A 72,089-nucleotide genomic window follows, 5' to 3' on the forward strand; every position below is an offset into this window, starting at 1 on the left:
GGTTTCCTGGAACCCTGCAATGAATTGCGGACATGATTAATGGCATCTGTATCTACACTCCAGGTTCTGGTAGATAACACCACTAAACATGTTTCAACTAATAAATTAAATACACCTATATTGTTCTTAGTTCTAAGAAGACAGTCTACCTTAATGTCCAAGTCCTATTTCCAATCATTACAATTGGGATTACTAAGTCTTTTCTATAGTATGACTACTAGGGAATTGACAAACATTTTAAATCCTAAGAATCACAAAAATATTTGGTCAAGATCAACTCCTTAAAAATCCCCATGAATTTTGTATGCCACGATAGTGTGAACGTATACAAAATCGAAGAGGAGATTTTATTCATTAATTTTATTATCTCGTCAACTTTACTTTATGATGAATAAAATTAATAGTTGATCTGTCTTTGATCAAATATTTGGTCAAAACTTTTTGAATTTAAAATAACATTGATTCCTAAAACAATATTATTTAAATTCACCAACACCTCAAACACCGTGAATTTTGCATGCCACGTTAGTGTGGACGTATACAAATTCAACCTTTGTAAAAGGAGGGTTTTAACCCATTAATTTTATTATCTTGTCAACCTAACTTTTTGACAAATAAAATTAATAGTTGGTGTCTTTTGGTCACATAAATAATAGCAGTGACTCCGATGGGGAGGATACTATTATCTGTGTCTAAGTGTATACCATTACTTGACACTAAGTCCATTAATAAGATTATGCCCCTTCCGTTGGGGAAGACAACACGCTCTTAATTAACTTCCTATAGTCATCCAAAAATGGAAGTCTATTCTAGTGATCCACAAACAAGCTCATCTGTTATGGAGGAAGGCACTCAGAGCCAACGCGCAAGCTTGTTTGCATCACTTACAAACCAGTAATGGAGGCCATGGGATTTATTTAAAAATCCCTCTCCCACTTAGTTATTTATAAACGAGGAATTTTAACTATGCTAGCCTACTAGTCATATATATTAACATGCACACACAGCACAATATAAAAGTAATAAATAGAAAATCTAATTTTCAACTATTATGGCTTTTATCTATGGTTGTCCTCCGTGTGTTGTCATCCCAAGCTGCTGCCATATTTGGCCACCGCCGCCGGGTCTAGCTGTCGCATCCATCTTGCTCCTTGTTCCGCTGCGCCTCTAGTCCTCAAAAGGTTCTACTCTTTGCAAGATTCGATCCGCGACATAAATAGAATTTTACAATTTTGATCCTATATTCCATAAAAGGAATGTACATGTATCTAGATCAAAAATAAAATCCTAATAAAACTAAATACAACTCCTGCTGTATTTTATAATACAATCATGCACACACATATAAATGCCCTTGACATGTCCAAGGGTCCAATCACACACATAAAACTATAAGCCATAATAGTTGGATCCTGCATCCACAAAGTTAGCACATCCTACTATTATCCTGCCTAAATTATGTATGACATGTGCATAATTAAACTAATACCAAATACACAGAGGCAAAACCCTAGCTCTGATACCAATTGTTGGTTGCTACTCGGAAAACCTAGAGGTTCCACTGTACAAAAATTTTGTACAAAGGTCTGAACCTTTTCCTAGCTACCATGTGTTCTTTTAAATTAAATTTTGGATCGCCTGCGGAACTTAACACGTTTGATCCAAAACTTAATCTATTTGTTCTTTTAGGTTTTGACTTGTATCTCCTGCGGAACTTAACACGTTTGATCCAAATCACCTAAGTTATTAATTCCATTAAATATTAATTTCCAAAATTGGTTCCCAGTACTGACGTGGCGAGGCACATGGCCTTCTTGGATATGGGAGCAACCACCACCGACTAGACAAAACCTTTTAAGGAAAGTTAATATTTAATTTCCTAAAATAACTTTAGGTCAACCAAAAACAACAATCAAATCACAAGGAAAAGAAAAACAAAAGAACACTATATCGAAAACAAATTCGAAACACTAGAATCGTATGCCTCTTGTATTTAGTATTATTTCCAAAAATAACTAGTATGATGCGGAAAGAAAAATTACTAGTTATACCTTTTAGAAAGACCTCTTGATCTTCTACCGTATTCCTCTTCTAACCTCAGACGTTGTGTGGGCAACGATCTTCCGAGATGAGAACCACCTAGCACCTTCTTCTTCCTTACAAGTTTCGGTCATCAAAACTTCTCCTAGGATGAAGAGGTTCGGCCACCACCACCATGCTCCAAGGGATGCTAGAAAAGAGGCTTCTTTTCTCTCCTTCTTCTCCTTCGTAGTTCCGGCCACCAAAGCTATCTCCACCATGAGAAGGTTTCGGCCACACAAAGGAGAGGAGAGGAAAGAAAAGGGCCGGCCACACCCAAGGAAGAAAAGAGGGAGAAAAATAATAGAGTTGTTCCCCTTGAAGCCTCCTCTACCCCCTCTTTTATAATCCTTGGTCTTGGCAAATAAGGAAAATTTAATAAAAACTTCCTTAATTCTTTTGCCATTGAAAAGGAAAATTTATTTAATTAAAAAACAATTTTTCTTTTCAATTTTGCAATGGCCGGCCACACCAAGAAAACTCCAAGCAAATAAAATTTTAAACAACAATTAAAACTTCCTTATTTGCTTCCGGAAATTTATAAAAATTTCTCAATAATTTTTATCCCTTCATGATTGGTTTATAAAAAGGAAATTTAATAAATTAAAATCTTTCTTTTAAACATGTGGATAAAAAGAAAGTTATCTCTAAAAATTAAAATCTCTTTTAATCTACAAATAAGGAAAGATATCAAATCTTTTCTCAATCTTTTGTAACTAATAATAGAGAATTATTAATTTTTAAACTTTCTTTTAAATCATGAACATGGTTAAAAAGGAAAGTTTTCTTAAAATTTAAAATCCTCCTTTAATCAACAAATAAGGAAAGATTTCAAATTTTAAACTCTCTTTTAAACATGTAGATGATTTACAAATAAGGAAAGTTTTAACCAAAAATTAAAACCATCCTTTTAAACTACAAATAAGGAACGAGATTAATCTCTTCTCTTAATCTTTTGTAGAAAACTATAAAAGGAAATTTTTAATTTTTAAACTATCTTTTAAAATCATGATATTCACATAAGAAATAATTTTAATAAAAATCCTTTTTAATATTCTAGTGGCCGGCCACCTAAGCTTGGGACCCAAGCTTTGGCCGGCCACCTACTTACTTGGTCTTGGCCGGCCCTAGCTTGGGTTCCAAGCTAGCTTGGCCGGCCCCATTGGATGGGTAAGAAGGTGGGTATGCGGTGGGTATAAATCTCTATATACTAGAGGCTACGATAGGGACCGAGAGGAGGAATTGGTTTTGGTCTCCCGATGAAATTAAGCATCCCGTGTTCGCCCCGAACACACAACTTAATTTCATCAATAATAATTCATTCCACTAAAGAACTATTATTGAACTACCGCACCAATCCCAAATTACATTTTGGGCTCCTTCTTATTATGAGTGTGTTAGTCTCCCTGTGTTTAAGATAACAAATGTCCACTAATTAAGTAAGTTACTGACAACTCGCTTAATTAATATCTAGCTCCAAGAGTAGTACCACTCAACTTTATCGTCATGTCGGACTAAGTCCACCTGCAGAGTTTAACATGACAATCCTTATGAGCTCCTCTTGGGGACATTCTCAACCTAGATCACTAGGACACAGTTTCCTTCTATAATCAACAACACACACTATAAGTGATATCATTTCCCAACTTATCGGGCTTATTGATTTATCGAACTAAATCTCACCCATTGATAAATTAAAGAAATAAATATCAAATATATGTACTTGTTATTATATTAGGATTAAGAGCACACACTTCCATAATAACTGAGGTCTTTGTTCCTTTATAAAGTCAGTATAAAAGGAACGACCTCAAATTGTCCTACTCAATACACTTTAAGTGTACTAGTGTAATTATATAGTTAAGATAAACTAATACCTAATTACACTACGACCTTCCAATGGTTTGTTCCTTTCCATCTTGGTCGTGAGCTACTGTTTATAATTTATAAGGAATCGATAACATGATCTTTTGTATGTGACACCACACACCATGTTATCTACAATATAAATTAATTGAGCAACTACATTTATCATAAATGTAGACATTTGACCAATGTGATTCTTATTTCTAGATAAATGTTTATACCAAAAGCTAGGCTTTTAGTATACACTCTAACATCTCTGTCCGAAGAAATTTCGGCAGCACCTCCCCTGTACGGGTGACAATCTGAAGCACTTCTACAGGCATAATATACCTCAACCACATGCGGCTGGAATCATAACAATAAAAGAAAACAACCACCACGCAGTTAATATCAAATTCAGCCTCTGGCTGACACAACCACGCAGTTAAAAGTAAAGCAGCCCACTCGGCTGTTCCAAAACCAAAACACAACAAAAACTGACAGAAACCAAATACAACCAAACACAAAATTGCTAGCCGGCTAGGCTTACACAACCAACAACATAACACCTGGAAACAAAATCAGAACACAAATCGAAATACAGAAATTTCATATACCAAGATAAAACAACAGAAAGGCAGCGATATGTCTTCTGATGTGACGCGGGGACCAGCAGACAGGATGCTCCAAGCGACACCATAAATAACCTGGTACCTGAAAAGATAGTGTCCACGGGGGTGAGTTCAACAACTCAATAATACCGATATGCCTAGTAAGATATATCTAACAAAACAAACAGCTTCCGAATAATATATAGGAAATATACAAAACTGATAAGTAACCAAGGAAGCTGTACTCACCAGGAACTCCTATCCTGATCTAAAGGGTCATCAAACCGATACGCAGTATGTCTCCTGTATGCATGTCAAACAAATGCATCCACCAAAATGCAGCATATAAGTGCAGCAAACACAAACAAATAAAGGCAATCAATGCATGTGATGACCGTGCACTCTAACATCACTGCTCCTGAACAGTGACCGAGTGGACGGAATGCTGTCGGAGTACTCCTGTCCTGTGACCCCAAATCATAAATGGGGGAGCTCAATGCTGACGGGGAGGAAATCTCTGCCGGCTACCACGCTGAGTCACCTGACCAACGGAGCCAAACAGAGTCCACCATCTGCCGGCTACCACGCTGCTACACTAAATGCCAGCGGAGCCAAACAGAGCGGAACTGACTGCCGGCTACCACGCTGAGTCATATGACCAACGGAGCCAAACAGCAGAACCGCCACACACCTGCCTGATATACCACTAAACCATGAGTGGGGGTGTGTGTAGAACATGTAACTGGCGATGGGCTCAACCATAGTGGAGCCGACAATCGCACAGCATGCAATCATGATGCATGTCACTATACATAGCAAAAACTGATCCACATAACCATATCCATATATACAAAATGGGTACTGTAAAAGCGATGGTCACATACCAAAAATCTAGAGTACACAGGTCAGATAGGATATCAAAACATATGTTCCGAACATAACAAGTATGGTATATCCTGATCAGCATAGAAAAATCCATATATATATAATATGGGTACCACAGTATCAGTAGGTCAAATCCACTGATCTAGGGTATACAGGTCATCTCTGGTATAACAACCTAGATCTTAAACATATCCCCCTTCCATAACCTATGTACCAACAATATGCACAGATCAAAGAACAAGGTCTAGGCACACGAACCATATATGACAAACAAATAGAGGTACACAAGCCAGTCATGGCATAAAAACCTAAGTATCAGATAATCTAGATACGCATGACTAAAACCAAAAATCCAAAACCTAGTCCTAACCTCAGTAAAACATGGTATGTCACTTACTCTAGAAACTAAGATACATAAGGTAATAAAGTACTCATGGCAATAAGATACTCATGACAACAAATCATGTGATATAAGCACGAATACATCACAGGCGACAAACCTAACATGCTATGGATATCAAACAGTGACATACCAAAGACAAACATGTTCATTGCTTGTAGTTATAAAGTACTATGCATATCCAAAAACAATATCATAAATGATAAGTCAAGAGGTACCCGCCTCCAATCGCAGGTTCAATCCAGTCCAATCCAACGCTGAGATGCTAGTCTCGCATTAGAGTCCTCAAACTCACAGCAATAAACAAGGTGGGCCGCTGGAAATCCACCTCACTGCCCTAAAGCTTCTGTAGACAACCACCTCAATATACAACCGTGCTTTTGCCGCTGGAACAATAGGATGCTAGATGGGCTGCTACCGAAACCATGAACTCCCCGACAGTATACCATTCCTGTTGGAATCTTCCCCTACGACTCAATTAAATCAAAATGGAGGTCACAAATGCAACAACAATAACCTAAACTTACCTCAACAGGGACCTTGGTCAGCAGCAAGGAAGAAGAGCAAGAACTGATCAGGAAATACAACAAAAGATTTATCAAACACTTCCCCTCCTAGTCCATCACCGGAAGAAGATTACAACAAGTAAAACCAATGTATCACCTGAATCACAAGGCAGCGCACCTACCTCAAAGACCACTGCTAGGTCACAGAGAAAAGAGGCTCGGCAGAACCTGATGGCCGGCGACAGTGAGTTGCAGAGGAGCGGCTCGGCCGGCGGTGGCTCGTGGCGAGAAGACTAGGGCACCGGCTTTTGGGGTGGCGCTCGGGTGGTGTGTCGACGCGATCAGGATGCTAGCGACGGTGGCATCAGGCAGTAGGACAACCTCGACGGTGATCGCAGGCAGGCGGCTGGTGACAAACATTTAGGGCATGATTCCGGATTGGAAGAGGAGCAGTGGATCCACGCTAGGGCACCGGCAGGGGAAGAGAAGAAAGGGAATAGGAGAAAGCTGTTAGAGTGTATACTAAAAGCCTAGCTTTTTGTATAAACATTTACCTAGAAATAAGAATCACATTGGTCAAATGTCTACATTTGTGATAAATGTAGTTGTTCAATTAATTTATATTGTAGATAACATGGTGTGTGGTGTCACACACAGAGGATCATGTTATCAGTACCTTATAAATTATAAACAGTAGCTCACGACCAAAATGGAAAGGAACAAACCATTAGAAGATCGTAGTGTAATTAGGTATCAGTTTATCTTGACTGTATAATTACACTAGTACACTTAGAGTGTATTGAGTAGGACCATTTGAGGTCGTTTCTTTTATACTGATTTTATAAAGAAACAAAGACCTCGGTTATTATGGAAGTGTGTGCTCTTAATCCTGATATAATAACAAGCACATATATTTGATATTTATTTCTTTAATTTATCAATGGGTGAGATTTAGTTCGATGAATCAATAAGCCCGATAAGTTGGGAAATGGTATCACTTATAGTGTGTGTTGTTGATTATAGAAGGAAACTGTGTCCTAGAGATACTAGGTTGAGAATGTCCCCAAGAGGAGCTCATAAGGATTGTCATGTTAAACCCTGCAGGTGGACTTAGTCCGACATGACGATGAAGTTGAGTGGTACTACTCTTGGAGCTAGATATTAATTAAGTGAGTTGTCAGTAACTTACTTAATTAGTGGACATTTGTTATCTTAAACACAGGGAGACTAACACACTCATAATAAGAAGGAGCCCAAAAATGTAATTTGGGATTGGTGCGGTAGTTCAATAATAATTCTCTAGTGGAATGAATTATTATTGATAAAATTAAGTTGTGTGTTCGGGGCGAACACGGGATGCTTAATTTTATCGGGAGACCAAAACCAATTTCTCCTCTCGGTCCCTATCGTAGCCTCTTATTTATAGAGTTCTATACCCACCTATACCCACCTTCTATACCCACCAATAAGGGGCCGGCCAAGCTAGCTTGGGAACCAAGCTAGCTTGGGAATTGGTGGCCGGCCCTAGCTTGAACCCAAGCTAGTGGGGGCCGGCCAAATTAAATTAAAAAGTTTTCATTTTAATTTTTATTATGTGGAAGAAATAATTTATTAAAGAGAATTAAAATTAAAATATCTCTCTTGTAAAAGATCTACAAAAGATTAAAGAAAGAGATTAAATCTCTTTCCTTATTTGTAGATTGGTGAGATATTTTATTTTCTCTTTAAAATTATCCACATGTTGATAAAATTAAAATTATAGAAATTTCCTTTTATCAACCATGAAGAGATTTTTAAAGAGAAATTTTATTTTAAAAATTTCCGGAAACAAATTAGGAAGTTTTAATTTGTTGATTAAAACTTGTCTAATTTATTTCCTCTTGATGTGGCCGGCCATTAGAGATTAATTGGGGAAATATTATTTTATTTTTCTCAATTAAATCATGTCATGGGAATTAAGAAAATTTTATTGTAATTAAATTTCCTAATTTACCTAGGCCAAGGAATATAAAAGAAGGGGTGAGGGTGTCTTCACAAGACACAACCTCTATTATTTTCTCTCCCTCTTTTGGTTCCTTGGTGTGGCCGGCCATCCTTTCCCTCTCTTCTTCTTGTGGTGGCCGAACCCTTCTCTTTCCTTGGAGCTCTTGTGGTGGCCGGATACTATTTGGAGAAGAAGAAGAAGAAGGAGAGGGAGCGAGCATCTCTTGGAGCTTGGTTAGTGTTTTGATTTTCTTCCTTGGTGAAGCCTTTTATTTTGTGGCCGAACCTAGCTAGGAGGAGAAGAAGGTGGTTGGTGGTTTCTCATCTCGGAAGATCGTTGCCCACACAACGTCCGAGGTTAGAAGAGGAATACGGTAGAAGATCAAGAGGTTTTTCTTAAAGGTATAACTAGTAATTTTTCTTTCCGCATCATACTAGTTATTTTTGGAAATAATACTAAATACAAGAGGCATATGATTCTAGAGTTTCGAATTTGTTTTCGATATAGTGTTCTTTTGTTTTTCTTTTCCTTGTGATTTGATTGTTCTTTTCGGTTAACCTAAAGTTATTTTAGGAAATTAAATATTAGCTTTCTATAAAAGGTTTTGTCTAGTCGGTGGTGGTTGCTCCCATATCCAAGAAGGTCATGTGCCTCGCCACGTCAGTACTGGGAACCGATTATGGAAATTAATATTTAATGGAATTAATAACTTAAGGTGACTTGGGTCGAACGTGTTAAGTTCCGCAGGAGATCCAAGTCAAAACCTAAAAGAACAAATAGATTAAGTTTTGGATCAAACGTGTTAAGTTCCGCAGGCGATCCAAAATTTAATTTAAAAGAACACATGGTAGCTAGGAAAAGGTTCAAACCTTTGTACAAAATTTTTGTACAGTGGAACCTCTAGGCTTTCCGAGTAGCAACCAACAATTGGTATCAGAGCTAGGGTTTTGCCTCTGTGTATTTGGTATTAGTTTAATTATGCACATGTCATACATAATTTAGGCAGGATAATAGTAGGATGTGCTAACTTTGTGGATGCAGGATCCAACTATTATGGCTTTTAGTTATTATGTGTGTGATTGGACCCTTGGACATGTCAAGGGCATTTATATGTGTGTGCATGATTGTATTATAAAATACAGCAGGAGCTGTATTTAGTTTTATTATTATTTTATTTTTGATCTAGATACATGTACATTCCTTTTATGGAATATAGGATCAAAATGTAAAATTCTATTTATGTCGCGGATCGAATCTTGCAAGCGTGGAACCTTCTAAGGACCAGAGGCGCAGCGGAACTAGGAGCAAGATGGATGCGACAGCTAGACCCGGTGGCGGTGGCCAAATATGGCAGCAGCTTGGGATGACAACACACGGAGGACAACTAGAGATAAAAGCCATAATAGTTGAAAATTAGATTTTCTATTTATTGCTTTTATATTATGCTGTGTGTGCATGTTGGTTTACATATTTAGTAGGCTAGCATAGTTAAAATTTCTCATTTATAAATAACTAAGTGGGAGAGGGATTTTTAAGTAAATCCCATGGTCTCCATTACTGGTTTGTAAGTGATGCAAACAAGCTTGCGCGTTGGCTCTGAGTGCCTTCCTCCATAACGGATGAGCTTGTTTGTGGATCACTAGAACAGACTTCCAATTTTGGATGACTATAGGAAGTTAATTAAGAGCGTGTGATCTTCCCCAACGGAAGGGGCATAATCTTATTAATGGACTTAGTGTCAAGTAATGGTATACACTTAGACACATCTAATAGTATCCTCCCCATCGGAGTCACTGTTATTATTTGTGTGACCAAATGAAACCAACTATTAATTTGTCATAAAACTAGGTTGACAAGATAATAAAATTAAAGGGTTAAAACCCCTCTTACAAATGATTGATTTTGTATACGTCCACACTATAAAATCAGGTGATCGATTGAGAAGGCATTTCTCGCGAGCAGAAGCTCGTTGGATTGATCCACGCGGTCTGAATCGATTAGTGGATCGATTCAGCAGGGTTAAATCGATTGGGACCCAACTCCAATCGATTGGGGATGCTGATTTTGGCTGGGAAAGCCTGATTTCAACATTTTGAACCCCCTTTAGTCTAGGTAACCACTCTTAACCCCTTAAAACACATTTGTATACATTTAGGGGGGGGGGGGTTTCATGATAAAAACAAGGATGGATTGGTTAAGGAACACTAAGCAGAAGTTTATGTTGTGGTTTGGTTTCAATATTGAATTTTTGAATCTCAAAACTTATAAATTTGGATTTCCTAAAGGTTTAGGGATTCCAAGTCATTGTTGGTGCAATGATAGAAGTTACGTGCATGTCTTTAAGGGGAGTTACTCTATTAAGGACATGAAAATTTATTTTTCATACACCTTGGAAGGTGGTTAACCTTCTTTAGCGAAAATGCTCAAGGTTGGGCATTTTAATGTAATGGAGAGTGGATATCTTCATTATTCAAGTGGTGTAAGCTCACGGATGAGCATTTGATGACAATGAAGGGTATGAGACCTTCATTTGAATCGTGTGTAAATATACCAAGTGATATATGCTCAAGGATGAGCGTTTAGAATAATGAAGGGTATGAGACCTTCGTTATTGTGTTGTGAACAACGAGTAAAGTTGTCAACAACGTTGGGTAACTCTTCAGGGGGAGAGTTTTTGATGTGTGCCAATAGGGGGAGAATGTGTGGTTAAGTTAGGCCTTCATTACCTAAGAGGAAGTTTGCCCTCTAGAAAAGGAGGAGAATGAAGGAAACCATCATTCTTACATTGGCATGAAAGGAGTTGAGGCTATGGGATTAGCCTAACTTATAAGTGGTATTGTCAAACATCAAAAAGTGGGAGATTGTTGGTGCAATTTTCCCTAGGTCAAGGTTGATCTGGTTGACTGAGCTTGAATTGGCTCAAGCTCGAGTCTTGATGTTTGGGTTTCGATGTTTGACAATACATGGAGACAAGACATGGAGATTGCAGGTGCAATTGTTCATGTGGTGAGATTGTGAAGGAGAGTCAAGTAGGTCAAGGTTGACTGGATACTTGACTGGAAAATCCTGGTGAGTGAAGCCAGGTGAAAGTCCTAACTGGGAGGTTAGGCAGACTGGAAAATCCTAGTGAGTGAAGCTAGATGAAAGACCTAGTGAGTGAAGTTAGGCAGCTGGGAAGTCCTGGTGAGTGAAGCTAGGCAAAAGGAAAATCCTAGTGAGTGAAGCTAGGTGAAAGTCCCGGTGAGTGAAGCCGGGTAGCTGGAAAATCCTGGTGAGTGAAGAAAGGTGAAAGACCTAGTGTGTGAAGGTAGGCAGTATGGAAAGTCCTGGTGAGTGAAGCCAGGCAAATAAGAAGTCCTAGTGAGTGAAGCTAGGAAGAAGGAAAGTCCTGGTGAGTGAAACCAGGCACAAGAAATCCAGATGGATCAAGTTTGATCAGACATCTGGTGTTGGGAAGCCCAAGTAGGTCAAAGGGATTGACCAGATACTGGGCATGGGAAATCCAGGTGGATCAAGGTTGATCAGACACCTGGTGGAGATAAGTCCAAGTGGGTCAAGGATGATCAGACACTTGACACGAGGAGAAAAGTCCAAGTGGGTCAAAGGGATTGACCGAACACTTGGTGAGGGAGTTCTAACAGGTCCAGGATGACCAGATGCTAGGCATGATGTATCAACAGGTCATGGTTGACCGGATGTTGGTTTAGGGGACTTTGGACTTGTTTTTGGGAAAAAACAAGAGCTGGATCGATCAGCCGATCGATTGGCTCATGCCCAGGCCGATCGATTGGGAGAGTCCCCGCGACAAGCCTTCTCCCAATCGATCGGTGGATCGATTGGGGAGAAGTGTCACGCGAACAGAAAGCCTCCCAATCGATCAGTCGATCGATTGGGATCCTCCGATCGATCGGGCGATAGATTAGGAGGTGTGATTTCGCATGATAAGCCCTGGATCAATCAGTCGATCGATCCAGGCGATTCCCAAGAGTACAGAGGTGCTCTGGATCGATCGGTCGATCGATCCAAAGCCTCCCCGATCGATTGGGAGCAATCCGATCGATTGGGATTTGACCGTTGGCACAGGATATAGCTGTTGGCGTGCGTTCGTCTTCGGCAGAACTTCCAGAGCTCACGATTTTCATCCCAGATCTTCACAGCGACTCTACAAAGCTCTTACGCCAGATCTTGAAGGTTCTTAGAGGCTTGTGTTGGTGCACGTCCAAGTCAAGAGGCGAGGAAGAAGCTAGGGTTAGGGTTTTTGTGCTTCTCTTGTAAGCTTTTGCTTGTATTGTATTTCCCTTCCCTTTCTTCTTGTAGTGTGAGCTTGTAGGGTTTCTCCGCCTTCGGTAGTTACCGTAAAGGAGTGTTTTATTAGTGGAGGGTGCGTGAGTGTGTGGATCCTTGGATTAATCACTTCTTTTTAAGGTGGATACCAAGTAAATCCATTGTGTTAGCGTTGTGTGGTTGTTTCTTTATATTTTCCGCTGCATTTTATCACAAGAAGCAAGCAACGACGAGCACGAGATCGCGCCGAGCTATTCACCCCCCTCTAGCTACATATTTGGTCCCAACAGTTATCAGAATGATTAAGGAGGCATGCTCAGCATTAACGCCTCAGATTAGTGCGGGTTCCGAGAGATTTTGCTGATAGGAAAGGGGAAGTGCCAAGACAACGGTTCTACGGGCCGAGCGGACAAGAATAGCAGACTCCTGGTCAGATGCCCCTCATATTGACCGATCAACCCGCTGAAGGCATCGCCTCGAGAACAAAGAAGCATAGCCGACCGAAACACCGATCAGAGAGTAATATTTTCGCTAGGGATGTGAATGAACCAAACCGCTCGCGAGCTATTCGAAGCTTGATTTGATAAAAGCTCGTTTGAGCTCGTTTAATGAGGCTCGTTAAGATAAACAAACCAAGCTTAAGCTTCGCAATATTCGGCTGATTAGCTCGTGAACACGTTCGTTAAGCTCATTAAGCAACTTTTAAATAAAAAAATAATAGTTTTGATATTGAATTTATAGATTTTACACTCTACTTATGAAAAATATAGACAAATATATTAAATTTATTTATTAGAATAAAATTATAAATTTTAATAATAATATTATAATTTTATCTAAATATATAATTTAGTTTTTAATGAATATTTAAATTTATGATTTATATTTATTAAGCTCGTTTAGGCTCGATAAAAGCTGAATAAGCTCGTGAGTCATGAATATATTTGTTAAATAAAGCTCGAGCTCGGCTCGATTATAAATGAGCCAGGCTCAAACATTCAAGAGTTCGGCTCGGTTCGATTACACCCCTAATTTTCACACCATTTCGTCCAGTCAGTCGGATTTGCAGCCTCCTTCGACTAGACTTAAAGGGGAGGCATGTGATCCGGGGATGACCCAGGGAGTACGCAGGAGGACCCACCTCCGAGGAAGTTCGGGTTTCGGTAGGCGTCAAGGTCAGGGGGGTCAATTGTAATAACTGTAATAGAACTAACTATGCTAATACAGTAATCTATAATTGCACCAATAAATGACGAGCATGCAATAAACGTTAATAACAGTGAGGGTTAAGAAATTGTGTATCTCCGGTCGAAGCGTCGAACGTGCCAACTGTCTTTAGAGAATTGATTGCCGCCCACGGTGCAGAGGCTCTCCGGCAAAATCCTCCCAAGATCCGACAACCGCTCACGTCGCTCGTAGGTGCACTCCAAAACGAGCGCCGCACTCGGACTCAACCTCAGATCGTGAACCAAGCCTCAGAACTCAGAAAGAAAGAAGAAGAAGAAGTAGAAAGCAAGGGAGAAGGAATGCTATGCTTTTTGGAGTGAATTGAGAAGGAAGTGAGGAAGTGTATTTATACACTTGAAGCAGTGCAGAGGAGGGGCGCACACTTTGCTTCTGCTAACTCTTCTCCCGCGCGGATGCGTTGTTTCGCATCCTCACGCGACGCGGACAGAACCGAAGCGCTGCTTCGCTTCCTTACGCGAACCAAAACCGAAGTCCGAATCAGAACCGGAAACCAAACTGGTTTGGTTTAGACTGAACCAAACCAGCAAAAACATACCAGGCCGCCCGTGAGCGCAAGGCCCACGGGCTGGGGATTTGTACCCCCCCTGCGCGCGTTAATCGCGCACGTGACGCCCGATTTATGGATTTCCGGCTCGGACCCCCCAAATCCACTCGATTTGGGCTTGGCCCGCGCATGCGTGTAGGTCCTCTTATCATTGCTAAGCAAGGATGGAAGGGCTTCCTATATAAGCCCTTCCAAGCTTCTCCACTTAGCAATGTGGGACTAAAAATACTCCAAAAAATGCTTTGAATTTTAAAACAAAATTCAACAATCCCCCACAAATTCAAATCATTTTAGTCAAAAACAAAGATATGTTCTGAGGCTTGGTTGCAATGAGCTTTCAGTGAAAATACCTTCCGGTTTGAATTTTCACCTAAGTACACCAATCTTATTCACATAGGTTTAAAGAGAACAGAGTCTTGATCTTAAACCTTTTATATGTGAAGATCAATTGGTAACAACTCATCACTGGCGACGGTTGAATCCTTCTGTATTGGTGCATTACGGCCATGCCACCGAATCTTGTTTCATAAGTACTAAGGAGAGTTGCCTAGATCCCCCACACTGCGGCCTCACAGTTACACTTACATAGGTGAGTTCTCCAAGGATGTACTGCAAGCATCCTGTCATTAAGACCTTGAACTCATTAAGAGCTCCTAAGCTCATCCTTACTAGCAGTCAAGCATCTATCCAGGGAAGAGACTATGAGATTACATCTCAATCAATTTGATGCTTACGTTTCACCCTTATAGCTTGTTTGTACCACATTGAACCTACTTTTTGGGATCTCCAATCAGATAGGTTGGGTTGCCGCTATAGATGAAACCAGGACAGGCCTCAGTCTTATTCCCTTACTGGATCTCTTGATTTTCTCAGAATCAAGTCCTTTAGTGAGTGGGTCGGCAATATTGTCTTTGAACTTACAAAGTCCAATGCCACCACTCCAAGAGACACTAGCTCACGAATAGACTTTAATCTTATTCGTACATGTCTCTTCTGTTTCTGGTTATACTTGGAGCTTCTAATCTGAGCTATTGTTGTTTGATTATCACAGTGTACTGAAATAGAAGGTATTGGCTTCATCATCAAGGGAATTTCAGAAAGAAGACCCTTAAGTCAATCAGCTTCAGTTACTGTGGTATCCAAAGCACACAATTCTGCCTCAGATGTAGACCGGGTTATAATCGTCTGTTTAACAGACCTCCAAGCAACTACACCGCCTCCAAGTGTAAAGACATAACCAGTAACGCCTTTACACTCAGCAGTGTCAGCTATCCAACTAGCATCACTATATCCCTCCAGGACTGCAGGGAATCTCCCGTACCACAAGCCCAAGGATATAGTGCCTTTCAGATATCTGAGTACTCTGCCTAATGCATCCCAATGAGTTCTATCCGGACAGCTGGTAAACCTGCTCAATTTCGATATAGCAAAAGAAATATCAGGTCTAGAACAATTAGCTAAATACATTAGACTACCTATTATTTGTGAGTATCTTAATTGAGACACTGCCACACCACTATTATTCTTGTGGAGAGTTTTTGAAGGGTCATATGGTGTGACAACAGATTTAACTTGACTATAACCATATTTCTCTAATACTCTCTCAACATAGAGTGACTGAGAAATTGTTATTCCATCAGTTGAACGAGTCAACTTCAGCCCTAAAATCATATCAGCACAACCCATATCCTTTATATCAAACTTACCACTTAAGAGGGCCTTAGTCTCATTAATAATTGAAAGATTGTTCCAAATTGTAGAATATCATCTACATATAAACATAGGATAATATAATTATCACCTTTCATTTTAGCATACACACATTTATCAAAGTCATTTACTTCAAAGCCAAACGATAGCATAGCTCTATCAAATTTTTCGTACCACTACTTTGGGGCTTGCTTCAAATCATAAAGAGATTTGACTAACCTACATACTTTATTCTCATTTCCAGAGACTACATATCCCTCAGGCTGATCCATATATATCTCTTCTTCTAGATCTCCATTTAGGAATGCCGTTTTGACATCCATTTGATGGACCTCAAGATGATATATGGATGCTAATGCGATTAACACTCGGATTGTAGTAATTCTAGTAACAGGAGAATAAGTATCAAAATAGTCAATCCCTTCTTTTTGTTTGAATCCCTTAGCAACTAGACGGGCTTTGAATTTATCTACTGACCCATCAGGCTTTAGTTTTCTCTTAAACACCCATTTACATCTTATAGTGGTACACCCATGAGGTAAATCTACCAACTCCCAAGTGGCATTAGAGATAATAGAGTCCATTTCACTTTTAATGGCCTCTTTCCAGTGCTTAGCTTCAGGAGAAGCCATAGCATCTCTATATGTCACAGGGTCACCTTCTATATTATAGGTGATAAAGTCCTGGCCTAAATCCGTAGACACACGTTGCCTCTTGCTCCTTCTCGGTTCTGTATACTCACTAGATTCATCTAGTCTAGAGTGACTTGAGGAAGGTGTACCCACTACGGATAATGGGACCTCTACGGAAAAAGGCTCATTTCTAGTAGAAATACTAGATTGAGGTGTTCTCGTCTTCATAGGAAATATATCCTCAAAAAATGTAGCATCGCGAAGTTCTACAATAGTATTTGCATCTATTCCAGGAATTTCTGATTTAATAATCAGGAACCTATATGCAATACTATTTTGAGCATAACCCAAGAAAATACCATCTACGGTCTTTGGACCAAGTTTTTTTCTTCTGTGTTCAGGTACTAGTACCTTTGCCAGGCACCCCCACACTTTAAGGTATTTCAAACTTGTCCTTCGACCTTTCCAAATCTCATATGGGGTTTTATCCCTTGACTTCATTGGGACTCTATTTAGCACATGGCATGCAGTGTATAGAGCCTCCCCCCACATAAAGTTGGGTAACCCAGAACTGCCTAACATGGAATTAATCATATCTTCAAGGGTTCGATTTTTTCGTTCTGCTATACCGTTGGATTGAGGACTATATGGAGCAGTTACCTCGTGGATTATACCTGTATCTTGACAAAATTTTTGAAACAGGTTCGAGGTAAATTCTCCACCCCTATCAGACCTTAACCTCTTAATAGTTTTATCGGTTTGATTCTCAGCTTCAGATTTAAAAATCATAAATTTATCTAAAGCTTCATCCTTGGTTTTTAGCAAATAAACATAACAATAACGAGAGTGGTCATCAATGAAGGTAATGAAATACCTTTTATGGTCTCTCGTTATTACACCGTTAAACTCACAACAGTCAGTATGAATCAATTCTAAAATATCAGAATTTCTATCAACTGATTTGAAGGGTTTACGGGGTTGTTTATATTGCACACAAATTTCACATTTTTTCTTATCATTTATAGCATGCTTAGGGATCATGTCAAGATTCATCATCCTTTTTACGGTATTAAAATTGACATGTCCTAATCTGTCATGCCACATATCATAAGACTCAATGTTATATGAACAACCAATATTAGAAGTTTTATTTAAAGTAGCATTTTCTACATTGAGTTTAAATAAACCTTCATTAAGGTAACATTTTCCAATAAATGTTCCTAAATGTAATATTACAACTTTATTACATTTGAAGTTCAACTCATAACCAGCATGAACTAACTTTGATCTGCTAATCAAATTCCGACGGACCGTTGGAACATGATGCACCTCATGCAGTGACAGGACTTTTCCAGAGGTGAACCTCAGGTCAACTTGTCCTATCCCAAACACCCTGGTTGCAGAATGATTCCTCATGGTCACGGAAGTGCCTTCAATTACCTGATAAGTAAGGAAGGCAGAGCGATCAGCACAACAGTGTACATTAGCACCTGTATCAACTAACCATTCATTGGGTTGATAGATCAAGTTTAGTTCAGGTTTGAAGGTAACAAACCTATCGCTGGTGTCGTCACTAGCAGTCACGACATTTACTTGTGCCTTGGTGTTGGACGTATTGCTTTGGTTCTTGTCCTTTCGCTTAGGGCAGAATTTGGCATAATGTCCAACCTGTCCACATGCCCAACAAGGCTTAGGTTTAGTTCCAGTTTTCTTTTGAACCTTTGGGTTGGGTTTCATCTTATTCTTCATTTTCTGATTTTTGAATTTCTTTTTGTCAGATGAGACTACTACATTCGCCTTTGGAATAAAATCCATAGGCATTCTTGTATCATCATTTTTATGTTGCTTCCGATGTTCTTCTTCGATATTTAAGGCAATCATCAAATCTTCGAGAGAGATTTTACCTCTCCGATGTTTAAGAGTCATGCCAAAATTTTCCCAACTCGGAGGCAATTTTTCGATGATTGACAAGACCTGAAATTTTTTCAGGTAATGGCATATCTCCTTCAGCAAGACCATGAATTTGGACTTGGAATTCATGTATCTGCTCTATCACATATTTGCCTTCAACCATTTTGAAGTTTAGGAATTTTGCCACAGTGTACTTTTCTAAACCAGAATCTTCAGAGTTGTATTTTTTATCCAAAGATTTCCACAGCTCTTCAGCTGAAGCGGTTGAACAGTACACATCAAATAGTGCGTCTGAGAGGGCAGATAGGATTCTCCCATGACAGAGATAATCCCTTTGCTTAAACCTCTCTAAGGTAGCACTACGGGCAGGTTCCTCTTCATTGGGTGAAGGGGGGGTCTGTTTCTATAACGGAGAATAGCCCTAGCGTAGTAAGCCAAAATTTCATTCGTTGTTGCCAACGTCTGAAGTTTTGCCTGAAAAATCTTTCGGGTCGGGCGCTAGCCTCATCGGACCCCGTTACCCTATCATTCATCATGTTTATTTTCTCTAAAATTGTAATAACTGTAATAGAACTAATTATGCTAATACAGTAATCTATAATTGCACCAATAAATGACGAGCATGCAATAAACGTTAATAACAGTAAGGGTTAAGAAATTGTGTATCTCCGGTCGAAGCGTCGGACGTGCCAACTGTCTTTAGAGAATTGATTGCCGCCCACGGTGCAGAGGCTCTCCGGCAAAATCCTCCCAAGATCCGACAACCGCTCGCGTCGCTCGTAGGTGCACTCCAAAACGAGCGCCGCACTCGAACTCAACCTCAGATCGCGAACCAAGCCTCAGAACTCAGAAAGAAAGAAGAAGAAGAAGTAGAAAGCAAGGGAGAAGGAATGCTATGCTTTCTGGAGTGAATTGAGAAGGAAGTGAGGAAGTGTATTTATACACTTGAAGCAGTGCAGAGGAGGGACGCACACTTTGCTTCTGCTACCTCTTCTCCCGCGCGGATGCGTTGTTTCGCATCCTCACGCGACGCGGACAGAACCGAAGCGCTGCTTCGCTTCCTTAACCGAAGTCCGAATCAGAACCGGAAACCAAACTGGTTTGGTTCAGACTGAACCAAACCAACAAAAACAGACCGGGCCGCCCGTGAGCGCAAGGCCCACGGGCTGGGGATTTGCACCCCCCCCCCCCTGCGCGCGTTAATCGCGCACGTGACGCCCGATTTATGGATTTCCGGCTCGAACCCCCCAAATCCACTCGATTTGGGCTTGGCCCGCGCATGCGTGTAGGTCCTCTTATCATTGCTAAGCAAGGATGGAAGGACTTCCTATATAAGCCCTTCCAACCTTCTCCACTTAGCAATGTGGGACTAAAAATACTCCAAAAAATGCTTTGAATTTTAAAACAAAATTCAACATCAACTAATTGACCAGCCGACCAGAAAGCTCTCTGATCCGCGGATGGCCCAGGGAGTACGTAGGAGGGCCCACTTCCGAGGAAGTTCGGGGCTTCGGTAGACATCAAGGTCAGGGGGGTCAACTAATTGTCTAGCCGACCGGAAAGCTCTCCATCGCCGATCGGCCGATAGAGTTCGGTGAGAGACGACCGAGCTTGCAGCGCACAAAGGCAAATGATACTCTAGCCGATCAGCCATGACACACTGACCGAACCAGTCGAGGAGAGTCAGGTTAGACTAGTGGCCAACAAACAAGAACAGTAGGGCATATGCCTATATCCTTTTGGGAGTTAGTGCCACTGACGATCAGCGTAGATGGACAGAAAATTGAACGGTAAGACAGAGAATCGTACGGGGGAAGCTTCCGCCGCCGCTGCAGAGATATGTCTGCCCCATTATGGTAAGGTGTTATGGGCACCTTCTCGATAATAGCTTGTAAGGAAAGCTTGGGGAAACATGTCCACTCGGGAAGTGCACAATCTACTCATCGAGGCTCTATATAAGAAGGGAGATCGCCCTTCGCGGAGGTACGCAGAATACATCTCTGGAAGTTACTATTCATCACTTTCTTTTTGCTCCTATCTTCACTTGCCAGTGCATGACTTGGACGTCGGAGGGCCGTCGCCGGGAACCCCCTATCGACTTGTGGTTGCAGGAGCATAGGATCATCAGCGAAGACGAAGAGTCACCTCAGCGTTACTTTCCGATAGCTATCTCCTCAACTTCGGGGCAGGATCAATTATTATTATTATTATTATTATTATTATTATTATTATTATTATTATTTACTTCTATTCATTTTAATTTATTTCATACTAGTAAACCTGACCCACCTCTCAGGGCTTACTACATTCAATGGACCTCCCTTTCCATCCAGGATGGTCCAATTAGTTTTGGGCTCGGCAGCCACATTGGGGGTCAGGCTGAGCTGATTCTTTTAAAATGTTCATTTCTAATCTTATCGGGTTAATATTCACTAGTGATCCTCTTGAGAAAGAGACATCGACAACTAGATAAAGTCAACGGTACAAAATAATAGTTATCTTTGTAGATGTTCATACGTGTGGTCAGTCATGCAACAGCATATTACTAGTGTCACAGGGGCGTATTTTAAGTAGGGGCTTGGCTGGGCTCAAGCCCAGCCAAGATCCATAGGTTGCTTTATATTATTATATATAATATAGGTATATATATTAGTATATTACAATTCCCTTCTCTGAAAATAAATCGGTACTACTAAAACTTTATTGTCATTCTTTTCTCCCAAAGCAAATCAAGAGAACGAAAAAAGAAAGGACGACAAAAAGTGAGAAGCTGAGAAGAGAAGAAAGAGCCAAAGAGGTAAAAAAAATTCAATCGTTCACTAATTTTCTTCTTATTTTCCTCCTCCCTCCCTCCCTCCTCCTCCTCCTTCTCCTCCTCCTCCTCCTCCTTCATCATTGAGCTTTGCCTCTGCAACAGCGTTTGCTCCTGCCGAACAGCAAGAGGATCTGCAAAGCAGCAAAGGCGATACGCCGACACACCTCCTCTTTTGAAACTCCACCGTGCGGCTGTTGCACTGTTATTTGTTGGTGCTCTCTGCCCTGACCGTGAGTTGATTCATTTTATCGTCTCACTCATCTTTGCAGCCTACAACCCTACACTAATTTACTGGAGTATTCGGTGAGTTAATTCTTTGAATACACTCATTTATTGATTTTTATTATTAACTATGGTATTTGATAATTAATATTCCATATTTTGGTTGTGAATTTGTGATTAAAATTTATATTACTTTTTTACAATTTGTGTTTGTAAGATTTGAAACTTTAATTTGTTCTAGTAGTAAATATTGCTTCATAAATCAAAATCATAATTTAGAATTTATAAATACATCTTTTATTAAATCCTTTTGATTTTTTTATCATTAATATTATGTTTATATGTAAAATAAATGATGAGTTAGGAATTGTCTATTATAGGTGAATCAAAATGTCAAAAAGAAGTATCACGGATTATTTCATTCAAAAAAACAATGAGCAATTATCAAAAAAATTCAAATACTACAGATAAAAATACAAGCTCGATGTATTTGAGGACCCGAGGTTTAAAGATGTCGATTCTCTTCCTAAATTATGTCGACTGCTGGTTGAAACAAAGAAGTCAAGGATTTATTTCGTTATTGATAAGTTGATTCGTCTGGTCTTAACTCTTCCGGTTTCAACGGCTACAACAGAACGAGTATTTTCAAGGATGAAACTTCTCAAAACACTACTTCGCAACAAAATGGAGCAAGAATATTTGAACAATGCAATGATCTTGTATATTGAGAAAGAGATAGCTCGTGAAATTGATATAGAGTATATAATTGATAGGTTTGATCTCTTGAAAAATAGAAGGTTGCAACTAAAATAGTATTTTATTGAAGTTACATCTTTTTTGGTAAAAATTGTACTTTTTTGTTTATGCATTTTATATTATTATTAACGCTTGAACTTTCGGCAAACATTTATCTAGATTTGATAATTTTATGGATAAATGGATGTTTTGCACTTAAATTTTTATATTATGTTGAAAATGATATAATGACTTCTAGTTTAAGATTTAATTTTCCAACCTCCTATTTTAAAATCCTAGCTACGTGGTCGTCAACATCACTTGCCCTGAGCTATCATGGTCATCGATATGGATTTCTTTGGATAAGACTTTATAAGTCTTCATACTGATAGGTAAAGGTAGAGCTTGCCAAGGTTTCTTGTTTTTTAAGTTTTTCCTTTTCTAACTCTTTATGTTTCTTGGTGTCCCTTCTTTGTCTTCTTTGTCTTGAGTATCGGAGGGTAAAATTGTCAAGGTTGACCACTAACATTCATTGATCTTCAGGTCTTGTTCCTTGAAGGATCTTTCGTCGCCATTTGTAAAAATTATGTATTTTAAGCGTGAAATGATTTTTTTTTCTCATAAGAATATTCAGTTGATTAGAGAATGAGAACTTTAATAATGGGACAGGGTGAATTCTATGCGGCCACCTTTTGCTCCAGTTTATCTTATGATAGAGATATTTAAAAAAAGATGACTAATTTTAAGGGTCGATATGAAATTTGGTGAGTTGGACACGACATAGGAAACGGCCTAAGTCACGAGCTTTGAAGAAGTGAGGTAGGAGTGGTGGGGAGTTGGTAAGACCATATATAACTAATCAATTAATACGAAAATGACTTTAAAAATCATTTTATTAATTATTTATTTTTCATAAGTTGATAATTTTTAACTCATCATAATCATGATCTCGAACTCCTCTCCCAGTAGGAGCCCTAGCCCCTTCATCTCCACCACCCCGAACCTTCCTTCCTCTCCCTCTTCCACGCTCACCTCCACCTTCCTCGTGTTACCCTGCGCCGCCACCGAAACAGAGCTAATCTTCCTCGCCTTCTCCATCTCCATCCCCAGCACCACCACCTTCTCCACCACCATCCGCTGCTTCGCCGCCCAGTCTCCGTTCACCACCTCTGACTTGATCCTCACGTCCCCTCCGCCGCCGCCCGTCACTTCACACCCGAACTTCACAAGACTCCACTCTCCCCCAGCCGCCTCCGCCATCTCCACCGACTCGCCGTCGTCCACAAACACCTCCCCGCTCGCCGCCCCTCCCTCGTCCTGCACCACCAACACCTCGAACGGCGTCTTCCTCGCCAGCCCCGTCGTCGGCGCCTCCCCCTGCATGGCCACCACGCTTCCACCGCGAACGTGCACGTTGATGCTGTCTTCCGGCGCGTCCAGCGTCAAGTGCCTGCCGGCGGGCGCCTGCACCGCCGGCCGCGAGTAGTTGAACAGGTCGAACCAGTTGCCTCTCGGGAAGTAAGCGTCGACTTGGGTCGTGTAGTCCTTCAGCACCGGCGAGACGAGGATTCCGGAGCCGATCATGAACTGCGAGCTGATGCCGTAGGTGGAGGTGTCTTCCGGGAAGGCGAAGAAGAGCGGGCGGGCGATGGGGGCGCCGGCGACGTGGGCCTCGTACATGAGCGTGTAGAAGTGGGGGAGGAGGCGGTACCGGAGTCCGAGGGCCTTCTTCGCCGCCGCGGCGACGGAGTCCCACAAGTAGAGCTCTTGCGGGATGGAATGGATGTCGGAGTGATCCCTCGAGAAGGGATAGAATGCGCCTACCTACACAGAACGAAGATCATTTTGCACCCTAATAATTCTGAATTTTCAATTTAATGCTTTTTAAAAAAAAACTCCGATTTTAAAAAATATTGCATTTTGCCTTAGTGATTTATAAAATAAAAGTAAAATAATCTCCATGTATTTAACCTTGTGTTTTGTAAATTATATGGATAAAATAGAATAATTGAAAAAATGAGGGTTAAAAAGATAAATAAAATATTGGATTTGGATATAAATTTCTCACCTGAATCCACCGCCGGCATAGCTCTTCGTTGGTGTCGCCGACGAACCCACAAATGTCAGCTCCGACCATGGGAATCCCAAAGAGCCCCGAATTCAATATCGCCGGAATCGAGCGCTGGAGGTCATCCCAATTCGCGGAGTTGTCGCCGCTCCAGTGCGCGGCGTACTTACCCGACCCAACGAACGTCGACCTACTCAACACGAACGGTCTCTTCCCGGTCGACTGGACCAGCCCGTCGACGGTCGCCATCGCCTCCAGAAGCCCGTGGAGATTGTGCGCGTCGTACTCCGACACGTTCCCGAAGTGGACGGCAGATGCCGGCACCGTCCTGACGTAGATGGGCCGGCGGCCGCCGGCGTTGTTGATGGCGTAAGGTGGGTTGTCCAGAGAGTTCAGCGGCGGCGAGGTGATGAAGTTGGATATCTCGTTCATGTCGATCCACAATCCGTCCACCGGAAGCACCGTCTTGAGGAACTTATCGATCTCTCCGGCCCAGAATTCAACGGCGTTGGGGTTCATGAAGTCGGGGAAGTAGACCGGCCCCGGCCACACACTGCCGAGGTAGTTGCTTCCTCCTCTCTTCAAGAACACGTCCTGTTTCATCCCTCTCAGGAATGTGCCATACGAGTAATTGACATTGATGCCTAAAATTTTCAATCCATTGTTCTAAAAATCAGATTTTGTTTCGTACGATCGCAAAAAAATGAGATTTTTGTTGATTAATTTATTACCTGGATCGATTATGACAACGTACTTCTGGCCGTTCTTGTGGAGGTTGTCGACGAACCGGTTCATTCTATCCGCCGGAAAGTTGACCGGATCCAGAGTAAAATCTTTGTATTTATCCATGTAATCGATGTCGGTCCACATCACTTCGAGCGGTAAGCCGGCGTTGGCGTACCCTGCGACGACGCGCTCTAGCTGCGAAACGTCGCGATACCCATACCTGCACTGGTGGAACCCGAAGGACCAGTAAGGCATCGCCGCCGGCCTGCCGACGAGCTCTGTGTACTGATCCATGACTGCCAATGGCGACGGCCCGGAGAAAAAGTAGAAATCTAGGACTCCTCCGATCACCTTGTAAGTGATGTGCGATCCGCCGTAGATGACGTCCATGCCGTTGCTGTTTAGCAGCAGGACTCCGTGGGAGATCCCCGGCGAAGAGGTGGCGTTGGAGGAGGACCGGACGTCCATGTAGAAAGGGTGGGAGCCGTAGAGATTCTGGTCGAGGGCGGACGACGGGATGTCGGAGTTCCAGAGCGTTAAGGTGTCGCCGGCGACAAGCTTGAAGGTGCGCTTGGTGTGCTCGCCGAGGCCGAAGAGGGAGGCTCGGTCGGCAGGCAGTGAGGAGGTGAGCTCCAGGTACTGGTCCTTGAAGACGAGGGCAGGGAGGGTGTCAAAGAGGACGTCGCCGGTGGAGCGCCGGGAGACGGTGAAGGTGAAGGGGGAGGTGGAGTGGAGGGTGAGGAGAAGGTCGGAGTCAGGGGTGGAGAAGACTCTGCTTCGCGGCGATGCCGGAGATGAGTTCGCGTCAAGGAGCGTTAACAGTCGAGGGGGAGACGGCGGAGCTTGTGGGCGGGGGAGGACGGTCGGAGGGATCTCCCAGCGCCGGTTATCGGCGTCGGTGATTCGGACACGAAGGCGATCCTCTGTCTCGTAGCTGCGCACGAGAAGACAAAGAATGGTCAAGAAGTCAACTCAAGACATTAGAATGCGTTGACTTTGTTTATAATGGTAATAAGTTGACCTAGCAAAAAGATACAGATTCGGTAAATCTACTCCATAGGCCGGCGTTCCCTGGATCAACTTGAGCTTCGCAGCCATGGTCTTCCCTGAAGGATCAACGTTGACCGGCCCGAGGTTGTATCCCTGTCCATTTGCTGCGGGGGCTTGTGAAGCAATGCACGAAATGAAGGCAAAAGACAGATAGAAATGCAACGATAACGATGAAAGAAGGGAAAAGCGACTAGATTTAGTAGTAGAATCTAGCACGACTTTCCTCCTCATCGTGAGTTTTTTAATGTATTCGATGGAAATGTATTTGTGACTGTTGTCGAGGCTTTATAGGATCTCGTGTGTGGGACCCCAAGAAGAGATATGGGCGGCCCCTGGATTGGGTTGTTGCAATTTGGAATGAGCAAGCCTCATTCTTTGATGTCATTGTCGATAACTCAAACTTTAATGGCAACAAATTCCAGTTACACCGTGAAATTAAATTTACTTGGTTATTTATTTTTCCTTAGCATACAGATATAATGGTGTGGATGGTATATATTATTTCTGATTAAAATTATTTTGATTAAATTGAATCAATTTTTATTAATATTTAAATAATTTTAATTAATATTAGAATAATTTTTATCTCAAAAGGATAGAGATTACGTGATGGATATGGTGGATTGGTGGTTGACTAGTAGACGATCTTTTTTTTTCTAAGAAATTTTCCTTTGATCCTGCGCACAAGGAGACAAGCCAATAAAACGTTAGTGCCGAGAACAACGGGAGAGTCCCTCTGATACTCAAGTCAGGACGAATCCGGACGAGTGGAAGAAGAACAGTAAAAACATGTGCGCGAGAATAAAGTTGCAAATGCTCAGAGAATGTACCTTTGCCACGGAGAGGACTCCCTGTTTATATACCACCTCTCAGAACCTCCACAATCGTGAGGTGGCAATGTGTCTCAGAGTTTGTTAGGCAATGCGTCATAATTATTCGAGGAATATTTCTTTTACCCACATGTATATACCTCTTTTATCATTTATAACTTCTATTACTGCTAAGATTGATAAAAAAAAAAATATGTTGTCATGAATGATTTGTTGATGGGAGACCTTTTTTTCAAAGAAGAAACTTTCCTTCGATCATGCGCACAAGGAGACAAGCCAATAAAACGTTAGCGCCCAGAAACAATGTGGGAGTCCCTCTGACGCTCAAGTCAAGATGAATTCGGATGGGTGGAAGAAGAACAGTAAGAACATGTGCATGAGAATAAAGTTACAGATGTTCAGAAAACATACCTTTGCCACGGAAAGGACTTCCTGTTTATATACCACCTCTCAGAACTTCCACAATCATGAGGTGGCAATGTGTGTGAGAATTTGTTAGACAATGCGTTATAATTATTCGAGAAATATTTTTTTACCCATATGTATACCTCTTTTATCATTTATAGCTTATATTACTGCTGAGATTGATAAGAAAATATGTTGTCAAGAATGGTCTGTTGATGGGAGACATGATGGTCCTCAAAGAAATTTCCAGAATAATATTCTCTAACACATAGTTGTTATCCTGACAAGTTGTTAGAATGTTATCTACTAGGTATATCTCGGTCGGTCCTTAAGGCTGGTCATCTGTACTGAGCTGCACGATTACATTTTGTATATTATGCTATGTTATGTATTGTATTGCATGTGTCTTGGTCGGCTCGTAAGGCCAACTGCCTTTATACCTATCTCAGCATTAAGCTGTCCAGTTATAATTCTGTACAACATTGAGACATTTGTTCGGAGAATAATATAATATCTTATTTATGTTAGAAATCCATTTGAGAAATAATATAATGCTCTGTGTTTCCTGAAAGTTCATCTGGCCACTTATGCTTTGCTAGAATTTGTCCCAGTAGTTATATGAGGATAAATACTTCAAAACTGGCTAGCCTTTTATCTGACCGGGCATACATAGAGTAATTGACAATTCTCAAGGAGGTCAACCCATACTCTAACCAACTGTTAGGACCCTTGGCGGCTTGTTAGAGGGACGCGTGGGGAGTGAATAATCCCTGCACAAATTAAACAAAACAAATACCTTTCTCGGACTTATAACTTAGAATAACACACTTGTATAGATAAAATAAGAAATAAACTGAAAAAGACAAAGACACAAAGAATTTTACTTGGTTACAATCCGAGAGATTGTTAATCCAAGAAATAAAGTCATACTAATTTCTCTTTCATGCGGAGAAACCTCTTTACAACAATGAAGCATAGAAAGACGAAGCTAAAACAGAAAAAGAAGCGTGTACAAGTGTTGTTTTACAATTTTTTGTTATTATTAGCTTCTAGGAGCAGGATTACTTATATAGGCCTGCTTGAGGGGCTTGGAAGGGTTCCAGGCATCTGGAGGGGGATAAAATTTTATCCCCTTCGTAACAGATCGCAGTTAAACGTGATCCGGATAAAATCTGATTCCGGGCGCCCGGACCAAGAAAGTCTCTAGGGCCTTTCGCTCCAATTTCACTCGCCTTGGTCCGGGTCTTCTGCTCCGATTTCTCTTGCTTAGGTGATCTCAGCCATCCGATATAGGGCTCACCTCAACTTTCGACCTTCTCGATCAAGCTTCCGCTCTTGGCTTCTCGTCCCTCGGAAACGTCGCGCGCCTCCTCGTCTACCTGCACACTCTTTCCAGCACCTCGTCCCTCAGACGCATCGAGCCTGTCGGCTTTCTTCCGTACCGTCCTTCCCGCTAGCTCCGTCTTTTGCTCGACATCTTGTGCTCCTAAGTTTTTGCACACTTAGACATAAGATTAAACACAACATGACCTAACTTAACTTGTTTAATCACATCAAAACAACCTTGGGATACCAACACCAATCCTATGGTTGAGATGACTCGAATATCCCGACCGGCCTAGGAGGCTGGCAATCTCAAAACCCTGATCGACTATTAAACGATCAAACTCATTATCTTTTAAGTGGAGTACTAGGCTTTATATGTTTGATCGGCTTAAAAGCTAGTTAGCCACTATTCATCCGGCTAGCCTATTACTCAGTCGGATCTAGACGACCAATCTTAATAGATGTTCTCTTTTTGACTTAAACCACTACTTCATCATGATTTTAACTATCCCATTATCTTAACTTTAACTTTCACGTCATTTCCTAAATCTGCTCGTGATAATTCATATCGGATGTCATGGTTGATAACTTAAACTTGAATGACAACACATTCTAGTTACACCGTGAAATAAATTTATTTGATTATTTATTTTTCTTGAGCATAAAGATATAATGATTGTGGATAGTATATATTATTTATGATTAAAATTATTTTGATTAAATTGAATTAATTTTTATTAATATTTGGATAATTTTAATTAATATTAAAAGAATTTTAACTATAATTATTTAATAATTTAAAATATATTAAAGTAACTTTATTTTAATTAATATTAAAATAATTTTAACTATAATTATTTAATAATTTAAAATATATTAAAGTAACTTTATAACGATATGGAACAAGGATATCATGATCTTAACTGCAAAAAAACAAGCAGCTGCTCCTACGATCTTATCCCCACGCCATGCTGCCGCTTCAATTCAGTTCCTGGTTCTTATCTGCATTTTCAAAAATCACAGATTTTTCGGAACAAACTGTATGGGAAAAAAAATCAGCTAAACGACTAGAGATATTAGAAATGCAGATAAGAAAACAAATTAATGAGTACAATGCAAAGGCCAAGGTTGATCTCGATATCTATCACAATATTGCAAACACAGGTGGAGAACTAACTAGTTTCTTAATCGAAGCCCACAAGTGCAGAGATCGAAATGACTTACTCGGTCGGTTCTTCTTCCTCTTCTTCTTCCTCCTCGTACTCCTCTTCCGCTGTGGCATCTTGGTACTGCTGGTACTCCGCCACAAGATCATTCATGTTGCTCTCGGCCTCGGTGAATTCCATCTCATCCATACCCTCTCCGGTGTACCAGTGCAAGAAAGCCTTTCGCCTGAACATGGCAGTGAATTGCTCGCTGACCCTCCTGAACATCTCTTGGATGGAGGTCGAGTTACCGATGAAAGTGGAAGCCATTTTCAGTCCCTTAGGCGGCATGTCGCAGACGCTGGATTTGACGTTGTTTGGAATCCACTCCACAAAGTAGGAAGAGTTTTTGTTCTGAACATTGAGCGTCTGCTCGTCGACTTCCTTGGTGCTCATCTTCCCGCGGAACATGGCTGAGGCAGTTAAGTAACGGCCGTGGCGAGGATCAGCAGCGCACATCATGTTCTTGGAATCCCACATTTGTTGGGTCAATTCTGGAACTGTCAGAGCCCGGTATTGCTGCGATCCCCTGGAGGTCAGGGGTGCAAATCCTACCATGAAGAAATGTAGGCGTGGGAAAGGGATGAGGTTTACGGCAAGCTTTCTGAGGTCGGAATTGAGCTGCCCGGGGAAGCGAAGACAGCAGGTGACGCCGCTCATTGTGGCGGAGATAAGGTGATTCAGATCACCGACTGGCACAACGAGAATATACATCAGACTAGAAATGCTAAGAGCTAGAAGTGGATAACTAACATGTAATTGAAACTTTGAACATGCTTACAAGTAGGATTTGAAAGCTTCAGCGTGCGGAAGCAGATATCGTATAATGCTTCATTGTCAAGGACCATGCACTCATCAGCATTTTCGACAAGCTGATGAACTGAGAGAGTAGCATTGTACGGCTCCACGACCGTATCAGACACCTTTGGTGATGGGAAAACAGAGAAGGTTAGCATCATTCTATCTGGATACTCCTCCCTAATCTTAGAGATAAGAAGGGTGCCCATGCCAGACCCGGTTCCTCCTCCCAAAGAATGGCAAACTTGAAAGCCTGAATAACAACATGATACATTGATTGCAAATTGTTGCTCTGTTGATGGCACCAAATACGCAGAATACTAGATGAGAAAGAAATAACATCACATTTAGGGGCTGACACTGTTAGCCAAAACAAAGAGCAGGCTGTGAAAAAATTACAGATATTGCATTTATTCAACAGCCGATGTCAACGAAAGCTAATCACATTCCAAACTCATAAGTCCCACTTAATTAGCAAATGTGGGGATTAGGAATCAAAGATAATTTATATTAGGAGTAGCAGCAGAAATTTGTAACGTAAACTGCTCCCTTTGATTGGCAGTTTTACTTTCCATTCTTGTTCATGCAAATTGAAGAAACTGCTAAAGGACACATATTTGATTGTCAAACTTCGAGTAGTTGCGCAACTTACTGAAACTGAAAGTGAAAGCCAGGCCAGTAAACATAACCAAAAACTCAAATGGAATTTAATCTTTGTACATATACACCAACTCAAAGATCTAACAGATCTACCCTGTTATGTAAAGAAATCAGTAATCACAAAACATAATTAACACTACTACTAAAGCATACAATCATATATTAGAAATGCAAAAGAGGCAAATATAAAATGTTGCAATGGCAATGGATGTTGCCACAAAGTTAATTGGATATTAACAAATGATACCTTCAAGTACAATCTCATATGTCAAATATAATTAAGGAGTCAGGATAGCTACGCCTTTTCTTTACAAGCGCAATTTCAGAAGAGTAAAAAGAGAAGTAAGCAAGAAGTGCCCACGTGATGGTTATAAGAAGAAACAATTTTTTAAAAAAGATCTCAAAGTAGAATATGCAAATAAGTACAAAACCTAACATTATGTATTCGCATTTGTTAAATCGAAGGAAAAAACTATTGTAGAATTGAGTCTCCGCTTATTTCACTAAAAACATGCATTTTTTCAATGTTTTAAGCAGCAAGATGCAACTCATAACAAGCTCAACGGAGGGGGAGAAGAAAACTTAAGTTCATAAAACGCCTAAAAAAATGGAAGATTGCCTTGACACATTATCTGAACAATTCCAACATAAATCGCAAATCAAAAGATCCATTTAAATAATGCAGATATAACAAATATCATACTTATTCAAGAAGAAAAGAAGAAAAAAACTAAGTCATACCCTGCAAGCAGTCACAATTCTCCGCTTCCTTTCTCACAACGTCCAGGACCGAATCAATGAGCTCCGCTCCCTCAGTATAGTGTCCCTTGGCCCAGTTGTTCCCCGCACCGGACTGTCCAAACACAAAGTTGTCGGGACGGAAGATCTGGCCAAACGGCCCAGATCTGACGGAATCCATGGTTCCCGGTTCGAGATCCATAAGCACAGCACGAGGAACGTAGCGGCCGCCGCTGGCCTCATTGTAGTAGACATTGATCCTCTCGAGCTGCAGGTCGGTACCACCGGTGTACTTCCCGGTGCCATCGATGCCGTGCTCGTCACAGATCACCTCCCAGAACTTGGCCCCGATCTGGTTCCCGCACTGCCCGCCCTGGACGTGGAGGATCTCCCTCATCTTTGACGGTCGCCGGAGCTTCTGCGACGATGTAGGGTGGTTTCGGATCGCTGGCGTGGAAGGAAGAGAGCGAGGAGCGGAGCAGCGAACGGACGCGGAGAGGGGAAACGGAACTGACTCGTGTCAGAGATCTGGAATGTCTTTTATAGCAAGGTTTGATGCGGTCTCCAAACCGGCCCGTCACCTTACCTTTCGGTCACGAGAGATCGCTGCCCAATCGTGATTCTGTAAATTTAAAAATCATGATCGAGCGCGTGTGGCAACGGTGACTTTACCGTCATCGTCGGTTTATATATATATTTAAAAAATAGAGATTAAAAAGTGGCATTCGTTCTCTTATTATTTTTCCTATAATTAATCCAATGTCTTAATTCATTTGTCAGAATTTAGATAAAAAAGCATCTATTAATTTTAATTTGATCGATTTTTATCATCATTAAAATGTTAAACTCCATTTCATCACAGATTTATTTATCATAATTTTAATAAATTTATTCATCTTTACTAATTTTTTAAGAAAAATAACTCACATTCACTTCTAACTTTGGAGATGAAAAATTAAATAAAGCTTGTCATAATTTATATATGAAATCATCTAATTTTTCTAATTTAGATAGAAAGTCATTTTCCAAGAGAAAATACACATATATTTTTATTGGAATTAGGATGACTTTTCTATATAAATGATCCTATTTATCACATCACTCCATAGTTTGTAAGATCGATTTAAGGTCAAAATCCGATCAATCGGGATCAAATTATAGAATCGTTCAATCCTAAAAAAAGCTCTTAAAATTTAATTTAGTATTTGATAGCATGATTAAATTAATCAATGAAGACAAAATCAATTGATGTTTGATTAAATTCATTTTAAAATAAATTAAATCAAATTAATAATAATATTAATGATATTAATAGCAATAATAGGTTGAAAATACATATAATAAATAAATATAATTTATTATAATTTTTAAATTTTAAAATAAATTGTATATTTTAATTGGATAATTAGTTTTAGAAAGTCTATTTAAATTAAGAACTATTAAAAATCTAAAGTTTACAGTGACTCACCCACACAATCGCTGTCGTTGCTCCCTCACCGCCACTGCTAGCCGTCGGTGAGATTGTACTGGCGTTTCTCCCCTCATCCGCCGCTGCCATTCGCTTGTGAGATCAAACCGGCGCTACTCCCCTCACTCGCGCAATCGTTGCCGCTACTTTCCTCACCTGCCGCTGCCAACAACCGATGAGATCGTATCAGCAGTTCAGCACTGCCACCCTCACTCGCTGCCACTGCTCCCCTCACCCGCAGCTGCTAGTTGCGGATGAAATCATTTGTAATGTAATTTCGTACCTATCTCAACAATCACGTATGATTCCAGCGATTGTGTTTTGATGCCACTGCAAAATTTGATCTCGTCAATCCCGGATCAATTTACTACTTTCGGATCGTATGATCCTATAATCCGGATCTCAATTTTACAAACTCTACATCACTCAACTATTACCCATAAATAGGGGTTGATCTAGAAATTTTATCAAGTGGGCAAAAGTCAGGTATCACAAATACACATATAAAAAAATCACCACGTAAGAAAAATTAATTGATGAAGACTATTGATAAAGAGTATTTCTGAAGAAAAATAAATTTTTTGATTCGGACATTCGGCTGAAGATTGCATGCTTTCTCTACAGGTAATCTTCGACACAAATTCTCAAAATTCTTATTTTTAAGAGGGAAACCATCAAGCATAACTCATATTTCCAAGAGGATTTTAAGTAAATTTCATCAGTATATTTTGTCAAGTTCATGCAAAATATGTTCAGATTTAGTCGCGCGATCAATCTTTTCGCTAGAGTGTCGCGCGATCAATCTTTTCGCTAGAGTGCTCAAACTCTGTTCTCCCAGCATTTTCCCATTATAAAACAAAGGAAAAAAACAAACACATCTTTAATGATCGCTATGTAGAATTCAATCAAAGTAAGACATACCACTATGCTTTCCCAGTTTATGAGTGGACTAACATTGAATGCTACTCGCATCGTTCCCTTTCTGAAGGTTTGTGATCGTGATTCAACATTCGGCCTAAAAAGAGCAGCTTATTCGGGAGCGTGTTCACAGTGGATGGGAAAGTGCTTTCGGGGATGACAGCTACCTTATAGGGGCTGTGCAGCCTGTTGGAGGTGGTGGAAGGGTGCGGGGATGCGCTTAGGGAGCGGAATTGGGCGCAGAAGAGCTACTATCTGCAGTCGGCCCTCGCAGCAAGGCTCACCTTGCAAGCGTTCTTGGCCGGCCAGCCGCTCCTTTTGCCTGAAAACTTTCAGGAGACTTGGAATGTCGTCTTGCCTTTGGGTGGGTCTCTCTCTTAATGATGCATACTGCTCCTCAAAGCTTAATAATACAGGACTGTCACATCGCCTATGAGTGCGTTCTTCCATTAATAACGATCGCAGAATTTTGAACGGAAAGTTTAAATTGGGCTTCTTGTTTGTTGCCAAAGAAGAAAACTTACTACAGGGCCAGGAAGAGAGAATCCGTGCCAGGAAGAGAGAATCAGTTTTAACCTTTTTAAATTGGTTGTTTTCTTATTAAATTTAAATTAACTTCACTTTCTAATTACTGAATTCATAGGGTTTCGCATTTTATACTATGAATAGAAATCACCTTGGTAGTTACTTCTCTTTTAATTGCCAATAAATTTTCTCTTCATTGTTCTGTGAGTACATCATCTGTCCTCCCACTCACCTTGCACCTCCATCTCAAGTTCTTAAGCTGTAAATCTAAATTCTCCCTACCTTTCATAATCAGATATGCATAAATATGTAGCATCTCTGCTTCCGAAAATGATAAACAATTCAAATCTATTATCCATAGATATAAAGTACCAAAAAATGGTTGCTGATTTATACAAAAAATAAAGTACAAATGTTCAATGTTCAATGTTCAATGTCGTGAGGTATTCCGGTGCATCTCCTGTAACTGCGTAAGTGTCACAGCACTCCAGCATTCGGTACTCCCATTGACTCGGGCATAGAGCAATTTCTTCACTGAATCTATGCAAATGCTTATGTTACCAAATCCATACACTGGGCGATCATTGTAATATCTACCAACTTTTGGTTTGAAGAACCAGCCTTGCTCCATTGCATAAGCTTCAATGGATTCCTTGAAGCTCAATTCATGAACAACACCAACAGCATTGACATCAATGGCATGGACTGAGAAATAAGTTGGAGCCTTCTGTTGTGCTTCTAACTGTCTCTCTATTGCTCTCAGACGGCTGACATTCTCTGTAGCACCAGGTTGAACCACTTCCATGCCTTCTACAGCCTGGTTCATCATATCCAAACCCGAACATAGAAGCACTCGAATCCTCTCGTTGGCAAGTAATTCTGCAGGGAAGACACCCTTCCAGCCCATATACCACTGCATAACCTCATTAAAATTAGGATCTGAGTGCAACCAATGGTATAAAACTTGCTGCCACTTGCTGAAAAAATTAACCTCCAGCATGTGAACCATATGGTGGATTGGGATTGCAGATGCCCACATCATCACCCAATTGAACTGGTCTAACTTCTGATTAGCTGGAGTCACCTGGAATTCTTGAAGAGCAATTCTCAACTTAGGAACAATATAGCGTAGCATCAGATGCTCCCAACTAGCTGCATCAAACACATCCTTCCATGGAGAAAGTATGGCATATGCTGATGCATCACTTGCATGCCAAGCATGGAGGACACTACCTAGCTTAGAAGGGATTATATGATACAACGTCTCCAATCCCTGTCCTAGCAATGGAAGCCATCGGTGAACCCAAACATGAATTGGAACAGTCTCGCATTGTGGATCCCATGAATCGACAGCCTCCGTTAGCTTAGGCATAACCACATTTTCTAGAATTGACTGCAAAATAACTGGTGGCAGTAACTTCTCCCATATTTCCAGAAACAGGAGCAGTGGTTCAGGATCCCTAGCCTGCCAAGTGTTAGTCACAGATATCCTCACAGCAGGAAGAATAACTTCACTGATAAGCTGGGAATAAGAATCAGAAAAAGGGTTTTCTGAAATATCATAAGGCTGATCTCCTTGCAACAAATCTCTCCAAGAAGATATAAGATTCACGCCAAGCAATGGATTCTGCAATGCTTGCCATCCTTGAAACACCTGGAGAAACAGAGGATATGCAAATGATAAACCAATACATGAAATATTAAAGAGCTTGTAGTCGTCTTTGAAGATCTCTTTTAGATCTTTGAAAGTGGCTAGCAGCGAATCAAGCGTCAAAACTCCGAATAAACTGTCCTCCTTTATCTTTTCTACGACTAATGCAATTGACTCCGCAACATGAAGTTGCTTTCTGTGCCACGGGTCCGGCTTTTGTATGTCAAGCTCAGTAAATTCCATGATTCGTCTAACATTGTATTGGAGCAGCTTGGGCGTGGGCACATCATTCTCTTTCATCTCAGTCTCCATGTTCAAATTATCCAGACTCGTCGAAACCTCAACTTGTGGTACCCTCATATCAAGAACCTTCTGAACAGCCTCAATACCCTGTTCCTGCTTTTTAGCCAGGGGCTCATCCGCCATCAAAATCTCAGCTTCGGCTCTTCCTCGCTTCTGCTTTAACCACCTCTTCTCCTTTGAAGGTCCTGCTGCCACTGGAGTAGCCATCTTTTCCTTTGGTGCTTTATCCAAAACAGGCAATTTAGCCTCCTTGTAGCCGTTGAACCCTATGCCCATGTTCTTTGGACGGAGCTTAGCTTCTACCGGGGTAACTATGCCTTGTTCATTCTTCCCCAATCCAGACCCTTCCTTGAATCCCATCTTCTTCATCAGCTTCGAACCTATTCCCTTGGTGTGCGCCTCAAACTTCCCCATCTCGCTGGCGCCAGATGCATCTCTTCTCCCAGAAGAATTCTTGGCCAATTTCGATCTCCCCCTCTCAGACTCCTTCTCCTTCTCACGGCGCTGGGCTCCTTCTTTAATCCTCCTCCCAACGGCCGTAGAGAGGAAGCCATCCTCGTCCTCAGCATCCTCGATATCCTTTCTGTTGGACTGAAACCCTAGCCCATATCCCAACCCGTGGCCGGAACTGGGAACGCCAGCGGATCGGTCCCCTTCTTCCTGGGGATCTCGTTTGACTTCCTGGCTGGGCATGACGGTGCCGGTGGAGACAAACTGGACAGGTTTGGAGAGGTCGGCCTTGGAGATGAAGTCTCCCTTCCGGCGCTTCCGCCAGCGGCGCCCTCCTCCGTCGGAGTCAGAATCGCTAGACGCGGTGCTGAAGGCGCCGTTGATGGCGTCCTCGCGTGTCTGACCGGGGCGCTCCTTCTTGCTGCCACTCGCAGCCCTCGTAGTCGTTCTCCATCCCGAATCGTTTCAAGCCCTTGAAATCGTCGGCCATGGCAAAAAGCTGAACCCGCCTCGTCTAAAGATTAGTTTACATACGACTCGTCTAAACATTATTGTCTATATATATAAGGATGTTTTTTTTAATCAAAAACTATTTTAACGGAAAAACAAAAAAAAATCTAACAACTTAAAAAGAAATATTAAATATAAATCTATTTACAAATAAATAAATAAATAAATACATATAAAATATAATATTTTAAAGAGTTTGGTTAAATGTTTCTATTAAAGAGATGGTATTATTCTGTTTCTATTAAAGGATGATATTATTCGGTGTTTTTTATGTTTTTCTTTTAACTTGTCTTTTATTAATTTGGTACTTCTCTTCACTTATGTCATTAATGTTACCCCTATCCATTCATAAGACTATAAGACTCTTAGGTTTGCTTCATTTTTCATATCCCTTAGTTCATCTTTCAATTGATTTATATAGTCTTGTAGTACATATGACCAATCGTGGCTTTCCTCCAGTTTTAGAGGCCCCTTCTCCTTTGCTTGTGATAATGCTATTTTTTATTGTCTTGCTTGCAACTCTTTTGACTTCTATTGGTGTGTTCAGGGAAATACCATACATTCATTTCACCCCCTACTAGTGACTTATCGACAAATTTGTATAGTCTTAGAAATCATAAATAACAATATGATGTAATTTTGTGTGAAGAACAGCGAATACTTTACGAACCTAACAGACAAGTATGCCCAAGATCTGAATGATTTGATGGAATCACGACTTAGGTCTGAATGATTTGATGGAATCATGACTCAAGGAGGGGTTGCTCTGTTGTGAGCGTGTAGGCTTCAGGATAGGATGGAGAGGCGGAAAGAACAACTAGGAAGGTAACTCTTTGCCTGTAATCCCTTGATTCATTCCATTTGTTGGAGAACTAATTTTATTGCATCATGTTTTATAGATTCAAACAAATTGATTATTTATTTTTGTAATGAAGTATTTGCTTTGGTTAAGCATGCTTATTGCTGTTGTTTGTTATTTTACATGCTTTTTAGCTATATTTGGGCTGGTTTCTACTATATCTAAGATAACATGAAGTCTCCTTATTTTTCTTTTCTTGTTAGTACGCGAATAAGATTTTGATAGCATTTTACAATAAATTTATTTTTCAATGCTTACATTTCCCGCTTTCACAACCCTTTGTTTTCAAATCTCAAAAATAAAAAATCTTTAACATTCCCGCTTCCTTCACGATCCCTTTTACTTAAAAAAAAAACACTTGCATAGCTTCTTTTACTCTTAATATCTATTTGTGGGCTTTCAATATCTTTTCCGTTTTCCCCTATCCGACAATCCCTTCATGCAAACGTGAGATGAAGCAAGTAAGATTCCAACCCTCATCCACCAATCAGTCGATTTGCCAATCTTTACAACAACAAGTTTAGGTTATTCCAAAGAAGACCAAGAAAAAGGCCAATCAATTGTCCATGCCACCTATGAGACGATCTATGCAAATCATGTCTCGTCCAAATTTTGTTTCTCCAACAACCCCTTCATCTCCTATCCATATGAGGATTCTTCTGAAGATTCACCTAAAAAATCTCCTGAGGCACCGATTCCCTTCTCCCCGTTGAGGGTTATTCCTAATTTTTCAATTCTTGTAAGATAGTGAATCTTTATGATAACTTTGTATTTACTTCCCTAACTATTGCCTCTTTGCAACTATAGAACCTAGTGATTCTTTAGATCCATGTTTTGATCCGAGCAATATTCCTAACCATGAATCTCAACTTCAATTGATGACCGCCAGAGCAGAAGCCTTAATAAAAAACTACATTCTCAAGCAGTTGTTGCCTTAGATGAGGCACTCCGGAGGGAAAAAGTGCTACTCTAAGAGCTCGATTTAGTGCACAACTCTCGAACAAATGAGAAATAAACCCTCCATCCTACTTATGATGTCATATTTTGTGTTTTTACTTAATGTATGTTAGTTGGTCCAGGGTTGTTTGTCGGTCTTTTGTTTCCCATGCTTGGTCACAATGTCGTTTCGAATCAAAATATTATAACATTAATCCTATGATCTCAACTTTATGTGTATTGTGAGACGTTAATATGCGCATTGATACGACTTTTACTTTTTCTTCTGTTGAAGAGTTTTCCCGTGAATCAAAGCATCATTTTTAATTCTACTTTCCTTCTTGTATTCTCGACGAAATAACTCAACTTTCTCTTGAAGTCATATCCCATCAAGAGTAGACAAGACCAATACATTTTATTTATGAAAGCATATGTGGTGCGATCCTTTTGTCTTCATCTCTTAACTTCTCTATCCTATCTTTTACTCCTTTCCTTAGATGACGCAAGATCGATCAAAAGATGAGATGAAAACTTAAGGATATAATATACTGGAGTAGTCGAAAAATAAAACCTGCGGAGGATGGTATCAAAGTGTCTCCTCTTTCAGAAGATGAGATGAAAGCTTCCAAGGACATAATATACTGGAGTAGTCGAAAAATAAAACCTAGGGAGGATGGTATCAAAGTGTCTCCTTTTTCAGAAGAATCCAATGAGGATTCACTACAACAAATATAATTTTCTGTAGCATGTAATTATACTATCCGTAGCGCGCTTTGCATGATACACAACTCCAACATGTTAAAAGTCATAGCACTTCTGTAACATGCAGCCGCATGCTGCGGAAATTACATATGGAGCGTGTAGCCATACGCTGCGAATGCACTTAATTGTAGCGTGCAGCTGTGCTCCGTGGATGTAATTTTCCACAACACATAGTCGCATGTTGTGGAAAAATGCACTTTCCAAGGGCTGAGGTAAAGTGCATCTGCAACATGCACCCCACGCTGCGGTTGCATTTGACAAGATCAATTATAATACAATTCTTATACAACTATATATACATATCTTATACAATTATAATACAACAAATATACAGCCACAACTACAGCACAAATAAATACCACAAAAAATTATAATACCACATGATCCCGTCCGGAAGCTGAGTCGGATGAAGGCGGGCCTCAATGTACTGGAGGTTGACGGAAAGTCGTTGCGGCGTCCAATCTACCTGGCACTCTCCGGAAGGGTTCACACGGCCGGATGACGAAGGATGATGACCGGGATGATGACGCTAGGGCTCTGCGCACACTCAGACGAGCCCACGAGTCGTTAGAGACTGGAAACCAGGGAAAAAGTCCCTAGGTCAGACCCTCCGACGCTCAAGTCAGGTACTTTTTTCCCAGAAGCACAGAGAAAGGACGAAAAGTGAAGACGAGTAAGAAATGACGAGTGAGTGTACCTGTGTAAGGGACAAAGCATCCCTTTTTATACCGCAACGACTGTTTTTGGGTCTGGTGGGTGTCAGGGAATGTCGGCTGTCAGACTTTATCTAGCGGTGAATGACACACGACATCTTCTCATAGGTCGACGACATAACCAAAGGGGTAATGAGCCCCGACTATTAGCATATTCCCTGACACTCTGATTATTCTCTGACAGATAGTTACGATTCCCTTTCTTTCTTGTCATGTAGTGCCTGGTATCCTCGGCTCGTGCTCGCTAAGCTGGGTCTTGACACTCGCTAACCCCGATCTGATATCGCCTCTCGACCTTAGTTCGGTTCTGTTTATCCCGACTCCAAAGCTGTACATTTGACTTTATCCGACCCGACCAGTATACCTGCATCCAATTCTGCTTACCTTGGACTAGGAGGCTATGAATCCTGACCTGCATCTTTAGCTGGCACATCCCGACCGGCCTATTTCATCGATCCAAGTATCCTGAGCCATAAGGCTATAAGTCCTGACTTGCACGCCCGGTCTGTATACCGACCTGCTTTTGTCCTCTGTAATCCATAGTTCATATGTCCCAACCTGCACGCCCGGTCCCGACCTGCACGCCCGGTCTGTATACAGACCTGCTTTTGTCCTCTGTAATCCAATGTTTGTATGTCCCGACCTGCACGCCCGGTCTGTATACCAACCTGCTTCTGTCCTCTGTAATCCATAGTTCGTATATCCCGACCTGCACGCCCTGTCTATATAACGACCTACTTCTGTCCTCTGTAATCCATGGTTCGTATGACCCGACCTGTACGCCAAGTCTTTATTCCGACCTGTTTCGGTCTGCTGTTATCCATGGCTTGTACGTTTCGACCTGTATGTCAGATCTGTATTTTGACCTGCTTTTGTCCTCTGTAATCCATGGATTGTACGTCCCGACCTGTACGCCAGGTCCGTATTCCGACCTGCTTCGGTCTGCTATTATCCATGGCTTGTACGTTCCGACCTATACGCAACATCCGTATTCCGACCTGCTTCGGTCTACTGTTATCCATAGCTTGTACGTTCCGACCTGTACGCCAGATCTGTATTCTGACCTACTTCTATCTGCTGTTATCCATGACTTGTACGTTCCGACCTGTACGCCAGGTTTGTATTCCAACCTGGTTCTGTCTGCTGTTATCCATGGCTTGTACGTTCCGACCTGTACGCCAGATCTGTTCTGCGCCAGAGACCTTCCCTTCCTCGCCTTTACCTGGCCTGTGGGTTCAATCCTTAGCTGTACCTAACCAGTGGGCCAGTTCTTGGCTATACCTGACCTGTGAGCCCAGTTCTCAGTTGTACCTGGCCTGTGAGCCCTACCCTTGATTGCTATCGAGGCTGGATCTTGTCCAACTTGTAATCCTATCCTTTGACTGCCCAGTCAGCTGAGACTTTGACCATGGCCACGCAAGCTTGACTTCTGACCATGGCCATGCAAGCTGAGACTCTGACCCTGGCTACGCAAGCTTGACTTCTGACCTCCACAGGGGCTAGACTTCTGACCATTCCATGGGCTTAACCTTTGACCACGTCATCCGCCTGACCCCCTTCTCATGCACCGTATCACAAGCCTCCCCCTCAAGTCTAGTCGACTGACTAGACCCAAGTCCCTTTGTTACCTGAGCTGGTTCTTGCATCTTCCGCTGACCTGTTTTTTGTCTATCTCCTTTAGAATTTCTCGTCGTCTTATGAGATAAACAAGATTGTTCTGTGTGTATATTGATTCTTCAATTTCCGCGCATACTCTTTTCCTGTAAATGTCACACTGTTTTCCAAGCGTCAACTCAAGTTCCAAGGAAATCCCTTCACCTTCTCCTTCCTTATAAAAGGTTCGAGTATACCTCTATCATCTTTTTTTCAAGCTATCCTCTTGTTAATAAAGTATCAAGTATTCATGGAACCCGCAACGGAATCCAGCGAACTTGCTTCTTTGCTTCAACAAATTGCCCATCTGACGGAGTTATTGGCTCAGAAAGAGGAAGCCTTGCTGGAGATGACTACGAGCAGAGATCTTCAAGCGTCCCTTACTCATGAAATGGAAAACCTCTGGCTGACCGCCAAATCCAGAACCCGGGCCGAGATTACTCTCAAGCTTAAAGCTCAATCAGACTTCCAGAGTCAGGTTCACTATATCATCCATTTGAAGATGAAACATGAGGACGAGGTGACCCTCCTGAAAGAGGAAGGACAGATCAAAGATGAGACTATTGGCCAACTGAAGCGTGCCATCGATCTCATTAAGGAAGATCTAACTAGAGCTCAAGCTCATCTGACCAGAAAGGATCAAGCATCTGGATTTGGTAGCCATGTAAACCCTTAAAATATGTTCACCTTGTTAACGAAATAAACCATGTTTTTTAGATTTCGTTCATGGTGTAGCCCCATGTCCTCTTGCTTTGGTATCATTGTGTTATAAAACACCTGCGCTCCTCTAACATTTCTAGCAAAAATAATAAGAATAACCTGCTTACCACACCTTCCTCTTACCTCTCACCAGAAGATCCCAAGGCTTGAGGAGCCAAGATGCTTGAAAATATGCCTGTCAATTTTCATATTTAGCAGAAATAATGGAAATATGCCTTACTGACCGGTTAGGCACGAGAGCATGACTTGTTGTATTTTGCCTCGGCGAATATAAAGGGTACCGACTGGGAGAGTCACTGCACTGATCGGGAAGATCGTTGGGCATGAGAGCATAGCTCACTTATAACTCGCACTGAGGCGAGAGTCTGGAACCCGACCTAGACGGTCGTTGGGTGTGAGAGCATAGCTCACTTATAACTCGCACTGGGGCGAGAGTCTGGGACAACCGACATGGAAGGTCGTTGGGCGTGAGAGCATAGCTCACTTATAACTCACACTAGGGCGAGAGTCTGGGACAACCGACCTGGAAGGTCATTGGGCGTGAGAGTATAGCTCACTTATAACTCACACTGGGGCGAGAGTCTGGGGCAGCCGACCTGGACGATCGTTGGGTGTGAGAGCATAGCTCACTTATAACTCGCACTGGGGTAAGAGTCTGGGACAGCCGACCTCGAAGGTCGTTGGGTGTGAGAGCATAACTCACTTATAACTCGCACTGGGCGAGAGTCTCGGACAGTCGACCTGGAAGGTCATTGGGTGTGAGAGCATAACTCACTTATAACTCACACTGGGGCGAGAGTCTGGGACCCGACCTGGACGATCGTTGGGCGTGAGAGCATAGCTCACTTATAACTCGTACTGGTGCGAGAGTCTAGGACAGCCGACCTGGAAGGTCGTTGGGCGTGAGAGCATAGCTCACTTATAACTCGCACTGGGACGAGAGTCTGGGACAGTAGACCTGGAAGGTCGTTGGGCGTGAAAGCATAACTCACTTATAACTCGCACTGGGACGAGAGTCTGGGGCAGCCGACCTGGACGGTCGTTGGGCGTGAGAGAATAGCTCACTTATAACTCGCACTGGGGTGAGAGTCTGGGACAGCCGACCTGGACGACCATTGGGTGTGAGAGCATAGCTCACTTATAACTCGCACTGGGGTGAGAGTCTGGGACAACCGACCTGAAATGTCGTTAGGCGTGAGAGCATAACTCACTTATAACTCGTACTAGGGCAAGAGTCTGAGACCCGACTTGGACGGTCGTTGGGCGTGAGAGCATAGCTCACTTATAACTCTCACTGGGCGAGAGTCTGGGACATCCGACCTTGAAGGTCTTTGGGCGTGAGAGCATAGCTCACTTATAACTCACACTGGGCCGAGAGTCTGGGACAGCCGACCTGGAAGGTCGTTGGGCGTGAGAGCATAGCTCACTTATAACTCGCACTGAGGCGAGAGTCTGGAACCCGACCTGGACGGTCGTTGGGCGTGAGAGCATAGCTCACTTATAACTCGCATTGGGGCGAGAGTCTGGGACAGCCGACCTGGAAGGTCGTTGGGCGTGAGAGCATAGCTCACTTATAACTCACACGGGCGAGAGTCTGGGACAACCGACCTGAAAGGTCGTTGGGCGTGAGAGCATAGCTCACTTATAACTTGCACTGGGGCGAGAGTCTGGGACACCCGACCTGGAAGGTCGTTGGGCGTGAGAGCATAGCTCGCTTATAACTTGCACTAGGGCAAGAGTCTAGGACCCGACCTGGAAGGTCGTTGAGCGTGAGAGCATAGCTCACTTATAACTCGCACTGGGGCAAGAGTCTGGGACCCGACCTGGAAGGTCGTTGGGCGTGAGAGCATAGCTCACTTATGACTCGCACTAAGGCGAGAGTCTGGGACCCGACCTGGACGATTGTTGGGCGTGAGAGCATAGCTCACTTATAATTCGCACTGGGGTGAGAGTCTGAGATGTCCGATCGAGACTTCTCAGGAAAGCCCGTTCGGGGACAGATGCTGCCAATCTGGGGGTGAGTTCCCGACCAGGGATTACTTGCAGGGACCACTCTAACCCCGTCTGCAGTCAAGAAATATACAGTATCAGACGTACTGTGAAGATAAAAAATATTAAAATCTTACTCAGCCCTTGGGAAAATTACGCCGTGTAGCCTTGCAACATTCGAATTCATCTCCCGCCAATTTTCTTCGCTGCTTCCCGAGAAGATCGCATGGTAGACGCTTCTGTTGGTGCGGGTAGCACTAACGGTCTAACCTAGGTTTTGATGAATGACAAATAGGTTAAGTTAGTTTTATTGTTGTCTGACACTTTGATCGAGTGTGTAGGATAAGTCCAGACAGGTCGACGGGCTGACCGGATGTCTGGCACGAAGTCCAGCTAGGTCGACGGGCTGACCGGATAGCTGGCAAGAAGTCCAAGCGGGTCGACGGGCTGACCGGACGCTTGGCACGAAGTCCAGCTAGGTCGACGGGCTGACCGGATAGCTGGCAAGAAGTCCAAGCGGGTCGACGGGCTGACCGGACTCTTGGCAAGAAGTCCAGCTAGGTCGACGGGCTGACTGGATAGCTGGCGAGAAGTCCAGACGGGTCGAAGGGCTGACCGGACGTCTGGCAGGTAAGTGAGGTAAGTCACTAGAGGGGAGTGACTGCGAGGACGCGTTCCCGGGAAGGGAACATTAGGCGTCGATCCGGCTTAGATCCATTTCGGATGTCTAAGTCGAGATCGTGACTAGATTCCGGTCTCGGAAAGACGGAATCTAAGTCATACTATTTGTGCTAATTCATAAATGTGCTAACAATCTATTTTGCAGGATATATATTGCCTTGGACTAACTTTGTTTTGCAGGAAAAGGGAGTTTTCTGGAACAAGGTGGTCCGGGCGCCCGGAAGGGATCCGGGCGCCCGGAAAGCAAATTATATCCAGGCCAAGTCGTCACCACGTGGAGCATCTCGGTTTGAGCAGCTACGTCACATTCCAGGCGCCCGGAAGGAATCCAGGCACCCGGAGCAACATATAAAAGAAGCCCCAGGCAGGAGCTTCATAATCATCTTTCACATCTGAGAACTCTGAGATTACTCGCTCTGCGCTCCAACGACGCTCACAAAGCTCCGACGACACGTTCCCGCTCTTTTAAATTCCTTGTCTGTCGGTACAGCTTTGTTTTTCTTTTCATTAGCATCTTTTTGTACTTAAATTGTAATTATCCGAATTGCTAGTGAATTGCCCAACGAAAGTACTCAAGGAGTACGGGCCTTCGAGTAGGAGTCGTCACAGGCTCCGAACGAAGTAAAAAACCCTGTGTCTACTTTACTTTTCCGCTGCGCTTATACTCGATATTTTCGAATCGATATTCACCCCCCCTCTATCGAATCTAACGGTCCTACAAGTGGTATCAGAGCGAGTACCGCTCTGATTTGGTGCAACCACCAATCAGACTGGGGGTGAAACCTTTTATTTTTTTTCGGTCTTCACTTTTACACTTTATTCCAAACTGGTTTATTTTTTTTAATATTTTTTTCAATTAAATATAAATTGGTGCAACACCAATCTAGATTTTTCTACTTTTCCCGCACTACTAATCCAAGACCAAGTCTTGGGATATTTTTTTGGCTATTTACTTGTGTACAGGATGTCCCAACAAGAAAGCTTCAGCACAGTACGACCTCCACTCTTCAACGGGGACGATTTTCCGTACTGGAAGAAGCGCATGGAGGTTTACCTCAAAACAGACTTCGACCAGTGGATGAGCGTCACGAGACCCTATAAAATTCCAACGGACAACTCTGGGAATATACTGGATCCTGAAGACTGGACAGCAGATTTGAAGAAAGAAGCGTCAACAGAAAATAAAGCGATCAACACTCTACAGTGCGGATTAACAAGAGAAGAACTAAACAGAGTCGGTCCACACAAAAACGCTAAAGAGCTGTGGGACAAATTGATCGAGCTGCACGAGGGAACGAGCAACGCCAAGGTAACCAAACGAGACCTGCTCTTAAATAAAATTCTTAATATAAAAATGCAGGAAGATGAAATGTCAAATCAGCTCCACGCGAGGATCAAGGACATCCTCAACGGGCTTCATGCGATAGGCCACCAGATGGAAAACAAAGACTTAATAAGGTATGCATTAAATGCTTTTCCACATAATAGTTTGTGGGCATCAATCGTAGATGCCTACAAGATTTCTAAAAATCTTTCTAATTTAAAATTAGACGAGCTTTTCTGTGAATTAGAATTACATGAACAAACTAATGCTGGAGCCGAGAAAGGTATAGCTTTATTTGCAGGTTTGTCCAAGGAAAAGAAGAGCAAGCCTGAATATGAAGAAGATTCCGACCAAGACTTCGAAGACGAAGAACACCTGGTGAACTTGGTAAGAAAAATGTTCACCAGGAGAAAAAGGAGCTTCAGCAAAAATGACCTTCAAAAGATCAGCTCTCCCTCAGAACAAAAGAACGTGACTTGCTTTGGCTGCAATAAAAAGGGACACTACAAGAACGAATGCCCAAAACTGAAGTTCGACAAACCGAAGTCAACCAAAAAGAAGGCCCTCAAAGCAACGTGGGATGACTCCTCGGACGAATCGGAGGAAGAAGAGCAGAAACATCAGAGCCACCTCGCACTGATGGCCCGCGAAGCTGAAACAGAAGACGAGTCGGAAGATGAAGATGGGTCTGAACCCGAAACAAGCCTAGAGTCCGTACTCGTTTCCGAAGGCCCGAATGAGGTAGATTTTAATTTAAACAAAATTTTTTTTAGAATTATTTCATGTTTAAATAGTAAATTGATTAAACTAGAAAATGAAAACAAATCACTTCTTGAGGAAAATCAAAACCTCAAGGAACAAAAAGAAAATACAAATCCAACTCAAGATCTAACACTTGAGGAGGAGAATTTATCATTAAAAAATGAGATTAACAATTTAAAAGAAATGTTAGAAAAATTCACAACAAGATCAAAAAATCTAGACTTAATCCTAAATAATCAAAAAGCATGCTATAATAAAACCGGACTAGGATATAAGTCGAATTCAAATAAAACCTTCAAATCATTAATAACCCAATACAAATCAACTAATCTAACTTGGGTTCCGAAAGCGTGCTTAACCACGCAAATAGGACTTAATCAATATTATATACCTAAAGAAAAAATACATTATATAAAATCGAATAAACCAAACCAAAATCCAAAATACAAACCTAAATCAAATTCAAAATTTAAACACTTTAAAAATCAACAAAATTATCATCAAGTTAACCATAACTATAAAAGGAATCGACACAAACCTAAATCCAAAATTTAAATTAATGGCCAATAATTCAGGGGAGGCTCCAGAATAGCTGACACCTCCAAAACTAACTAACGCGGCAGGGTAATTAGGATTAGAGACCAAGTTTAACTTGAATCATGGTACTGGTGAAGTTTTTGGATGATAGTACGTTAGGGAAACTTGGGCATCGCATGTCTAGAAAGATATGGTTTCGATCTGGTGCATTTGGCCAAGTGGAACTGACCGAAGCTACCCTTAAATGAATCCTAACCAGTTAGACCAAGATTTAGTACTAAGCTCCGTGGATAGGACTATTCGAAAAACCTCGAAAGGTTGGTTACTACTAATGACGTCCATGTGACTCACCAAGCTTAGAAGACCAAAGCTAAATCTGAATCTAACACAAGTTAAACCAAAACTCCATAATTAAAAATCCAATTTTATCTCGCAAAATCATAGGATTCCCTGATTGATAATATAGATCGGGTGAGATGAATAAGGCTTAAATTTTTTAAATTTAAAAATTAATTTCAAAATTTTAATTTTAAACTTAAAAATTAATTTCAAAACTTTAATTTTAAACTTAAAAATTAATTTCAAAATTTTAATTTTAAACTTAAAAATTATTTCAAAATTTTAATTTTAAACTTAAAAATTAATTTCAAAACTTTAATTTCAAAATTTTAATTTTAAACTTAAAAATTAATTTCAAAATTTTAATTTTAAACTTAAAAATTAATTTCAAAATTTTAATTTCAAAATTTTAATTTTAAACTTAAAAATTAATTTCAAAATTTTAATTTTAAACTTAAAAATTATTTCAAAATTTTAATTTTAAACTTAAAAATTAATTTCAAAATATTGATTTCAAAATTTTAATTTTAAACTTAAAAATTAATTTCAAAATTTTAATTTTAAACTTAAAAATTATTTCAAAATTTTAATTTTAAACTTAAAAATTAATTTCAAAACTTTAATTTCAAAATTTTAATTTTAAACATAAAAATTAATTTCAAAATATTGATTTCAAAATTTTAATTTTAAACTTAAAAATTAATTTCAAAATATTGATTTCAAAATTTTAATTTTAAACTTAAAAATTAATTTCAAAATTTTAATTTTAAACTTAAAAATTAACTTCAAAATTTTAATTTTAACTTAAAAATTAATTTCAAAATTTTAATTTTAAACTTATTAATTAATTTCATAATTTTAATTTAAAAATTAATTTTAAAATTTTAATTTTAAACTTAAAATTTCAAACTTAAAACTCACTTTAATTTTAAAACTTAACTTAAATAATGCCTGCTCAAAAATAAAAAGACTAACTTTAAATCCTACTTACTGTAGGAAACCTAGTGGATTTTGGACAGTGGTTGCTCCAAACATATGACTGGAGATCACACCAAGTTCACTCAACTCACTTACAAAAGCTTAGGAACAGTTGCCTTTGGAAACAACGACAAACTCAAGGTAATTGGTATAGGTAATATTGAATTAAAAATAGACTTTATAATTACAAATGTTTTACTTGTTGAACATTTTAAATATAATCTTCTGAGTATAAGTCAATTGTGTGATACTAGGTATAAGGTTAAATTTCTATCCACAGAGTGCTTAATCAAACATCTAAATAATCATACCATAAGCCTAAAAGGTTTTAGAAAAGACAACATCTATGCCATCAACCTAACCACTTCTTCCATTAAGTGTTATTTAACACAAAAAGAAGAAACTTGGTTATGACATAGGCGGATGTCTCACACCAACTTTAGAAATATAAGTAAACTAAATGGACTTGTGAGAGGCTTACCAAAATTACCTAACTTAGATTCAACCATATGTAATGCTTGTCAACAAGGTAAACAAACTAAATCCACTCACAAACAAACAAATCAGCCACAAACTAACTCAATATTAGAACTTCTACATTTAGACCTTTTTGACTCCCATGGAGTCAAATCTATAAATGGAAACTTATATTGTTTAGTAATTATAGATGATTATTCTAGATTTACTTGGGTAAAATTCTTAAAACATAAAGATGAAACTTTTGAAATCTTTATAAACTTCTGCAAACAAATTGAAAACGGAAAAAATATTAAAATTAAAAGAATTAGGAGTGACAATGGGGGAGAATTTAAAAATCATAATTTTAACAAATTCTGTCTTGAAAATGGCTACCATCACGAATTTTCATGTCCTAAAACCCCCCAACAAAATGGAATTGTAGAAAGAAAAAATAGAACCTTACTAGAAGCCTTTAGAACCATGTTAAATGAATATAACCTACCTAAATATTTCTGGGCAGAAGCTGTTAGCACAGCCTGCTATGTGCAAAATAGAACAACATTAAATAAAAGACATAATAAAACCTTCTTTGAGATATTTTATAACAAACAACCCAACATAAAATATTTTAAAGTATTTGGGTGTCCAGCCTTCATCCTAAATACTAGAGAACATTTAGGAAAATTCACCTCTAAAGTAGAAAATGGAATTTTTGTAGGATATTCTCTAAACAGTAGGGGTTACAGAATATATAATAAAATTACGCTAAAAATTGAGGAAACCACAAATGTAAAATTTGAAGAAACCCAAGGACAAACTCAACTTCAACCTACTGAAATTAATAATTCTGAAGAAACCAATCAATCCCTAGACTATGAAGAAGATGAATACACTCAAGAAAATGAACCCCCTAGAACTATAAGAGTAAATCCTAACCATCCAACTGATCAAATAATTGGTGACCCAGACTTGAGAGTTCAAACCAGATCATCCTTTAGAAACCTAAGTCAAATTTCTCTAATTTAAAAAATTGAACCCAAAACTGTGGATGAATCCCTACTAGACCCAGACTGGATTATAGCTATGCAAGAAGAACTAGCCCAATTTGAGCATAATGAAGTTTGGGACCTAGTACCACCACCTAAGAATAAGAAAATAATAGAAACAAAATGGGTATTCAGAAACAAATTAAGTGAAACTGGGGAAATTACTAGAAATAAAGCTAGGCTAGTTGCCAAAGGGTTTAGTCAGGTTGAAGGACTTGACTATGATGAAACCTATGTCCCAGTAGCCAGATTAGAATCCATTAGAATGTTACTAAGTTATGCAGCACACAAGAGATTTAAACTATACCAAATGGATGTTAAGTCTGTCTTTCTTAATGGACTAATTAAAGAAGAAGTTTATGTAGGTCAGCCTCCTGGGTTTGAAAGTCTAGAACACCCTGATTATGTTTTTAAGTTAAAGAAAGCATTATATGGACTTAAACAAGCACCCAGGGCATGGTATGAAAGGCTAACATCGTACTTAACATCTAAAGGATTCAACCAAGGTCAAATTGACCCAACCTTGATTGTTAAATCATTAAATACAGACATATTTATTGTACAAATATACGTAGATAATATAATATTTGGTTCAACAAATTCAGAATTTTTAGAAGAATTTATTAATCTAATGGAAAAAGAATTTGAAATGAGCTTAGTAGGAAAATTAACTTATTTCTTAGAATTACAAATCAAACAAACAAATGAAGGAAATTATATTTATCAACATAAATACACTAAAGACTTACTTAAAAAATTCGGAATGGAAAATACAAAAGAAATAAAAACACCTATGGCAGTAAACACAATCTTAGACAATGACCCAAATGGAAAACCAATTGATTTAAAATATTATAGGAGTGCAATAGGTAGCCTACTGTACTTAACTGCAAGCCGACCTGATATTTTATTTGCAGTTAGTATGTGTGCTAGATACCAAACTTGTGCTAAGAAATCCCATTTGACACAAGTTAAAAGAATTTTTAGATATCTTAAGGGAACAACAAATGTAGGAATTTGGTATCCTAGGACAAATAATTTTGAACTAATAGGGTATTCTGACTCAGATTATGCTGGATGTAAATTAGACCGCAAAAGCACAAGTGGTGGATGCCAATTATTAGGTTCATCACTTGTCAGCTGGTTTAGTAGAAAGTAACATTGTGTTGCTCTATCTACAACTGAGTCAGAATATATAGCTATAGGCGAATGTGTTGCACAATTATTATGGATGATGCATACTCTAAAAGATTTCAACTTAAATATCACAAATGTAAAAGTATTAATTGACAATATAAGTTCAATTAACTTAACCAAGAACCCTGTGCATCATTCAAGAACCAAACATATTGAAATTAGACACTACTTTATCAGGGATCATGTTACTAAAGGTGATATTGAACTCAAATACATTGAGTCCAAATCAAATTTAGCTGACATCTTCACAAAGCCACTCCCTGAAAGTGAATTTAGCAACTTACGTCGAAAATTAGGGATGTGCTTAATAGACTAGGATTTTTCAAAATTGTTTCCAAAAATAATTGTTTTCAAATTATAAGTTAAACTTGTTTGTTTTCAAAACTTTCCAGTTTTAGATTTTCAAAAACAGTTTTGGCCTTATACTAGTTTTGAATCCCTAGAAAGCATGTACCCATAGGACTAGTTTTTGAGCATCTCACCAACACCTTAGGTTTACCTTGCTTGTGTTTGACAAACATAGAAAGGGGTGAGATGCATAGGCCAACTGTCTGGACTTAAGATGCTTATTTCAGTGCATCAGCATAAGTCTGGACGTTAAATACAAATCAGACAGTAATCAGATTAAGATCATCAGTCAAGTCAAACACTGACTACTTATAATTACCTTAATCTGACTAACCAAGTGAAAGCTACTATCTTCTGATAGTTAGTTAGTACCTAATTGGTTAGACAGCTGTTTAATTTTAAGTATCAAGTTCAGGGGGAGAAATTAATTAAAATTTTGTGTGTTTAAAAATGCTTTTGTACATTTATTTTAAAACTAACTTATTTTCAACACCAGTTTTCAAAAAGTTAAAATTAACTAAGTGTTTGAAAAACTTGGAAGTTTAATCCCACCTAATTTTTAAACCTGATTTTAAAAGTTGAATATTGCAAATTTAAACTTATTCAGTTAAACTTTCCAAACTTAGCTTTTATCAAATTAGCCTTAACAAAATTATTTTGGCTAAAATTTTACTTCTTGAAAAATTAATTTTACTTGTTTAATTCTTGCTTTGTTTTGAAAAATCAAATTTTAAACTTATACTTTTTAAAATTTAAACTTGACTCCCCCAAGTCAACTTGACCATTTTTTTTGGTTTTAAATTGTGCGTTTATCAGCATCTTTGAATTTTGAATCAGACTTAGATATTCTCCAAAATTAGCTGTTTCTTAAATTTTTACAGTAACTCTACACTATGCTTGTTTATCCTTGCCTATTTTTGATGAATGCCAAAGGGGGAGGGTTAGGTGGTTAAGTTAGCTAAACCAAATTGAAAACACTAAAACTAACTACCATGTACCTGTTTTATTCATTTCACTAACTTAACCAGGTTGTCATTCCATCAAAAAGGGGGAGATTGTTGGTGCAGGTAGCATTAACGGTCTAACCTAGGTTTTGATGAATGACAAATATGTTAAGTTAGTTTTGTTGTTGTCTGACACTTTGATCGAGTGTGCAGGATAAGTCCAGACAGGTCGACGGGCTGACCGGATGTCTGGCACGAAGTCCAGCTAGGTCGACGGGCTGACCGGATAGCTGGCAAGAAGTCCAAGCGGGTCGACGGGCTGACCGGACGCTTGGCACAAAGTCCAGCTAGGTCGACGGGCTGACCAGATAGCTGGTAAGAAGTCCAAGCGGGTCGACGGGCTAACCGGACGCTTGACAAGAAGTCCAGCTGGGTCGACGGGCTGACTGGATAGCTGGCGAGAAGTCCAGACGGGTCGAAGGGCTGACCGGACGTCTGGCAGGTAAGTGAGGTAAGTCACTAGAGGGGAGTGACTGCGAGGACGCGTTCCCGGGAAGGGAACATTAGGCGTCGATCCGGCTTAGATCCATTTCGGATGTCTAAGTCGAGATCGTGACTAGATTCCGGTCTCGGAAAGACGGAATCTAAGTCATACTATTTGTACTAATTCATAAATGTGCTAACAATCTATTTTGCAGGATATATATTGCCTTGGACTAACTTTGTTTTGCAGGAAAAGGGAGTTTTCTGGAACAAGGTGGTCCGGGCGCTCGGAAAGCAAATTATATCCAGGCCAAGTCGTCACCACATGGAGCATCTCAGTTTGAGCAGCTACGTCACATTCCAGGCGCCCGGAAGGAATCCAGGCACCCGGAGCAACATATAAAAGAAGCCCCAGGCAGGAGCTTCATAATCATCTTTCACATCTGAGAACTCTGAGATTACTTGCTCTGCTGCTCTGCGCTCCAACGACGCTCACAAAGCTCCAACGACACGTTCCCGCTCTTTTAAATTTCTTGTCTGTCGGTACAGCTTTGTTTTTCTTTTCATTAGCATCTTTTTGTACTTAAATTGTAATTATCCGAATTGCTAGTGAATTTCCCAACGAAAGTACTCAAGGAGTACGGGCCTTCGAGTAGGAGTTGTCACAGGCTCCGAACGAAGTAAAAACACCCTTTGTCTACTTTACTTTTCCGCTGCGCTTATACTCGATATTTTCGAATCGATATTCACCCCCCCTCTATCGAATCTAACGGTCCTACAGCTTCCGTACGCCCACTTCCTCTCATGATTTCCTTATCACGTCTCTAATTAATACGCTTCCTAGGGGGGGTGACACCTGTCCCACGCCTTTAGTGCTTACGCTGTATGACGCCACCGACTTAACTCCTTTTTGTACACGACTCCCCATAAGAGTATGTCATTCTATGATCGGATGGCATTGGGTGCTTTACCCAAAAATATACTCGACTCATCTTTCGATATTCCCCAGGAAAGCTCGCTTTATAAGCCCTAAAGGCAGTCTACAGTTGTCGTCTTAGCGCTTCGACTACCTTCGCCGCCTCGTTGCTCTGCTGTCCCCGGTGCCTTAGCCCTTCCCCTTCTAGCCTCCTCACGCCTGGTGCTCTTCCTCTTTTCGTCTGATTTCTCCTTCAATCTTCCTCATTTTGATAATGGCGAACGGTAAGACATCCTTCTGGTATTCTTATTACATTTATGACATAGACGACCATAACCTGTCCATGATCCGGTCTAACCTGGAACTTAACGAAGATTATGAACTTCGAGTCTCCACACCCAGCGAAGATCCATCATCCCCTCCGGAAGGCTTCATGACTGTTTTCAAGGACCAACTTCTAGGAGACCTTCGTTTTCCCCTACATCCATTCATCTCCTCCCTGAGCCAATACTTTGATATCTGTCCTTCTCAATTCGCTCCCAATTTCTTCAGGGCTATATGTGGCACCGTCATTCTGTGTCGCATATACCAAATCCCCTTGACCACCCAACTGTTTCATCATTTTTATTCCTTCAAACGATCTGAACCAGGGGTATTCATGGTACAACCTAGACCTAGTTATAAATTCTTTTCTGACATGCCCTCTTCTAACAAAGGTTGGAAGTCTCATTTCTTCTTTATAAGATTACCTAAAACGCTGATCGGACAAGCCCAATGGCGTTCTGATCTTCCTACTAATCTTCCTATGCACCACCGCCAACCCTCCTGCCACGTTGCTTCAGAAAAACTTCAAGGCGTGAGCGTTCACTTGTCTATAATACTATTGGAAGGATTTTTGTATTCTTTCGGGATCAACCGAGTTCATGCAGAGATAGGGGCTCCGTTAGATAAGACCTTGCTTTCCTTCTTGCTATTCTTCGCTAACTGAGGTATCTCTCTTTCACTTTGTAGAGGCTGCTATGCTCCGGGCTTATTCTTCAAATATAAATCAACAATCTCTCTCCGTTTTGAAAGCCCTGAGCGTGGAGCTTAAACATGGCTTGGCAACTTCCTCACAGTCTGCCCCTCCTGCGCCAGCTCGGGCGGCAGCCCCCTACTCTTCCCCTGGATGCCGACCCTCTGGAAGACCTTACTGCATTAGAACAGGCCGAGGAAGAACAAGCCGCTTCTCCCCCTCCCGCTAAACGACTACGTCTTCAACGTAAAAGGAAGAGGGTTATTCCCGTGGTCCAGGCGTCTCCTCCACCTCTTCCTTCCGGCCAGCGTTCATCCGCAACCTCCCAATCTTTCGAGGCTAAGGCTGTTACTCCTGATCGGGAGATTGCTCTTGGGCCAGAGGTTCCCGCTTTGTCACCCAGAGTATCTGACCCTACACCCGTTCGGGCTTTGTCTCCCGAGCAGGCCTCTCTTCCCGCTCAGGCCTTATCTCTCGAGCAGATCCCTCTTCCCATAATGGACCAACCCGGGAGCTCTGCAACTTTGCCCGCCTCGTTTCTTGTGGCCGCTCCGGCCTCCACTTCTCGAGCCCAGGGGAGAATCCCCAAAAAGTATGCCTTCACCGCCTCCTGGCGCCTGCCCTCCTCCACTGAGTCTGATGCTGCCGAAGAAGCTGCGGAAGATGCCCCTCCTGCTGTTGGCTTGGTTCAACTGCAGGGCGAGTTAGCCATGTCCTGGTGGTCAGGCAGGCGAAGATTTTGGAACAATCTGCCAATGGAAGGACTGGACCAAGCCTCTCGCCAGATAATTTCTATGAGTTTTCTTTTATCAGGGCTCTTCCTCTGGATTTACATGGGGACTGGGGGGCCGGCCCCCAATCCCCGCGTGAGAGAGAGGAAGTTGGGGAAGAGGGGAAGGTGAGGGAATAGTGGCGGCAAGGGAAGAGGGGAAGCTAGGAAGGCGTCATCGCTAGTTTCTTAGGCGAGGGAGCAAGCGAGGGAGGGTCGGTGAGCGGGCGACAAGGACTCAGGCAAGGGAGGAGCGGTGGCAAGGATCAGCCGTAGCGAATGGCCACGTGAGGGAGCTACGACATAGTGAATATGTTTTAATTGAAGGGAGCTACGACATATGAATAGATTTTTAATTGAAGGGAGTCGTGACACAGTGAAGCAGTCAATGAATTTAAAATTTATTAATTAAATAAAAAAATTTATATATACTTTTCTACCTTAAACGAATCATTACAATATATATAAATTTATTTTAAATTTTAAAAATTATAAATAAATTATATTTATTTATTACATATATTATCAAATTATTATTATCATTAATATTATTATTTAATTTATTTTAAAAATAATTTTAATTAAATATCAAATTAATTTAATTTTTATCAATCAATTGGATCCTCCTATCAAATACTAAATTAAATTTTAAATATTTTTTAATAGGATCATACTATTCTATGATCTGATCCCGACTGATTCGATTCTAACTCTAAATCGATCCTGCATAGGAACATGATCCTATAAACTGTGATTTTACCTACTGTCCACGTGTGAACCGTGTGCATCGAGTTCTTCACTTCTGGTAGCCGGTACCTCCCCGACTCTGTCATCAGCTCTATCCGCCTTCTCGTCGGCACCTTCCTCCTCATCTCTCACAGCTTCAGTTGCGTGACCTTTGAATACAATATATAATAATTATTTTCCTCATTTAGTATGTGGCCCCCCAAACCTAAACTCCTAGATCCACCCTTGCTTACTGTGATCAAATATCCGACCCAGCTTACCTGTTTGGGCTTTCTTTTACTTAGTATCCGATCGACCTACCAAGACTTCCTTCTTTAGTTGATGTTTGGTCTAACTAACCCATCAAGTGTTATACCAGATTAACGCATTTGGTCTTCTATTTGATGTTTGGTCCTTCTGATCCATGAAAATTGATACAACTCCGGATCAGCTCCAAGCCAATGAGACATGACTGCAAGTCGAGATGTACGTCCCGAACCACGAGGAGCATGAAGAGGACTTGCACGTGCCAGCTGAGCTGATAATAAAAACAGAGGTCAAGCAAGTTCAACATACTGTACAAGCATTGACATCTCGTATCTTGGAAGGGCAGGCTATGGAGTTACAGTCGATGTCATGCCGAATGATCAACTTCATACAAGTCGACCCTAAAATGGGTCAATTAGCTGCGGAAGAATGGAAAATCATGATGCAACATGTTCCTAGCCAAATACCATACTAGAATGGTGGAAAAACTCACCATTCTGGTTGGAATTGGTGTGCCATTTAATGCCACCTACATTTTGGACGAATTCCCAAGTTTGAGGACAGCTAGAGGGAGTGTGCATAAAGACTTGCATTCATCATCTTCTCTCTCCATGCATTGGAAACTACCATTTGTTGGAAAGGGAGTGTCCATGAAGACTTGCATTCATTATCTTCTCTTTCCATTTGGAAACTACCATTTTCAGTTCTATATAATGTCTTGAGTAGATATCAAAAAGAGTAGAAAACATTATATTTTGAGAGAGTTTTCCTCCTTGTTGTTCTTCAGCAACTCTGCAGGAATTACGGGTGTGCACTTGTAATTCTCAGCACTTTTATAATATCGGTTATTGATTTTGTTATAATCATTGGGTCGATATTCTCCATTGTTCTCATAATATTGGTTCTTGATTCTCTATAATCAACGGGTCAATATTCCATCCCTCCGAAACCTCCTTTGGACGATCCCGGAACTGAGTTCCAATCTTATTGTTGTTGGGTCTCGCGGCATTGTTCGTTGAGATTCGCATCATCTTTGATATCAGAGCCAAGTTCCAAATCAGGTTTATCTATCTTTCCTAGTGTTTATTTTGTTTTTATCATCACAATCTTGTTATCTTCATCTACTTTCTAGTATTGTTGTAAAAAAGAAAAGAAAAAAAAAAGAAAAGAAAAAAAAAGGAAGAAAAAAAAAGAACATAAAAGAAAGACAAAAAAGAAGAACAAAGATCGTTTGATTTGTTTTGATTGCATCTCGTGACGTGATTCCGTTTCCATTTGCACGTTTCTTTTCAACTCCGTTTACCATCTCCATTGTGCTGCTTTGATTTGATTTTCTCTATCATATCATCATTTCTGTTTGCTTCATATCTTCTTTCCATTGTTCTTTGATTGATATCGTAACCTCGATCCAACTGAGCCTAGAATCGGTATTATGAGTTTGTTGGGTTGAATAAGTGTTTGCTTGTTTTGACTTGCTTAGTTTCTCTAGAACTTTTTGGAGGAAAACAAGTGAGCAGAGAGAACTCAATTTTCTGAGCGAAACACGAGTGTTTTTGTGACAGCCAACTGAGTGCAAATACATGAGGGAGTGAGGATCCTCCTTTGTTCATAATATTTCAGTTGCAGCTCACTATGTCTCGAGAGCACGGTGGCAGGGTTGATCCAAGTGATGGAGGAGGGGCTGATCAGACTACAATCATGCGGGCTATGCAGCAACAATTTGAGCGCATGAATGTCGTGTTCAATGAGATTCGAGATCGGTTGGATAGGCATGAGGATCGGTTGGATAGGCATGAGGATCAGCTCGAACAACTTCAGCAAGAGCCATTACCTAGGCATCGGAGACCCGACCAGCGGCCACATTTTGCTCCAAATGTCCCAGATGATGACTATGATGATGGGGCGAGCAATGAAGTGGTCTCCAATGCTACTTGGAGGAGGGCTAGGGCTATCAGACCCGAAAGGCCAAGGCATGTTCAAAGGCAACACCGAGAAAGGGAAGCCGTAGATCGTAACATGGGCACCATCAAGCTGTCCATTCCTCCATTTCAAGGTAAAAATGACCCTGATGTTTATATTGAATGGGAGAGGAAAGTTGAGCTGGTATTCGATTGTCACAATTACTCGGAGGAGAAGAAAGTGAAGCTTGCTGCGGAGGCTTTTACCGACTATGCCATTATATGGTGGGATCAGCTAACCCTGAGTAGATGTCGAAACCGTGAGCTTCCCATTGACAATTGGGAGGATATGAAAGCCGTTATGAGAAGAAGGTTTGTTCCATCTCACTATTATCGGGACTTACATTTGAAATTGCAAAGTCTGAAGCAGGGGTCCATGACTGTGGAAGACTACCACAAGGAGATGGAGATAGCCTTGATTCGGGCTAACATCGAGGAGGACCGAGAGGTGACCATGGCTCGGTTCATTTGTGGCCTGAACCGTGAGATTGCCAATATTGTTGAGCTGCATCATTACGTGGAGCTTGACGATGTGGTACACATGGCAATGAAAGTTGAAAGACAACTCAAAAAAGGAGTGTGATCATCTTCCAAGTATGAGGCTGCGAGTTCATCCCCTTGGAAGCAGAAGTGGGGATCATCAAAACCAACTGAGAAAGCAGTTTCAAAATCAAAGGGAGAGACGAATATGGCCAAGACACAACCTAGCAACAAAGATAGGGGTAACTCATCTTCCCAACCTCAAAGAAATCGTGACATCAAATGTTTTCGTTGTTTAGATCAGGTCATATTGCTTCTCAATGCCCAAACAAGCGATCAATGATCATATTGGATAATGGGGAGATCGAAACTGAAGAGGAAGATGAAGGAAATGAGTCCACTCCATCAGTTGAAGATACTAGTGATGTTGAGCTTACTGTTGATGGCCAAGCTCTTGTTGTGCTAAGAGCTCTCCATATGCAAGCCAAAGAAGATGATGATGGGTTGCAAAGGGAGAACATCTTCTACACCTGCTACCATGTGAAAGATCGGGTATGCGGTTTGATTATTGATGGTGGCAGCTGTGTTAATGTGGCAAGCAAGTTAATGGTGGACAAGCTTGGTCTACCTACCTTGAAGCATCCAAAGCCATATAAACTCCAATGGCTCAATGACAGTGGAGAAATGAAGGTAACAAAGCAGGTCCTTATTTCATTTACGATTGGAAGGTACACGGATGAGGTTCTGTGTGATGTTGTACCCATGCAAGCTGGCCATTTGCTTCTTGGAAGACCGTGGCAATTTGACAGACAGACCACACATGATGGGTATAAGAACTGCTACAGCTTCAGCAAGGATGGTAGGAATATTACACTTGCACCTTTGACACCTCGTCAAGTATTTGAGGAACAACTCCAGATAAAAAAGTCCGTTGCAGCAAGAGGAAAAGGTGTGGCTGAGATAGAAAAAGAAAATGAGAGTGAAAATGAAAAAAAAGATGGTGGACTAAGAATGAAAAAAGAGAGTGGAAAAAAAAGATTGAGAGTTCGGCCTTGAAAAAGAAAGAAGAAAGAAAAATGAGCTTCTATGCAAAAGAAAGAGAGATCAAAAGTGTTTTGAACTCCGAGAGACCGATGATCTTGTTTCTATACAAGGATGCCTATCCTTCTTTGGCTGACCATAATGTTTCTTTGCCTAGTGCTGTGATGTCTCTTTTGCAGGATTTTAAGGATGTCTTTTCCGAGGATACGCCACCTGGGTTACCACCCAAAAGAGGAATCGAGCATCAAATTGATCTCATTCTGGGAGCTTCCATTCAAAACCGACCAGCTTATCGAAGTAGTCCAGAAGAGACCAAAGAGCTTCAAAGGCAAGTCGAAGAACTTATGACCAAAGGACATGTTCGTGAAAGCATGAGTCCCTGTGTTGTGCCTGTCCTGCTGGTTCCAAAGAAAGACGGGACTTGGAGGATGTGCGTGGATTGTCGAGCTGTAAATAAGATAACGGTAAAGTATCGTCACCCTATTCCTCGCTTAGATGACATGCTTGATGAATTACATGGATCCACTATATTTTATAAGATTGATTTGAAGAGTGGGTATCATCAAATTCGAATTAAGGAAGGAGATGAGTGGAAAACACCTTTTAAGACAAAACAGGGGCTATATGAATGGTTAGTGATGCCATTTGGATTGACGAATGCTCCTAGCACATTTATGCGTCTCATGAACCATGTGCTACGTGCATTTATTGGAAAATTTGTTGTTGTTTATTTTGATGACATTCTGATCTATAGCAAGAGTTGTTAGGACCAAAATGTAGCTAGAGGGGGGGGGGGGGTGAATAGCTCGTCGCGTGCTCGTGTGCTTGGCGTTGTTTGTTTCTTCAAAGATGCAGCGGAAATACAAGAAACAAAAACATACAACGCTAATTAACAAGGAGGGTTTACTTGGTATCCACCTCACAAGAGGTGACTAGTCCAATGATCCACACCTACTCACACACCCTCCACTAAGAAATCACTCCTTTTCGATAACTACCGAGGGCGGAGAAGCCCTACAAGCTCACAGTACAAGAAGAAAGAAAGGAAAACAAATACAAGCAATAGCTTACAGGTTTTACACCGAAAACTCTAACCCTAGCTTTCTTCTTCAGCTGTAGATCCGCCTCTTGACTTGGAAGACCTCCAAGAACCTTCAAGAACTGGCAGAGAGAACCCTGTGGAGAAGCTCTGTGATCGCTGGTGAAGATCAGAGATGAATCGTAGAAGCGATGCCGAAGGAAATGAACGCCTGCGGCTTAAATCGACGCTAACGGTCAAATCCCGATCGATTGGATTTCTCCCAATCGATCGGGGAGGCTTTGGATCGATCCACGGATCGATCCAGAGCGCCTCTGTGCTCTAGGAATTTGCCTGGATCAATCCAGGGCTTATCGCGACAAAACGCGCTACCCCGATCGACCCACTGATCGATCGGGGTCTCTGGATCGATCACCTGATCGATCCCAAGGCATTCTGTTCTCACGACATTTCTTCCCAATCGATCGGCTGATCGATTGGGAGGAGCTCTGTCGCAGGGACTCACCCGATCGATCGGCTGATCGATTGGGAAACATCCAATTGATCAGCTGATCGATCCAGATGCTGGTTTTTGCCCAAAACCAAGTCTCAAAGCCCCCAAACCAACATCTGGTCAATCCTTGACCTGTTGGAACATCATACCTAGCATCCGGTCACCCTTGACCTGCTAGGACTCCCTCACCAAGTGTCTGGTCAATCTCTTTGACCCACTTGAACTTTTCTTCATCTTGCCAAGTATCTGGTCACTCCCTTGACCTACTTGGACTTTTCTTCATCTTGCCAAGTATCCGGTCACTCCCTTGACCTACTTGGACTTTCACCAGATGTATGGTCAACCTTGACCCATCTGGATTTCTTCCGTGCCTGGCTTCACTCACCAGGACTTCTATTCTGCCTAGCTTCACTCACTAGGACTCCTCTTCTGCCTGGCTTCACTCACCAGGACTTTCACCTAGCTTCACTCACTAGGATTTTCTCCTGCCTAGCTTCACTCACTAGGTCTTTCACTTGGCTTCACTCACCAGGATTTTCTTTCTGCCTAACATCCCAGTTAGGACTTCCCAGTCAAGTATCCGGTCAACTTTGACCTACTTGACTCTTCTTCAAATGCACAACTGCATTGTCAAACATCGAAACCCAAACCAAGACTCAAGCTTGGTCAACCAGGTCAACCTTGACCTGAGGGATATTGCACCAACAATCTCCCCCTTTTTGATGTTTGACAATACCACCTTTAAGTTAGGCTAATCCCATAGCCTCAACCTCCTTCATGCCACTAGGTAATGAAAGCATAAGTTAAACCCTTCATTCTCCTCCTAAGAGAGCAAACTCCCTCTAGGTAATGAAGTCCTAACTTAAACCCTTCATTCTCCCCCTATTGGCACACATCAACCCCACCTTTGGGCACACATAAACAAATTCACTTGTTGAAAACTCTCCCCCTGAAGAGTTGCTCATCGTTGTTCACAACTTCACTCGTTGTGATCAACACGATAATGAAAGTCTCATACCCTTCATTATCCTTAACCCTACATTCTCCCATCAATGTAGTCAAATGCCCATCCTTGAGCATTTTTAACTTAAAGCACTTGAACAATGAGGATATCCACTCCCCATTAAAGTTCAACCGCTCAACCTTGAGCATGGTCTGAGAAGAAGGTTAACCACCTTCCAAGGTTCATGAAAAAATAGTTTTCATGTCTTTAAAGAGTCCCTCCCCCTAAAGACATGGTGGTAACTTCTGTCATTGCACCAACAATGACTTGGAATCCCTAAACCTTTAGGAAACCCAAATTTAGAAGTTTTGAGGTTCAAATATTCAATATATGAAGCAAACCTCAACCTAAACTTCTACTTAGTCTCCCTTAACCAATCCATCCTTGTTTTCAACATGAAAACACCCTTTTTATGTATACAAATATATTTTGAGGGGTTTGGAATGGTTACCTAGACTAACCATGGTTCAAAAATATTGAAATTAGGCTTTACCAGCCAAAATCAGCATCTTGGATCGATTGGAGTTGGGTTCCAATCGATCGGACAATTTTGAATCGATCCACTGATCGATTCAGAAGGGCTGGATCGATCGGTGGATCGATCCAGACGGCTTTTGTTCGTGAGAAGCCTGTTCTCAATCGATCGCCTGGTCGATTGAGACCCTTCAATCGATCGGGTGATCGATTAAGGTCTGATAGTTGCTGAAATTTCATTTCAGTCAACTTCAGAAACTCCTAGAAAATTCTACAAAATTCCAAAAATCATGAAAATTTGTGTAGACATTATTTAGAGTATACTTTATCATGGAAAAATAGTTTTCTATGAAAATACATCATATTTTCAAAGATTGACACAAACTTGAAAACTTGTAAAAACTTTAGTGTTTTCTTCAAGTTTTGTGTCTAACTATTCAATGATGATTACTATCAAAAGAGAGCCTTCACCAAGGTTTTACAAAAATATTTCAAAAACATTTTCAAAACCAATATCCCACCATGTTCCTTGGGTTAATGCACATGACTTGTACATTAGCTTTCCCAATGATGGGAAAACACATAACTATATATTTTGATGAATTTAAAACTCAAAAGAATGCACTAAATCAACATGTTGAGTTTTGTTCATCATCCTAACATCTCACTTGTCTCTAATATGCACAAAACACATACAAGCCATCTTATAGGTCTTTGTGAGATGTAAATTTTGGTTTTGCCCTAATCTAGGGATCATGCATATCTATCTAGGCATTTTCGTGAATATTGAACATCCACCTAGGATGTCACTTGTTGATACACTTGTACCACTTGTTACAAATACCACTTGTTGATACAAGTTGATAAATGTCATTTGTCCTTAATTTTAAGGAATATAATGCATGATAATGTTATGGCATACATCAAAATGAAATGACTTTCAAAAGAAAGATTCCTATAACTACATGATGTATGTATGACATGACATGGTATTTTTGTATTTTTCATAATAAAGGATGAATGCAAAATAAAAAATTTAAACATGATGTCATGGCATATCATAGGCAAACAATCATGGTAAGGTTTAGCATAAATAAAATACCTAGATTATCTACCTAAGTATCCTTAATCCTTAGCTAATCTTAAAATTTTAAACCTAGATTGCCCAAGAATGCTTCAAGAAATTTGCCAAAACCTAAATTGGCATTTCTAATTCTCTTGATTCATTTATGCCAATTGAAATTTAACTTATTCCTCAAATGTTGGCATATTTCGTCCTTCCACAAGAGTAGCACTCTTAATTAAGGCTCAAATTGCCTTTATTTTCCTAAGAACATACCAAAATCCCAACCTGGTAGTTCTTATGATTCCTAAATTGTGCCAATTAGGATTAAAATCAATACTTCTCAAATTTGGCACATTTTACTCTTTCAAAGAGTAAATGATAGATCCATTTCATTTTCAAAGGTTAATAATAACCTTGAAAATGCTCCTTGAGTGTCAATTTCTTCAATGTTGGGTTAACTACCCATCTTCTTAGAGTTGACACTCTCTAACCCATCTATGGGGTAGAGAAGATGCTCCTAGGAACCCAAAACCTATTGGAGCTCCTTGGATGCTCCAGGTATTCACTAGGGATAACTTCCCTAGATACCTTCCTAGTGACCTTGTTTGACTTTTTAGAAGCCTTGGTTACATCTTCTAGGTCAACCCTAGGGATTACTTCCCTTGTGACCTTTTTAGTGACTTTGTTAGACTTCTTAGAAGTCTTAGTCACTTTAGTTGTAAAAATACTCCTAGGGATAACTTCCCTTGTACTTTTGACTTGACCCTTAGACTTAGGGTTGGTTCCATAGCTATATGGAACCCTATGGTAAGAGATTTCATCTTTCTTAGCCTTAGGTTTGTATCCCAAACCTTTATGGCCATTGGATGACCCTTGTTGTACTCCTAGACCTAGGTTTTGCTCATGTTGCCCTTTAAGGATATTTTCCATCTTTTTTAGGGTCTTTTCTAGTTTGTCAAGTCTTGACCTCAAGACTTGATTCTCCATCACTAAGTCCTTAGGTTTTGGTTTTCCATTAAATCCATGAGCATTTTTGTTTCTTGGCTTGTAGCTAAAATCCTTTGAGTTCTTGCCTAGACTTTTACCTACATTCCTAGCCTTAGGTGTAGTAGTTTTAGCACGAAAAGCTATATGTTTTTCTTTAACGCTATCATGCTTCCTATTTTCATGGTAAATAGCATTAAAATGATATAAGTTAGAACTATCATGCTTTTTACCATAATTTAAAGGGGTAGGCTCAATGAAAGTTACCTTTCTTTTTATCTTGGAGGCTCCCCCTTGACTTGAGCTTCCTCCATGAGCCTTGACCACCTTCTTCCCCTTAGGGCATTGACTCCGATAATGCCCCTTTTGGTTGCAAGAAAAACACACAATGCGCTCCTTGCTCTTCTTTGTTCCGGGGATCGTCTCCTTGGGCTTCTCCTTGCCCTTTTGTGCCACTTGGCCCTTCTTCTTGGCCAAGTTGGGACACTTGCTCTTGTAGTGCCCATTATTCCTACACTCAAAACATATAATATGATTTTTATTATTAATTGAACTATTTATACCTTCTTGTGTAGGGATGGCACTTTTTCCTTTGGATCCGGAGGTAGAGGCTTCCTCTTGATCCGCAAATGATTTTCCTCCCTTAGATTTAGCTTGACTTGTGGAGGTGGAAGCTTCTTTCTCCACTTCTTCTCTTGACCCGGATGTAGAAGCTTCTCCTTCTTCTTGATCCGGTGTCACCAAGGATTGCTCCCCCTCAATCCTAGAGGTGGAGACTTCACCTTCATCTTCATCCTCTTGTACATGAAACAAGGAATATACTCCTTCCTTGCTCTTTTGATTGCACTCCTTTGAGGATGAAGCTTCTTGGACTTCCTCTTCTTCGGAAGTTGAGCATCTCTCAACTTCGGAGTCTTCCTCCTCTTGGTCTTGATCTAATGAGTCACCCTCTTTGGATTCTTCTTGATCTTGTACAGTGGAGGGGATCTCATGAATCTTTGCCAATTTGCTCCATAGCTCTTTGGCATCTTCAAATTCTCCTATTTTCTCCAAGATGTTGCTCGGCAATAAATTGACCAAAAGCTTGGTCACTTTGTCATTTGCCTCACATCCTTGGATTTGGTCTTGGCTCCACTTGCTCCTCTTGAGTACTTTGCCCTTGGAATTTGTGGGAGCTTCAAAACCTTCCATGAGAGCAAGCCATTGCTCTATCTCCACCATTAAGAAGTTTTCGATCCTTGATTTCCAAAGATCGAAGCTTGTAGATGTGTATGGTGGATGTACCCTCGTGTCGAATCCGAGTCCATCTCGGAATTCCATTTGAAGTTGAGCTTCTTGTGATGAAGTCTTCCATTTGTAGAATTGCTCCAACTTCTTCACCCTCTAGCTTTGCTTGTTTTGTTTGCCCCTTCCGGCGATGATTCCGGTGAAGAGCGACCTCGCTCTGATACCACTTGTTAGGACCAAAATGTAGCTAGAGGGGGGGGGGGGGGGGAATAGCTCGTCGCGTGCTCGTGTGCTTGGCGTTGTTTGTTTCTTCAAAGATACAGCGGAAATATAAGAAACAAAAACATACAACGCTAACAAGGAGAGTTTACTTGGTATCCACCTCACAAGAGGTGACTAGTCCAAGGATCCACACCTACTCACACACCCTCCACTAAGAAATCACTCCTTTTCGGTAACTACTGAGGGCGGAGAAGCCCTACAAGCTCACAGTACAAGAAGAAAGAAAGGAAAACAAATACAAGCAATGGCTTACAGGTTTTACACCGAAAACCCTAACCCTAGCTTTCTTCTTCAACTGTAGATCCGCCTCTTGACTTGGAAGACCTCCAAGAACCTTCAAGAAATGGCAGAGAGAACCCTGTGGAGAAGCTCTGTGATCGCTGGTGAAGATCGGAGATGAATCGTAGAAGCGATGCCGAAGGAAATGAACTCCTGCGGCTTAAATCGACGCTAACGGTCGAATCCCGATCGATTGGATTTCTCCCAATCGATCGGGGAGACTTTGGATCGATCCACGGATCGATCCAGAGCGCCTCTGTGCTCTAGGAATTTGCCTGGATCGATCAGCTGATCGATCCAGGGCTTATCGCGACAAAACGCGCCACCCCGATCGATCCACTGATCGATCGGGGTCTCTAGATCGATCACCTGATCGATCCCAAGGCATTCTGTTCTCACGACATTTCTTCCCAATCGATCGGCTGATCGATTGGGAGGAGCTCTGTCGCAGGGACTCACCCGATCGATCGGCTGATCGATTGGGAAACATCCAATTGATCAGCTGATCGATCCAGATGCTGGTTTTTGCCCAAAACCAAGTCTCAAAGCCCCCAAACCAACATCCGGTCAATCCTTGACCTGTTGAAACATCATGCCTAGCATCCGGTCACCCTTGACCTGCTAGGACTCCCTCACCAAGTGTCTGGTCAATCCCTTTGACCCACTTGAACTTTTCTTCATCTTACCAAGTATCTGGTCACTCCCTTGACCTACTTGGACTTTTCTTCATCTTGCCAAGTATCCGGTCACTCCCTTGACCTACTTGGACTTTCACTAGATGTATGGTCAACCTTGACCCATCTGGATTTCTTCCGTGCCTGGCTTCACTCACCAGGACTTCCATTCTGCCTAGCTTCACTCACTAGGACTCCTCTTCTGCCTGGCTTCACTCACCAGGACTTTCACCTAGCTTCACTCACTAGGATTTTCTCCTGCCTAGCTTCACTCACTAGGTCTTTCACCTGGCTTCACTCACCAGGATTTTCTTTCTGCCTAACATCCCAGTTAGGACTTCCAAGTCAAGTATCCGGTCAACCTTGACCTACTTGACTCTTCTTCAAATGCACAACTGCATTGTCAAACATCGAAACCCAAACCAAGACTCAAGCTTGGTCAACCAGGTCAACCTTGACCTGAGGGATATTGCACCAACAAGAGTTTGCATGACCATATTGATAATTTGAAATGTGTGCTTGAAGCTTTGAGGCGTGAAAAATTATTTGCTAACCTTAAGAAATGCAACTTTTGCGTAGATAGGGTTGTTTTCCTTGGATTTGTCGTTAGTTCCAGAGGCATGGAAGTTGATGAGGAGAAGGTGAAAGCTATCAGGGAATAGCCTACCCCTAGCACCATCATTGAAGTAAGGAGTTTTCATGGTTTAGCCGGGTTCTATAGGAGGTTTGTGCCAAATTTCAACACCATCGCTGCCCCTTTAACGGAAATCATCAAGAAGAATATTGGATTTAAGTGGGGAGAGGCACAAGAGAAAGCCTTCAACGCATTAAAAGAAAAGCTAAGTACTGCTCCTTTACTACTTCTACCATATTTTTCTAAGGTTTTTGAAATCGAATGTGATGCTTCTGGTATTGGTATAGGTGTTGTTCTTATGCAAGAAAAGAGGCCAATTGCCTACTTCAGTGAGAAGCTCAATGGTGCAGCGTTGAACTACTCAACATATGACAAGGAGCTTTATGCATTGGTGCGAGCTTTGGAGACATGGCAACATTACTTGTGGTCCAAGGAGTTCATTATTCACATGAACCATGAGTCACTGAAGCATTTGAAAGGCCAAGGTAAATTGAATCGTAGACATGCTCGTTGGATTGAATTCATTGAAATGTTTTCTTATGTGATCCAATACAAGCAAGGAAAAGAGAATGTGATAGCAGATGCTTTGTCACGCAGGTACACCCTTATCTCTACCTTAGGATCAAAGTTTCTTGGATTTGAGCACCTGAAGGAATTGTATGTGAATGATGCTAACTTTGCTGATATCTTTAAAGCATGCGAAAAGGGTGCATTTGATAAGTTCTATATGCATGATGGTTACTTGTTTCGAGAAAATAGACTTTGCATTCCCCCAAAGTTCTTTGCATGAGTTGCTTGTTAGGGAGTCACATGGGGGTGGATTAATGGGGCATTTTGGAGCTGTGAAAACCTTAGACATTTTGAAAGAACATTTCTGCTGACCTCATATGAAAAGAGATGTTGAAAGGATTTGCATTAAGTGCCTTGCATGTAAGAACGCCAAGTCTAAGGTGCAACCACATGGGCTTTATATGCCTTTGCCTGTGCCTAGCCACCCTTGGACTGATGTGTCAATGGATTTTGTGTTAGGTTTTCCTAGGACTAGGAATGACCGAGATAGTATTTTTGTGGTTGTGGACCGATTTTCGAAGATGGCACACTTTATCCCTTGCCATAAAACTGATGATGCTACACATGTGGCAAATTTATTCTTTAGGGAGGTGGTCCGTTTGCATGCGGTCCCTCGAACAATTGTTAGTGATCGAGATGTGAAGTTCCTCAGCCATTTTTGGTGAGTCTTGTGGGGAAAACTTGGGACAAAGTTGTTATTCTCTACAACTTGTCACCCACAGACTGATGGGCAAACCGAGGTCGTTAATCGAACGTTGGGAAATTTGTTGCATTATGCCATTGGGAAGAATTTGAAAGCATGGGAAGATTGCATACCATTTATTGAATTTGCATACAATAGGGTTACACATTCTTCTACTAAGTATTCACCTTTTGAGATTATCTATGGTTTTAATCCATTAACTCCATTAGATTTAATTCCATTACCTGTGGATGAGATTGCTAGCCTTGAAGGTCAAGCGAAGGCTGATTTGGTGAAAATGATCCATGACAAGGCAAGACAACACATGCTGAGGAGGAATAAGTAGATTACAACCCGTGCCAACAAGGGACGAAAGCCGATTACTTTTCAACCTGGAGACTGGGTCTGGGTCCATTTTCGAAAGGAGCGATTTCCGAAACGAAGGCAATCCAAGATGAACCCACGTGGTGATGGACCATTTCAAGTACTGGAGAAAATCAACGACAATGCATACAAGTTGGATCTTCCAGGTGAGTACCAAGTGAGTTCAACCTTTAATGTTTCTGATCTTTCCCCTTTTGTTGTTTCAGATTCGAGGACGAATCCTTTTGAGGAAGGAGGGGATGATACAACTCCGGATCAGCTCCAAGCCAATGAGACAGGACTGCAAGTCGAGATGTACGTCCTGAACCACGAGGAGCATGAAGAGGACTTGCACGTGCCAGCTGAGCTGATAAT

At 41.1% G+C, this 72,089-nt stretch overlaps 3 protein-coding genes and 1 pseudogene across 3 annotated transcripts; 1 reads left to right on the forward strand and 3 right to left on the reverse strand.

Annotated features, from left to right (window-relative positions):
• Positions 1 to 23,338: 23,338 nt before the first annotated feature.
• LOC121997748 (probable alpha-glucosidase Os06g0675700) lies at positions 23,339 to 26,486 on the reverse strand. Its single transcript, XM_042552360.1, has 4 exons — positions 26,227 to 26,486; positions 25,211 to 26,139; positions 24,480 to 25,123; positions 23,339 to 24,235 (listed from the first exon to the last, which is right to left on the reverse strand). The coding sequence occupies exons 1-4, from the start codon at positions 26,484 to 26,486 to the stop codon at positions 23,339 to 23,341; spliced, it is 2,730 nt and encodes a 909-aa protein (XP_042408294.1).
• A 3,187-nt stretch (positions 26,487 to 29,673) lies between these two features.
• On the reverse strand, positions 29,674 to 32,738 carry LOC122024038 (tubulin beta chain-like). The gene is made up of 4 exons (XM_042582545.1): positions 32,221 to 32,738; positions 30,803 to 31,072; positions 30,041 to 30,713; positions 29,674 to 29,818 (listed from the first exon to the last, which is right to left on the reverse strand). The coding sequence occupies exons 1-4, from the start codon at positions 32,612 to 32,614 to the stop codon at positions 29,815 to 29,817; spliced, it is 1,341 nt and encodes a 446-aa protein (XP_042438479.1). The 5' UTR covers positions 32,615 to 32,738; the 3' UTR covers positions 29,674 to 29,814.
• A 2,626-nt stretch (positions 32,739 to 35,364) lies between these two features.
• On the reverse strand, positions 35,365 to 38,035 carry LOC122024046 (annotated as a pseudogene).
• Positions 38,036 to 60,097: 22,062 nt separating this feature from the next.
• On the forward strand, positions 60,098 to 70,889 carry LOC121997755. Its single transcript, XM_042552373.1, has 5 exons — positions 60,098 to 60,958; positions 61,052 to 61,145; positions 61,208 to 61,947; positions 62,124 to 62,575; positions 70,187 to 70,889. The coding sequence occupies exons 1-5, from the start codon at positions 60,098 to 60,100 to the stop codon at positions 70,887 to 70,889; spliced, it is 2,850 nt and encodes a 949-aa protein (XP_042408307.1).
• Positions 70,890 to 72,089: the final 1,200 nt, after the last annotated feature.

Source organism: Zingiber officinale, chromosome 1A (assembly GCF_018446385.1).
Source record: "Zingiber officinale cultivar Zhangliang chromosome 1A, Zo_v1.1, whole genome shotgun sequence".
Classification (NCBI taxonomy): Eukaryota; Viridiplantae; Streptophyta; class Magnoliopsida; order Zingiberales; family Zingiberaceae; genus Zingiber; species Zingiber officinale.

What these genes read in the sequence shown, in the direction of transcription:
- LOC121997755 (XM_042552373.1), top strand. Translation starts at nt 60,098, where the DNA reads ATGTCTCGAGAGCACGGTGGCAGGGTTGATCCAAGTGATGGAGGAGGG. An exon ending in ACCTAGCAACAAAGATAGGG is followed by an intron (nt 61,146 to 61,207) that starts GTAACTCATCTT and finishes TGTTTAGATCAG; the next exon opens with GTCATATTGCTTCTCAATGC. An exon ending in GTGGAAAAAAAAGATTGAGA is followed by an intron (nt 61,948 to 62,123) that starts GTTCGGCCTTGA and finishes TCTCTTTTGCAG; the next exon opens with GATTTTAAGGATGTCTTTTC.
- LOC122024038 (XM_042582545.1), bottom strand. Translation starts at nt 32,614, where the DNA reads ATGAGGGAGATCCTCCACGTCCAGGGCGGGCAGTGCGGGAACCAGATC. An exon ending in GAATTGTGACTGCTTGCAGG is followed by an intron (nt 31,073 to 32,220) that starts GTATGACTTAGT and finishes GTTGTTATTCAG; the next exon opens with GCTTTCAAGTTTGCCATTCT. An exon ending in GAAGCTTTCAAATCCTACTT is followed by an intron (nt 30,714 to 30,802) that starts GTAAGCATGTTC and finishes TCGTTGTGCCAG; the next exon opens with TCGGTGATCTGAATCACCTT.
- LOC121997748 (XM_042552360.1), bottom strand. Translation starts at nt 26,486, where the DNA reads ATGAGGAGGAAAGTCGTGCTAGATTCTACTACTAAATCTAGTCGCTTT. An exon ending in CGTTGTCATAATCGATCCAG is followed by an intron (nt 25,124 to 25,210) that starts GTAATAAATTAA and finishes TGAAAATTTTAG; the next exon opens with GCATCAATGTCAATTACTCG. An exon ending in TATGCCGGCGGTGGATTCAG is followed by an intron (nt 24,236 to 24,479) that starts GTGAGAAATTTA and finishes CGTTCTGTGTAG; the next exon opens with GTAGGCGCATTCTATCCCTT.